This window comes from Lycium barbarum, chromosome 3 (genome assembly GCF_019175385.1).
Source record: "Lycium barbarum isolate Lr01 chromosome 3, ASM1917538v2, whole genome shotgun sequence".
Lineage (NCBI taxonomy): Eukaryota > Viridiplantae > Streptophyta > Magnoliopsida > Solanales > Solanaceae > Lycium > Lycium barbarum.
The window spans coordinates 130,067,631-130,139,719 of NC_083339.1; the positions used below are offsets into that span (position 1 = coordinate 130,067,631).

Sequence of the window (72,089 nt, forward strand, 5' to 3'; positions counted from 1 at the left end):
GGTATGAATGAACTATTTCCCAAAGTTGAGGGGTAATTTTGGCCCTTTTCCGTTAACCAAATGATTCAATAACCTGCCATTAACCTGAGAAGTTCATGATCCACTCGACTTGCAATTTTGTCCTCCTTATATTGCACAGTATCTGCATATTTATCATTATCATCATTCATTATATAAACATAGTGTCGTAATATAGCCCTGAAATGAGGCCTTGAGACCTTTATGGAAGAACCAGTAGAAAAAAAAAAGCTTAAAAATAAATAAATACATGAATAATAAATTACAAGTTTATATATACTTGTGTATAAAAGTTGAATAGGTTTAGTTAGGTCGAGTCTAAAAAAAATATGGACAAAAGGAATATGAATAATTCCATACCAACCGGTTAATTGGCTACAATTAAAGAGATCATTTATTTCATTAATTGTGTGAACCTAAAATTTCAGGAGATTATTTGCGAAATTGTAATTGCACTATTATTATTGCTGAAGGTGTTATATTCTTCATTTTAAGAAAGAAGAAATAATTAAACATATATTTAGAAAAAAAAATGCAAAAAAAGGAGAAAAGAGGTAAATTAGTTTCTTGACCTAATAGAGGTGTCACATCACGTTTCTAATGTCTGGCTTATATATATGTGTGTGTAGATTATATGGTTGAAATTTACGTAGTATATATACCCCGTGTATTACCAAAGAAATACATTCAAATTTTAGGTAGTTAACGACGATTGAATTAGTACTCCACTAAAGAATAAAAAGTAAAACTAAAATCAAATTTGAAATTGTATAAAACTTCATCCTGGAACTCTTATTAATTGCCATATAAATAATTATTGTTTTTTAACTTGTACACTGAGAAGATAAAAGTTTTTATAAAAGAATTTGGTTAACAAACCGGGTCAATATTTCAATTGAAACTCTTAATTTCCATATAAATAATAAGAAATATTATTAGTTCTACATTGAGGAGATAAAATTTAATATAAAAGAATTTGATTAACAATAAAAAGTCTTCTTAAGCAATGAAACTGGATCAATATTTGAAAAACAATATACCGTTGGACCAAAAAAAAAAAGGAAGGGAAAGAAAAAACACCGCATATGTAGAGATCACTATAGCAAGGAGCTTTCTCAATTCCCTAACATTAACCACCGAGAGTAGATGCATTGGAATAGTACATTCTTCTTGTTATGATTTTTCAGCCATTTTCAGTACAATCTGTAATAATTTATTACAAATTAAATTCAGTAAACATATTACAAAAATTATATCTAGATAAGAATTTTGCAAATATGAACATTACCTTAAATTAATGCATCAACAAATATTTACATGATGATAGAATTTTCATTATAACATTTATATCTGGGGACAATTTATCGTCCTCACGATCATGCACGAAATAACAAAAAAGCAATCTCATACATTAATAGGAGTAATAAAGAAATAAGAAATAAAAAGCAAAAACTCAAAAGGAGCACATATATGATGTATATGTATATGAAGAGAAATCAAGCCGTATAAATATCTACATTATAAGAAAAAGAAGATACCTTAGCATGTTGTATATTTTGGTAAACCAAAATGTTCAAGTCGTCACATTACAACAACAGCAATTGCGGAACTTCTGAAACAAAGAATTCTCTATACAAGCAAAAAGTTCGTAAGACGAAGAAAGGAATTGGCATAACATTATCACATATCAATGCTCTCAATTCTGAGTTATTTAGATCTATAAGGATTTCTTCTTGAACAGTTATGGAAGAAGAGGAAAAGATATAATTAAGAGTATTGATTAAGAGGTGCAATTAAGAGAATTAATAGAGTAACTTTTATTGATTTTTTAATAGTATAAAATGAGGAAAAAAATTCAAAAAAAGGAGAAAAAAAATAAATGGTATTCTAGGCCATAGAGAGGTGCCACATGGGATTGTCTATGCCTAGCTTTATATTATATATAGATTAAATAATCTTAAACCATAGGTATTGGGAAAACTCACTAATCTATATATGGAGCTGTTTAATTTCCATAGATTCTAGTATCATAGGTATATTGGGAAAATATAATCTATAATAGTTTGATAGGAAGTTCAGGGCAGAATTTATTCCATCTACTAAACACAACAACTCGGACTTAGAGGTGGGGATTCAATTTTCTCCTCCTAGTGGTCCTTACACTCTTAACATTTTGGAAATAATTTCAACATAAAATTTATATAAATAATACAATGTTAATTAGTTCTTCGCATAACAACATCAGAAAAATAAGCTTCGCATACTTATATAGCGTTAAAATTCCATATTTTGTTGAGCTATATGTGAATCTATTTATTCATAGAGAATAGATTGTGAAATAACCATAACAAATAACAACGCATAGATATATATGAGTAACTAAAGACAAAAATACCCAGAAAGTAGGCAATCTATGCGTGTCAATTCTTATTAATTACATAAATTATTCACTGCATAATAATCCTCATATTATCATTATTCATTAAATAAACCATCCTTATATTACATAATTCCTTTATAATTAGTTCGTGAACCAATAATCTTTCACCGAAATTTTAGTTTGGTTTTAGGATCTGGATGGGATGAGGAGAGAAAAGCAACCCATGTCAGGAGTATTTTTTTTTTTTTTTGAAATTATATAGGAGTAATAAACTATTTCGTACAAAATATGGCTTTGTGTTTACTTTCTATAACGGTCCTGCTTAATTATTCTATATATATACACAAGAAGAAATAGAACATTTAGGTAATATCACAATTATGAAAAGTTCTAAAGGAAATTTGTGAGATGTATAACTGGTTTCCAAAAATGATTTTTACGATATATATTTGCAAGGCATATTAAAGAAATATGGAAAAAGAAATTAAAAAAGGCGTATACCATAGAGATAATTCACCTTATTTCAATTTCGACCTGGTCCTTCATCATTCAAGTTTAAAAGGTATATTTGTGGATGACTATAATACATTTCATCTCACAGGTCAAACATAAAGAAAGAAGCTTAACGAAATAAGAAACCCAAGGATGGGACCAAAAGTTTATCACAGGCCCAACATTATCAATTTATAACTGGGCTTTCCTAATATGTATTCCAAATTGGGCCAATTTAAGGGATCTATGTAGATGAAATTGCACGACTTATCTTTAGATGGCATGGTCTTTAATTTTTGTCCTTTAACAATCGAAAGGGTCATTTGCACTTTTGTCCGTGTTTTGTGCTGGTCTTTAATTTTTGGCCCCAAAATGGAACTTATGTATGGCCGGGCATAAGTTCTTTAAGGGATCCGGCACAAGTTGAGTCGGATTCTTTAAACTTATGCCCCGCTAGGCAAAAGTTCCATTTGAAGGACCAAAATTAAAGACCAACCATTTGAAGGACAAACCATGCAATTTCTTGCAATCAAACTTATGACTAGTGGCATAAGTTCTTTAAGGACACATGGTATAATATGTAACATATTATGATACAAAAATATAAACTTATGCCCCGCAAAAAAATTGTTTGTCATGAGGGTCAAAAATTAAAGATAACACAAAATAAGTACATAAGTGCCAAAGACCCATCTATGTATACCAAATTGATCCATATAAAAATTCAATATTTTTCATTTAGTTGGTACATATACTCGTGAAAATATAGAAAAGAAGTTTTTATTAGTCTGAATTTGTAAATAGACAAATTATAAAAGACAAATAAGCAAATGAAAAATGATATTTGATCATATGGATTGGATTATGATCTATTGTTTAGTTCAATTTGATCCACTCATGTTGACCCATTTAAATTTTGAGCCACATATACACTACAAAGGTAGCAGCCAAATGGTTTCTCTCCATTGATTTCTTCAATACACAGTCCAATTCCATCACTTTTCCATTAACCATTGTTTCAAAGAACTCGAGATAATCTATCAAGAATGGTTCAATTTCGCTGATTAGATCTGGACATCCGGTAATATGTTCTCTCATTTTTATATGTCATTCAAATAAGATCACAAAGGAATTTGAAATATGGGTTTATTGGGTACAGATATGTAGATGAACGTCATATTGGAGGAGATGCCAACTAGTTCTTTGACTTGTCCAATTTGCCTCGTCAAGTCCTCAAGTAGGTCCTTTTCTTTTGTACTTTCTTTATTTCTTTAATGTTTGTATAGGACACCGGCTGGGAAAACAAAACAAAAAACATTATAGTTTGTGAATAGTTCGTCAGTTGCTCAAATGCAGTCTGTGTTTCGTCTCAAGTTTGTAGCACTGACAACCAATTAGATAACTTTAAGAAACTGACTATAACTTAAATAACATGGTGAAACTGGTTACCGGGTGATATTAAGACCTTTATTTGTACATAACTTTGTGTTGCCGGAATTGTACAATGAATTCACAGATATACTGATTTGGATGCTTACATAACTGAACAGGTTTTTAAGTTTTCAATCTCGTGTAACACGTAATCAGGTTGCGAACTAAAAATCCTCTAGACTTCGCATGGAACTCTATAAATTTGTGTTCGAACAAATCTAAGCCTGTCGACGGTAGTATATTTTCTGAATTCAGCCAATGTTAGCACAAGTTATGTGCATGTTCTTAGCTGACAAAACACTTTAAAGATGTTCGTACGTACTAGGAAATTTACCAGGACAACAAAATGAACATTATTTTATATATTACAGGGGAAAGATACGGATAGCAGATTAACAGAAAGCAAAGTTGGAAAAGACAGCATTTTGAAAATTAGCCATCTTCAAAGGCACATTCCATTTTCTTTCATCATTACAGGGGAAGATGGCATGTAGTACTAACAATACAGAGGCAACGTATTGATTATAAAGCAAAATAAGCTGCGAAATTTAGAGCCGAGAAGATCCAATAGGATGATGCATGACGATATAATCATAGGCATCAAGTGTGAGAAAGTCATCCAACACAGAGGCAGCGCATTGCCTTGTGAATATCCTGCATGCCTCCTTGTACATTCCCTTGTTGAATTTCTCCCTTCCAACTTCTCTCTCGATCCTAGCCATTTCTTCTTCAACCACTTTTCCAAACAGCTCCAAGTTTACCTTCACCCCAAGTCCATCTCCATCCAATTCGGCACCATATTTCAGCCACTGCCAGATTTGAACTCTGCTAATCTCAGCTGTGGCAGTATCCTCCAGGAAGTTGTAAATCGGGACAGCGCCATCCCCTTTCAGCCAGGCTGCCATGTACTGAATTCCCACTCGGGTGTTCAGCCGGAGGCCCTGCATGGTTCGGACCCCTCTCGGACTCTGCAACAGGTCTTCTTCATCTAGGACCGACGCATCTTGGCGCTTCATGGAATGTATTTGGTTAGGAGCATTGGACATGTTGTTGTTAAACACTTCCATGCAGGCTGGTATTAGGGAAGTGTGAGCTACCCATGTTCCATCATGCCCTGCCTTCACTTCTCTCAGCTTGTCCTTCCTTACAAGTTCTAATGCTGCCTCAGTAGCTGCTGGATCATCTCTGTTTGGAATCAGAGCTGCCTGTTTCAAGTATACAAAAAAGCCTTTACACATCAAATTAATCTTGTACCAATAATATTCAAAATTAGCCTAATATGGTTGGCATTATATCACTTGATTTGAGTTCACAGTCATACTAATAAAAATATGACTCTGTAAAATAAAGAGCTGATCCAGAGAGATTGCCTTAGTTCAAATTGTTCTCTGCAACTTGGAAACATGATAGTTGGAATCACTAGTAATCATGGATAAGCATGCCATGGTGAACTAAAAGAACATAAGATGATAAAAGGAGTTGAACATTGGCACATACCATGCCTCCCATAGCATGGACGCCGCGCTTATGACAGGTGTAGATGAGCAAGTCAGAGTAACTTCTCATAAAGTGTTGAGCCATGCCAACTTGAACCCTATCAGGGAGTAGGCGATCGGGGTGAGCCTGGAAAGTCTTGATGTAGCTGAAAATGTAATCCCATCTACCACAGTTGAGGCCAAGTGAATGGTCCCTTAGTTCATACAGGATTTCATTCATCTGAAACGCTGCTGGAAGTGTTTCAATCATGCCAGTGGCCCTGATGCTTCCATTCTCAATTCCAGCCCATCTTTCTGCCTTCTCAAACACATTGTTCCATATTCTAGCTTCCCTGTCCAAACAAAACAAGAACTACTAAATTTTCTTGGAATATATTTCTCAAAACTATTAAATTTAACTAACAAGCAAACAACTAACCTAGAATTTTCCATTTTGGGAAGGTAGAAAAAGGGTCCAAAGCCTTGTCCTTGGGTCTTGCGGAAGTTGGCGTAGTTGTGGAAAAAATAGAGGCCGAAGTCGATAAGGCAACCAGTGGCAGGCTCACCATCAATGAAGATGTGAGCTTCAGGCAAATGCCACCCTCTTGGGCGCACAAATAGTTTAGTTGTGTGATCATGCTTTATTGTTCCATTTACTGCATCCCTCAAATTTATATGGCCTCTCATTAGATTTTCCCAGTTTGGTGACAGTGCATCTTCAAAGTCCGCCTGTTGAATATTATATCAGTGAAGTTTATGAACAGTATTACTCTGATGTGTAGGAAGAAAAACAAAAGCACATATTCTGGATCTGCTTCCAGTCCTAATTGACGTTAATTACTAAAATAAAGTTCCAGTGCTACCACAATTTTTGCTTAAATTATTTCCTCCTCAACGTAGTTCACACTGGCTATTTCAGCAATTGTTTGTACGTCTGAAGTATATCTATAGTTCAGCTATCATTGCAGTCACTCTTCTAAGTAACCCTAACATCTATCTACTAAATTTTACCATTACTAATGAAAATAACTACGCTAAACACTCATGTACTATGACTCAGTTACGGATAGACCCTATATTTTATGATCAAATACTTACACTCGATGTACTATGAAATCCTACACTTACATCCCTAATGATATATATATCTGTAACTTAAACTAAATTTCTTAAAATATAATTATTAAAAGAACAACTAAAACTATAAACACGACATTTTTTTAGAATACTTTTATGAAATTTTAAAATGAAGATAAATTTTTTTATGGAGTAATAAACTTTTTTATTCATGCCTTTGATTAAAAAATAATACATATTTTTTGAAGCATTTGTCATTCAAAACACATAAATAGGTAAATGAATACAAATTATTTAATAAGATATACCAACTAGTAGTGATGATTTTCAAGTACTTTGAATATGTAAGTTATTTGTAATTCAATTTAATTATAATATTTATTATATAGACTTTTTTTATTTTTTATTCCTTCGCTTTAAAATTATCTTAAATATACTTAGTTAAAAAGAAGTTTATTTATGCAAAATTTCCATTATATAAAAGGATTAAGTTTTTCTTAGAAAATGGATAACATCATAGGGGGTGGAAGTGCAGGACTGTCATAATATGGAGGGTGTAAGTGTTTGAATTTAAAATACACTGAATATATGTCCGTAGCTCAGTTATAATACGGGCGTGTTTAGCATAGTTAATTTTTTTTTTTAAATATATGCTATAAAAATGAGAGTTCTTCTATTCAATTATTATCTGATAAACCGTTATTCATATATGATTACATGAAAAAATGGCGCACGTATAGTCTTGTGTTATACCCAACCTTAAATCACTTCAGAAAGGTGACTATTGTATAAAAACACTTTCTTATTTGGTTACAACGGGCTATGCCTACCTGAAATACCCAAGTCTTCTTTTTCTTTTCTTTACCCTTTTTTAAAGCTTTGATGCTAAAATTTTCTAGTCGATACTTGTCGTATTTTCTGCAGAGAGAGACATTAATTCAGGGGTCATTTGGTAGTATATAGTAGATAAAATAAAATAGGCATTAGATTTAGTATTATTAATTTCTTGTTTGGTAGTATTTTACAAATTATGTATAACTAATATTCTCTTCATCCCAATTTATATGAGGGTGGACCTATTTGGGAGTTGTTTGACTCGCCAAATAGGTCAATCCTCATATAAATTGGGAGGGAGAGAGTACATGTATTTGTTATACATCCTATTCAGTACTCTATTCTTATACATAGCAAATCATGGTATTAGCAATATAAGGATTATACATGGATAAGCATAATAAAAAACAGAATTTCTCTTACTGCAAAAAAGGGATAATTTGCAAAAGTTGAAAGTTGCAATTTGGCCTCCACTAGTTGGTAGAAGAGGCTAAAACACCCGCGAATTATAACTTTCAACCTTCGCAAATTACCCATTTTTTTTTTTGTAGTGCAATACACCAAATCAAACAATGGATAAGAAATAATCCAAGCATAATTAATCCAACATTACTACTACAGCATATTATGTACTTATTCTTATGCATTCTACCAAACGACCCCTAAATTAATTAGCATGGTATCGTGAAAGAACAAATTTAACTTATATACACATTAAATAATAGTCTTATTAATTATCAGAATTTTAACTCATCGTAGCAGATAGCTTAACTTGCTTTTGAGGTTGCCAATCCCTTTGTGGATTAGTTAATACTTTTAGTTACTCGTAAGTGACTTGATATTTTTTTTTTAACCCGTCAGTATATATATATAAACTAAATTGGTGAGAGGGGATTGGCATACCATGAAAACTTTGGCTCCAGAATTAAGGGCATCGATGACCATCTTCCTCTCAACTGATCCAGTTATCTCCACCCTCCGATCAGCCACCGCTGGCGGCACAGGAGCACACAGCCACTCTCCTTCCCTAATATATTTGGTTGTCGGATCAAAACCTGGCAAACCTCCATTATTATACCTCATTTTAGCCTCCTTCCTGCACTCCATAGCATACTTAATATGGTTCCTAAATTCCCTCTGCAAATCAGCTACAAATTGCAAAGCATCCCTAGTGAGAATCTTGGAAAATTCAGGATCATATCTTCCCCTAATGTCCACCCCTTCAGGCACATTATAACCTATAATGCCACTACTCTTTCTTTGAACAGATTTTTTAGGTTGAAGGAATGTGTCAAAGGTAGCCATTTTCTCTCTTTTTTTTTTTTTTTTTCTTGGTGATTTCAATAAACAGTTAGCAGCTGGTTGCTATATATATATAACGGGGGAAACTGGAGGCTTAGATTGGTGAAACTTATAATATGTGGATATCACTGATTACATGATTTTCTTTATCGATATGTGTTTGGCAGTACTGGTTCAAACACCCTTATCTTCTTTCTTCTGTCCTCTTTACCACTTATCGATACGTGCTTGATATAACTTGGTTATCGGCATGTGCTTGATACTAGTACTTATCGATATGTGCTTGATATGTGCTTGATATGTGCTATCTTGTTCAATCGCTTTAATTGAGGTTTTGTCGTTTTGTATTCATGCATTTATCATCACATGCACCATATGACGTACTATCGTACTCCTTGTTAGGTTTTAACTTTTAAAGACTGGAAGAGTCAATGTGTAGTAACATTGATTAGTGTCCCTGTAATCTTTCCATTAATTTAAATAAGGGATCAGGAAAACCGATCTAGAAAAGTACGTACAGTTCTGTTTTATGTTGCGTTTTTTAAAATGCAATTTTTCCTCCTTGGCGTGGTTGATAACAATCTGGCATACTACTGGATTTACATAATAGGAAACCAACTGAAATTACATTAGATTATATTAAAAGTAGATAGATATTACTACTATATAGGAACGTCAGTTTCTATACATGATCGTCGTCCATTTTAAAAAAAAGAAAGGGTGGCCCCATACTAAACACCAAGCAATTAAAAAAAAAAAACCCATCATCTCCACCCATATTAACAAACTAAAGCAATATAAAAAAAAAAGTGGATCCCATATTAAAAAAAATAAATAATGTAAAAAAAAAAGTGCATCCCATATTAAAAAATCAAACAATATTCGTGTAATTTTTAAAGTATCTCATTAAGTCAATAATGATAAATTCATTGCCACATGCGCATCAACCCATTAGTGGGAGCAAATGAAATTATTGTACAACAAAAATATGAACCCCATATTATTGCTTTTCTTCAAAACGTTAAGTAGCCAAACCATACAATTTTTTTCTTTTTTTATATTAGCCTGAGATCTAATCTAGATATTGAACTGTTGTATTTGCTATTCAGCCATGTCATTTATTTGTTACGTTTACTAAAATAAATATACTTAAAATACTTATATTTTAAAATAAGATAGAATTTAATTACTTTTTCATTTTTATTCTTACTCTAATAAATGTGAAAAGAGATTAATGTCGTAAAAGAAAAAATAATATCAAATGAATTAATTGACGTTTCCTTAAAAAACCATGCAAAAGACAACATGACAAGTAAAATGAGCTAAATCGAGAATATTTACCAGAACCAAAAAATAGTATTTCTTCGGTTAAATTGAAAATCAAATTTCTACTTTATTTCGTTTTAAACATGTAAAATTAATTTAATAATTTGAATTAGAATTATCCAAATCAAAATTTGATAAAAAATAATCAGTATTTTACACCTTTAAATTAACCGAATTAAAATTTAAAGTATCAACTAATTCTTAAATATTGTTATTATTTTATTTCAAAAAGAGGAAAATAGTTATTTTTTAAACAAGTCTTCTCTTTTAAAAAGTATTAATAAATTTTTGCTGACTTTGTATTCATAGCAAACACTAATATAATAAAGTTTTAGATACGGAGCACAAACTAAAATATTATATTAATCGTGTTTTGAGCATAGTATATATATATAAACAGTATAAATTTATGTATGTTTATTAGCAATGTAAAATATATATATTATCACTATCCAAATATAATTACATATACATAGATATACTATAATTTAAAGTGTTGGGCGCATGTGCATACACCGTTTAGTATATATAGAAGAGTGAAGAGGGGGACGAGGTAAAGTGTCATTTAAACCTGTCATCTAGGGCAAAAAGTTAATTTTCCTATCGGGTAACATAAAACTGCTGATTCACGTGTAAATCGTATGATTAACTATGAACGTTACGTTTTCCTCTACGGGACAAAAAGTCAGATGTCAATTACCTCTGTGTGGGACCAAAACTAGTCGCCGCTCGCATCCTTTCCAATTTTTTTTCTTTTTGGGCTGCCCTTTCCAACTTTCTAATAGCTACGTGGTTATTTTAGTTACAGCTCATTTTGTTTTTCCTTAGATATTGGAACAACAAAACAAATACTATGTAATTAAAATTCGAATATACCTGTTCTTAATTCTCTACTTTTTTTCCCTCCTACGCCTTTATTTTCCTAATTCTATAAGGGTAGACTTAAGTAACACGGAGAAAGATTATAAGTAACTCATTTAAAAGAATGACACATGACAAGGAAACGATGAATCACATGGATAAATTTGAATTATTATTTCGAAAGACTCAATATCCAACAAATCAACTATGTTAATCCTATTGTAAATTCTTTGCTAGATAAACTTAACTTTGATGTTGGATATCATAAAAGTGTTGCTTCACGTAATTGTATGATAATTGCTAACTATGCGCGTACATTTTCCTATATTGGACAAAAAGCCAGATGTATACTTTCTGTGTGTGGAACCATTTTTTTTCCACACCTTACATTCTTGGATTTGTCTTATTTTGGTTGGGCTTTTCAATTTTCTAATAGGCACATGGTTATTTTACTGACAGTGTCCATTTTGTTTTTCTTAGATATTGTAGCAGCAAAACAAATGGGTAGTTAAATTCGAATTTACTTGTTCCTAATACTCTACTTTTATTTACTCCTACCGTCCTACGCCTCTAAGTTCGAGGATAGAGTTATTCTGAAATTATTATTCTAATATTAATAATACTAAATTTTTTAATATTATTGCTTTGTTTGGTTCATTTGATTAAAAATGGAAGCTATACTATGTATAATTCAAAACATGTGTTTGGTTTAAAGTTGAATAGAACTGGATAATTTTGTTGTTTCCAATTTTAACTTTGATATTTCAAGGCTTATATGTAAGTGAATCATTTATTGAACTGATGTTTTATCTATACTCAAGCATAGGAATTGAACTACCATTTAAGTCACTAAAACAAATTTAAAATTACAATTCTTAATCATGTTTGTTGTTGGGTAGGGATCTAGTAGCTCAGTTGGTTGACTACCTGAATTTTCACCTTGTTGGTGAAGGTTCGAATCCCCACATTGTAATCCCCTTCCCATTTCCCCTTCCCCTACCCCTATGTAATAAAAACAATTTTTTAAAAAAAAAATCACGTTTGTTGGCCAAAATGGAAAACATTTTCTGTAGGGAAATATAAATTCCTTAAAAATGTAAAAGATGACTTCCCTAATAGAAGTAGGGAAAGCAAGTGTTGAAAAAATAGTTACTATCACAAAAAGATGGTATCTTAATTATGTAAAACAAAAGATTTGAGCCTTAACGGTAAAAACATGACTATTGCAAAACAGTTTTCTGGCAATTAACTTGGTCATTGACTAGCCTTCATTGAGCATTATTTCTAATTAAACTACTAACGTTATTTTCAAACAAATTGAATAAGTCTTAAAAGTCTTGTTAATGAGAATTATTGTCTGCTCCTAGCAGATCCTTATACTCTTTATGGCTTATATTCCTTACCTATATATTGTATATGGGTAAAACTGAGGATATGGATGTAACGTTCGTCATGCTCGGCCAGGATAAGACCGGTTTATCGGAGATCGGGCACCAAGCTTGATCTGGAACGAGACATTAAGGCAGGATGAAGAGGCGGTTAACCACCATGGGGAGAAGACCGGAATATCCGCCCTCAGCCGGATATTTCGGCATCAATCCCGGCAACAGCTGTCAACAGATTCCTTTCCTTACTTAGAATTGTACTAGGGTTAGGACTCTTCTACTATATAAAGAGAAGGCCCCCATTCATTTGAGGGGCTCTTTTTTCTGGGCACATAAAAGGGAGATCATGTACTAAGCAAGAAGATACAATCATCTGAGTTCATTCATCTTTTCTAAAGTTCTCTTTGGTATTCACTGTTCAAACATCCGATCATAAGGATTCGACCTCGGTTCTCAGTACCCGAGGCCAGTCATTATTCATTTTGGTCAGATCTATATATTTCATTTTACTTATTCGTTTATCGTGTAATCTAATTTCGTGTTGAATTAAACCACATATCCTTAGCACCACATACAAATTCAATTGTTTTCCATTTTAAGGTTAAACAGTTTGGCACCCACCGTGGGGCCAAGGATAATAGTGGTGGTTTAATACAAGTTCTGATTACACTCGATATTTTACACTTGTTCTTTGAGGTTTGATTTCAGGTCTACCAGACATGTCGGACTCCCATTCTGTCAATTTTCAAGTTGAGTCAAGCCATCACGAGCACAACGATGAGGGTGTACCTAACAACAATGTACCCCCAGTTAATCCTGACCAGGTCAGGTCATCGGTGGGCAACGTGCCGGCCTGTGGGGATAATGGAGCCATGCTGCAATAGCTCCAAACCCAGTTGGACATGGCTATGGCCCAACTACATGTCCAGCAAGAGATTATAGCACAATTGCAAAATCGAAATCAAGCACCCGATGTTGCTCCATCAGAACAGACCGAGGAAATAGAAGAAAGGCACGCTGCTCGAAATAACGAGAACTATCTCGGGAAGAGTGTCGAGCTGGTAAGGATGCTCGAAGAATTGACGAAACGAGTCAAATCCGGCGAAAAAAAGATAGAGGCGAATGATAAGAAGGTGGAGAACTACAACTCGAGGGTCGACCAGATTACTGGGGCACCTCTAGTGTTGAAGTGACCGGATTCAAAAAAATTCGTCCAAATGCCTTTTTCGCCAAGTGTTGTGCCGATGAAAATCCCGAAGAGATTTCGCATGCCCGATATCCCGAAGTATAACGGGACAACGAACCTAAACGAACATGTGACTGCATATACATGTGCTATTAAAGGCAACGATCTCGCCGACGATGAAAGAGAGTCGGTGCTGCTTAAGAAATTCGAGGAAACCCTGTCCAAGAGAGCAATGATATGGTATCACAACTTGCCCGAGAATTCGATTGATTCATTTTCCATGCTCGCGGATGCTTTTGTCAAAGCTCACGCCGGAGCCATCAAGGTCGAAACCAGGAAATTAGACTAGTTCAACGTTCAGTGAGATAACGAAACCCTCCGCGATTTTGTAGCCCGGTTTCAAATAAAATGCATAGACTTACCTCTGGTCACTGATGATTGGGCCGTTTAGGCTTTCACTCAAGGGCTCAACTCAAGAAGCTCGATCACATCTATGGAGCTAAAGCAAAATCTGATAGAGTACCCGGAAATTGCTTGGGCTGATGTACACAATAGGTATCAATCGAAGATCAGGGTCGAAGATGATAAGATTCTGAGAGCCACCTCAGTATCATGGAATTCCGGTAAAGGGAATGATCGATCGAGGAGAACGACAGATCGAGATTCAAGACCATCATATGACAGGTATCAACCTTACCCACCTGATCGAATGGGAAATGGGCGCAACAGCGAATTGCGCAAGAACGATAGGAGGAAAGATCAAAGGAACGATCGAGGCCCAAGTAATCGTGGATTGATGAACAAAAATGTTATCGATAGAACCTCGGGAAATAGAGAAATCCCAAGGTTGTCCGAGTATAATTTCTGCGTCGATGTAGCGACCATAGCAGCGACCGTTATTCGTAATAGGGAAACGAGGCACCCAAGACCAATCTAATCTGATCTAGAGAAGCGGGATGAAAGCCTTATTTGCAAATACCATCACACTCACGGCCATCAAACACAAGATTGTCGACAGTTGAGAGAGGAGATTGCCCGTCTGTTTAATTTGGTACACCTTCGAGAATTTCCAAGTGAACTAGCAAAAACTCACTTCAAGAACGTGGACGCCAACAAGCAAGATAGACCGGAAGTGTTACATTTCGAGAAAAAAAATCGCGTCATGTGCGTTGTGAGTAAACTAACATAAGCTCGAAGAGGTCATGGAACCCTTATAAGGTTAATGAATACTCTTACCAAGTGTTAAGCAAGCGTCTAAAGGTTTCGGGATCAAGCAAATCGAAGAAAATAAGTTTGTCAAAAATTTGGAAAAAGTTGACAGAATTTTAGGTCAACTTTGGAGGGGTATATCTCCTACTATGTTGGGAGTTTTAAGGTGTTTCAAAAGCCTAAAATGAATTTCGTCGAGTCTAGTTGCCAGCGCAACAAAACGCTCGTCGATACAACCTCAGAGTAGAGAATTATGGACGTTACAAGTTAGGCTGACAGAGCAGAAACGGACTGCTACAGTACTCTGGTTGCTACAGTACCCGGGTTGCTACAGTACCTGACCCAACACACCTATAAATATCCCTCTAACCCATCATTTTTCATAATCTTTTCATTCACCACACTTCTAAAGAGTTCTAAAGAGCTCTTGAGGGTTCCATAACTCTCCATAAATTTCCATAACTCTCCATATATTTCCATAATCTTCTATAATATTCCATAATCCTCCATAACCTTCCATAATCTTACATAACCTTTCCATATTATTAAGAGAGAATACCAACATCAAAACCCCAAGGATAATCCATAGAAGGTAATTGTTCTGGTTTCTCTTCAAGGTGGTGATGAATTTGGTCTTGGAAAGGGGTGAATAAAGTGAAGTTCTTCTACTATAAGGTATGTTCTTCCTATTATTTACATGATTGAGATGATGTAAAGGTTTAGCAATTCTTAGAGAGGAAAGAATCATTGGAGAAAAATCATTAAGTGTTGAATTGAAGTTAATGGCCATGAGGTGAATTTGAAAGGAGATTTTGGACTAATTTGAGATTAAATTAAATATAATTCCTTGATTATGCTATTGTGGATATGGTTATGGTTAGTTGAGAAATTCGGAAAACATCGTGTGGGATGTTTTATGGAACCTATTGGTGTTGGTAATATTGTGGTTGATATTGGTATTGTTATTATTTTTGTTGGTTGCTGGATTATAATTTTGGGCTAGGCATATAAACCGGGGAGATACTGCCCGAATTTCGGCAGATTCTAAAAGGATTTCATTTGGATGCTTGAGACTAGTGTATGATATTGAGCCTAATGATAATATGGATGGTTTACGTGTAGATTTACGAGCTTGGAAGGATAAACGTTAAGTGGCTAAGGCTATCGAAAGGAATGTTCAGGCTTTTCCTTTCTTTCATTTTGGCATGATCCTATGACATGAGCGAACAACGAGTAATCGAGTCTCCATATTACTCTACTCTTAGAAGTACTAGGAGTATCTCAGTTCTTGATGATCCTATACCCCTTGTTATGATTGTTCCTTCTGTTCATGGGTCCTGATTTTTATATCATGATTATGTTAGTTCACATTCATGCATTACATTCATTTACATATATGCATATTGACCTGTGACCAGAAGGCGTTATATATAATGTATATATATATATATGGGGTATGGGGAAATGGGCGAGGCGTTATATACGCGTTACCACCTAATCAGCTGGTGCATAGTGATGATGATTATGATGCCCGAAGGGGCCATTATGCTATTATGCCCGAAGGGGCCTATATGGGATATGGATCGGGCCGTACGTTCCTCGGCACTATGACCTATGCATATCATACACCAGTAGAGGCAATTTCAGTAAGCAGACATATAGATGCATTCATACAGATATGTTCAGATAGTCAGACATACATATGCATTCATACAAATATATTCACTCATTTAGTTTAGTTTATGATTTTCAGATTTTCTTCATGACTTCTGTGTATGTTACTCTTCTACCTTACATACTCAGTACATTATCCGTACTGACTCCCCTATTGTACGGGGCGGGGGGGGGGGGGGGGGGGCTGCGTTCATGCCTGCAAGTTCAGATAGCCAGGAAGACAAATCGCATGCTTAGGCTGCTTCTTCAGCTTGATAGTAGAGCACTCCTCTCTTGTCGGAGTTGCCGTCTAGACCGGGTATGTGTCCTGATGTTATGGGTAGGGCGGAGGCCTTGTCCCATCCACAGCATGTCCAGTATGTCAGTAGAGGCTCATAGACGCATGTACTCAGTCATACAGGATGGCCCGCTCAGCATATGTTTGGTTATCTAGTTTTATCGGGTAGCCTTGTCGGTTTGTACCCCGGTTCAGTTTAGTGGTGCATGTATATATATTTTGAGGGCTGTGACCCTCCAATTTATGACATCTATCAGTCAACAGATCATGTTGTGAGTGCCCTCAGGTGGCCCAGAATGAGCATGAGTAAATATGTCATATACGTTTAGTGGCATTTAGGAGGTCAGCCTCTGGTTGGGCTGTGACACGAAGAGCCTCAGCAAGTGATCCACGTGATCATGGAAGGAACAGACGTACCCCTGGGGCCGGTAGTGAAACGCACCAAATTTTCCATAATAAGAGAAAATTTATTCGGAATTATGACCCCGATAGTCCCATCTCGTTTAGTGACGAGGACATGGAAGGTATCGTTCAGCCTCATAACGACGCGCTGGTAATATTTGTCCTTGTCAATAAATTTAAAATTAAACGTGTGCTGATTGATACAGGTAGCTCGGCTAATATCATACGATGGAGAGTCATCGAGCAGCTGGGACTACTAGATCAGATCGTATCAGCAATACGAGTCCTCAACGGATTCAACATGGCCTGCGAAACGACGAAGGGTGAGATCACCTTACTGATCAACACGGGCGGAAGTACGCAGCAGACCAAATTTTATGTGATAGAGGGAGGCATGGGATACAACGCATTATTGGGAAGACCGTGGATTCACCTCATGAAAGTGGTCCCCTCAACTATGCATCAGGCGTTGAAATTCCTGACCTCAGAAGGGATCAAAACCGTTCATGGTGAGTAATAGGCCGCAAAGGAAGTGTTCGCGATCGAAGAATCTGTTACGACGACAATGATACCGGAATGGAATGAAGGGGAAAGTGCCAAATAGCAATCACAGATTTCGACCCCGGAGTCATCGGAGGATTGGAATAGGAACACACCAGATGAAGAGTTAGAGTTCGGAGTTCCGAGGACCTTTGTAGTACTCGATGATTTAGATGCCACTAAATTCGCGATCGAAGAGCTCGAGTAAGTCATACTGTTCGTTCATCTACCTGACAGGAAGGTATACCTAGGCACGGAGTTAACCCCCGAGCTCAGGAATTTTTTTATTGAATTTCTTAAAAATAACTCAGATTGTTTTGCCTGGTCCCATTTAGACATGACAGGTATCCCACCGGAGGTGACAACGTACAAGTTGAGTTTGGATTCGATTTTTTCTCCCGTCAAACAAAAGCGGAGGCCGCAGCCCGAGTTAAAGCATGCGTTTGTCAAAGATGAGGTAACTAAGCTCCTTGACATAGGATCTATTCAAGAGGTTAAATACCCGGACTGGTTAGCTAATGTTGTGGTAGTACCTAAAAAGGGAAATAAATTTAGAATGTGTGTAAACTATAAAGATTTAAATAAGGCTGGCCCGAAAGTGTTACACCCCGGAAAAATTTTGCGTTAGCAAAAACTGTAGACGGCTTAGAATGGGCCAAAGGGCCAATACAGCGCGAACGCGCCCCAACGTGGCGCGAACGCGCTGAACAAAAATCTGAAAATCAATTTCAGAATGAAGGTTGTGTTATAAGAAGGTAATAATAGCATATATATGACATTTGGAGACCATATGGTGTAAATTAGTTCATATGTTAATTGACGAAAAGCCCTTGTTGCTGCAAGCTAAGTGGGGCCCACTTGTCAAAGTTTTATAAAGGACATATGAATATACATACGAGTAGTATATGGAAAGTTGAGCAAGTCCTAAGAAGGACCCATAAGCCAAAAATGGGCATAAGCCCTCCAAAAGGACGATTTAAGGAAACGTTTTCGGATGATGTGACTTGAAAGGGAAAAAACGGCATTATAAGTTTGGAATTTGGGAAAACCACCAGAAATAAAAGTTGTAGATAATTGAAAGAGCTTTCTAACCATAGGTCGTGGGCCCTCATACGATATCGGGATCAAGCGTTATGACCGTTTTACTGAACGAACATCCAGTTAGAAAATTTAACCCTACGCGATCGCGCCAGAAGGCAGCGCAAACGCGCTGAGCATTTTTCCAGTAGTTTCTGGCAGCTTCTAAACATCATAAAAAGGGGGAAACCCCCCCTCATTTTCAGTTGAACCCACGAAAAACACACCCCAAAACTCTCCAAAAATCTGGAGAGTTCTCCCCAACTCCCCAAGCCAAATTTTTGCCCAAACCAGGTATAATTTCCCAATTCCAGTCCGGATAGCGTATAGTTTTCGCTGCAGAATCATATGGTAGGCATGTGGTGGCCTAAATTTAGCATGGAAAAGTGGATATTAAGAAATATTAAAGGGAGAAAGGTATGAATCTCTTTCTATTTGTGCTAATACTAGTTTATTTACGAAGAATACGCGATTAAATAATTGTATACTGAGTTAATTAGTTATGAAAGTTGGAAAACAGCGTGTGGCTGTTTTATGAGATATTTTGGAGTTGAAAACATTATAATTGATGTTGGTATTGTTGTTGTTGTTGTTGACTGCTGAATTAAAAATTTGGGCTAGGCATATAAACAGGGGAGATGCTGCCCGATTTTCGGCAGAATATAAAATAGTATAATTTGAATTATGGTACAAGTGTACGATGAAAAGGCTAACATTAGTGTGAATTATCTTAAATGTAGACTTACAAGCTCGGACACATAAGCGTAGCTAATAGTACGTGGAACAGGTATGTTAAGGCTCGTCCCTTTTCTTTCATAGGCATGATCCCCAAGTCGTAATGTCTCAAATGTCTTTTTTTATATATCTTCTTTACTTGCAAAAGCTATAAGTCTATGACTCCAAGGTATAAGTCTTTTCCTAAAAGTTCATAATTGTTTTTCTTCAAAATGCCCATATTTTTTCGAAAACCAAGTTTTAAGAGATAGGAAGCTCTTATGACTAAGATGATGAATATGATCTTATAATGACAACGATGAAGTCAAATATGAGAAAATGTCTATGATAGATATGTTGACGATATGTTCCTACCATGAATATGACAATATGAAAATGTTAAGTTATTTCTTGATTTCTCAATTCTATTATGGATAAGGACTATTTTAAAGGTTCCAAGTATGTGAAACGATGCCTTATGACCCGGTTCTATGTTTTCTCATGATGACACTCTCCATTGATAGTCTCGCCTTATATTAATTGTCCCTTCAAGGTGAGACACGACGTCCATGGCTATTCCATAATATAATCGGAGGTTACCGACCTTACGTCACTCCGATGGACACATGATTTTCTTTGGGCTCTCCTGCATGCTTATATGACATATGTATATGAGATATGTATATGTACATGGGATGGGGGAAGGGATATATGGGGAAGGGGAAGGGACATATGTTGCATTGCCACCTGGTCAGCTGGCGTTATCATCCCGGACGCGGGATGCCCGGACGCGGGATATATGGGCGAGCCGACGTATTTCGGCGCTATGTGGGCGAGCCGACGTTGTTCGGCGCTATGATATGACATGACATGATATGATATGACATGATATGATACGACATGACATGATATGATACGAGCAGACAAGCATGCATGGCATTCGCCCCCAGGGGCACTCATATGTACAGGTTACTCTTTTATCTTATGACATGTTCTATGTTCCATACAGTTATTATCCCTGCTTACATCTTTTACTATGTTACTATTCATGCCTTACATACTCAGTACATTACTCGTACTGACCCCCTCTTTCCTCGGGGGCTGCGTTTCATGCCGTGCAGGTACACCCAGATGAGTTGAAGCTAATATAGAATATATTCCAGCAGAGTTGGCAAGCTCCACCTGTTCCTGGAGTGCTACCGAGTCAGAGTACATGTGCTACGATGTCTAATAAATGTTAGAGACTTTGCAGACAGAGTCGTGGGTATAGGATGTCGGTATTGTGAACGGCTCCACTAGCCTATGTGTCATTTTATGTTATGTTATAAAGTCCATATGATCACAGATTATATTGATTTGAGTACGATGAAAAAAGAAAATTGAAAGCTTTACTATGTTTTCCACTCCTTATTAATGCAAGAGTCTAAGGAAATTAAGTACGTAATAAGAGTCAGCGGGTTCGCTCGGCTCCGAGTATGGGGTCGGGTGCCCATCACACTCTAGTAAAGTCGGGGTGTGACAGAAAGATTCATTTCCTTTGCCCAGCATCAATCGCATGATCGACGCTACTGCGGGTCACAATACATTGAGTTTCCTCGATGCCTACTCCGGGTACAATCAAATACAGATGGACCCCGAGGATCTAGAAAAAACCTCTTTCATAACTAGGTCTGGCACGTATTGTAAAAATGTAATGCTCTTCGGCCTAAAAAATGCCGGTGCCACCTATCAGCGGCTGGTCAACCGTATGTTTGAGCATCAAATAGGGAAATCAATGGAAGTTTATATATGGTTGTTAAGTCCCTGTGAGTAGAGGACCATTTAAAGTATTTGCAGGAAACTTTCAGTACATGAAGGAAGTACAACATGAAGCTGAACCCGGAAAGTGTGCCTTCGGTGTTGGTTCGGGTAAGTTTCTTGGATTCATGGTATCGAATCAAGGAATCGAAATCAACCCAGATAAGATAAAGGCAATTGAAGACATCACTGTGATAAACGACATCAAAGAAGTACAAAGGTTGACCGGGCGGATAGCTGTCCTAAGTCGATTCATCTCCAGATTCTCGGACAAAAGTCATCGATTTTTCTCATTGCTAAAGAAAAAGACAGACTTTGCTTGGACCCCCGAATGTCAGATGGCCTTAGCAGAGCTCAAGAAGTACTTATCAAGCCCGCCTTTGCTCCACACGCCAAAAGCGAACGAGTAGTTGTATCTGTACTTGGCGGTGTTTAAGATAACGGTAAGTGGTGTCCTTGTTCGAGAGGAAGAAGGTACAGAATACCGAATTTATTATATAAGCAGAACCCTAGGTGACGCTGAAACCCTGTACTCGCATTTAGAAAAACTTGCTTTGGCTTTATTGAGCGCATCTAGAAAATTAAAACCTTACTTTCAATGTCATCCCATATGCGTCGTAATATCATACCCCTTAAGGAATGTCATGCATAAACCCGAACTCTCAGGCCGATTAGCAAAATGGGCTATAGAGATTAGCTGATATGATATTGAATATAGACCACGAACTGCTATCAAATTCCAAATACTGGCGAACTTCGTGCCTACTTTGCGCCGACCATGATCCCCGAGGTTGATAAAGAGACGCTTCTTACCTCGGGGATTAGTTCGAGAATCTGGACCCTTTACACAGACGGTGCTTCTAATATAAAAAGGTCCGGGTTAGGGATCGTTCTCAAACCTCCCTCAAGTGACATAATAAGACAATCTATTAGATTTATTGATTTGACTAACAAAGAAGCCGAGTATGAGGCTATGATTGCAGGTTTAGAACTGGCTAAGGGCTTGAGAGCCGAAATCATAAAGGCCAAGTGCAATTATCTCCTGGTGGTCAACTAAGTGAATGGAACATTCGAAGTCAAGGACGACCGAATGCGGAGATACCTAGAAAAACTGCAAGTTGTCCTTCGCCGATTTAAGGAATGGACATTGGAACACGTGCCTCGAGATCAAAATAATGAGGCAGATACCCTTGCAAATGTGGGATCATAGGTAAAATCGGATGGGTTCAATTCTGGAGCTGTGGTACAGTTGATGAGATCGGTCATCGAGACCGGCCACGCCGAGATAAACTCGACCAGCTCACTTAGGATTGGAGGAACAAATACATAGACTATCTTCAAACAGGAAAGCTATCTGATGCCAAGGAATCGAGGGCCCTCCGAACCAAAGCAGCTAGATTTTGTTTGGTCGATGGCCAGTTATACCGAAGGTCGTTCCACGGCCTCTTGGCGAGATGTCATGGACCGGGAGAAACCGACTACGTTATGAGGGAAATTCACGAGGAGACTTGCGAAAACCATTCAGGAGCCGACTCACTGGTCACAAGCTGATCAGAGCTGGTTACTATTGGAACGAGATGGAGGAGGACGCCAAAGCCTTCGCTCGAAAATGCAACGAATGCCAAAGGCATGCTCCGTCAATACACCAACTCGGGGAAGAGCTTCATCCGGTCCTTTCTCCATGGCCATTCATGAAATGAGGTATGGACATAGTGGGGCCTTTGCCATCGGCCCCAGGTAAGACACAATTTATTTTACTTATGACTGATTATATCTCTAAATGGGTTAAAGCACAGACACTCGAGAAGGTCAGGGAGAAAGAAGGTATTGATTTCATTTATGACCATTTAATCTGTTGATTCGGGGTACCCGCAGAAATCGCATGTGATAACGGGAAGCAGTTCATAGGCAGCAAGGTCAGCAAGTTTTCCGATGAATAAAAGATCAAAAAGATCTTGTCCACCCCATATCACCCAAGTACGAACGGCCAGGCTGAATCTATCAATAAGATTATACTTCAGAATCTAAAGAAAAGACTAACCGGCTCTAAGCACTGCTGGAAAGAGGTTCTGCCCGAGGTCTTATGGGCCTACCGTACGACGGTAAGATCAAGCACCGGGGAAACTCCGTTCTCCCTGGTATACGGAGTCGAGGCTATAATACCCGTCGAAGTTGGTGAACCAAGCTTAAGATTCCAATATGCCACTGAAGACTCGAATCATGAAGCAATGTCTGCTAGTCTGAATCTCGTGGACGAAAAGAGAGAAGCTGCTTATATCCGAATAGCCACACAAAAACAAAAGATGCAAAGATATTATAGCCGAAGGGCTAACTTTAGGCATTTTCAGATTGGGGACTTGGTGCTAGGAAAGTCACACTCTACACCAAGAACCCCCACGAAGGAAAATAGCCCCGAATTGTGAAGGGCCATATCGAGTCACTGGAATAACCGGGAAAGGTTCCTATCAGCATGAGAACGAAGACGGAAAACTGTTGAAAAATAACTGGAACATGGCACACCTAAAGAGGTATTATTATTAAAGGTACGAATAACCTTTTTTTTTCTTTCTCTCAATCTAATCATGTAGGCATACAACCTAATGGACATCGGGAGCAGCACAATGAAAATCGGAGAGTCATAGACTTAGGACTGAAAGCACGTGCTGCACTCTTTTTCCCTTCGACCGTTTTTGTCCCGAAGTGGGTTTTCCGGTAAGGTTTTTAATGAGGCAGTGCCGAATAGCGTGCTACACAAATAGAGCAGACCGATCAAAGACCGGGGACTGTAGATTGCACATATCAGACCAATAGTACACGAGCCCTCACATTTTGGACTCGAATACTAGGAGACTATTATACCCTGGGTTAAGTGATAACTATGTAAAGTCAAGGCTTGAAAGATAGGACTATTTGTAAGGACCAAACGATCGATTGAATCGTGTCCAATTAGTTTGTTCTTGCCACGACAATGATTGTAGTTTCATCTCCGGTCCATCAATAAAAATCTTTTCTGGATCAAAATAGTCTAGTATTGCCAATATTGCATTTCGCTGGACCAGACTCCTAAATATGCGAACTACGTAAACATTAAAGACTACGGTCTAAAAAATCTTACGCAAACTTAAAAGACTACGATCTAGACGGTTAAAGACTACTGTCTACAGTTAAAGACTACGGTCTAAAAACACAAAAAATATTGTGATTTGGTCTATCTTGCCATTTATAAATAAAACAATGATCAAAGTCAACAGGGACTAAAAACCCGATCATGTCACGCGACTTGGAGACGTCTAAGTTCGCAAATAAGGTCGTTTGCATGCCGCATACACTCGATCACGAATCATTACCACTTAAAATTTTATTCTTGCTGAAGCAATAATGCCCAAGGCAATGGCATGAATCGAACAAACATCACACTGAGGAACATTTTATAAAAGGCAACGAAAAGTGATGAATAGGCCGAATGAAAATCTTTTATACACACACACACACACACACACACACACATATATATATATATAGAGAGAGAGAGAGTATTTACAAAGGCTTAAACAAACAGCCTTAAAACAAAAAGAAACATAAGGCTCCTAAGCCTAAGCTTCACCCGAACCTTCGGTCTCTCCCTCGGCTGACTCGAGGTCGCTATCCAAATCCTCAGGATTGAACACAGCCTTCGCCTCTGCCTCGAGCCTCCTGTCCTCCTCGATTAGATCTAATAAATCCACTCTGGTAGCCTGAATTTCTTCGAGAGCCTCTCTTCGAGATAAACACCACACGTACTCGGCCCGAAGAACACTAGCCGTCTCGGCAGCGGTCACGTCGGCTTTATACTGGTCCAGCATACCGTCATAACTCAAGATTTGGCCAAGGGCTCTGTTATATCCCGTATTTTTGAACGTCGGATTATTTGTAAGCTGAGGTAGGGCCCACACGTCAAGATTTTTTTGGAACATGTGACAAGTTATATGAATCACATATGTAAAGTTAAACACAACTCATGAAGGACCTTTGGGCCAAATCAAAGTAGAAGCCCTCCAAACGAATATTTTTAAGAAAACGTTTTCGGGTGACCTGACTTTGAGGGGCAAAAACGGTATTATAGGTTTGGAATTTGAAAAAATACCAAGAAATAGAAGTTGTAGATAATTGAATTAGCTTTCCAACCATAGGTCGTGGGTTCCCAGGTGACGTCGGTACAAGGAGATATGGACGTTTTAAGGTCGAAAGGTCAGTGGCTAGGCCCAACTCGGGGCCAACCGGGTTAGGCCCATGACAAAAAAAAAGTAATGAGGCCCAAAGATTAGAGGGGTGGCCGGCCATACATGGCCCAAGGCCATGGATTTATTTAATTTCCATGTGCTAAATTAAATATAAGGGGTCTTATCCTTAGAAGTTTCAAGAGAAAACAAGAGAAGGAGACAAACAAAGAAAGAAGAGCAAAAAATTAAAGGCCATTCGGCCATGGCATAGAAAAATTTGCCCTTTGAAATCTTGCTCCTAAAATTATTTTCTTGTGGTATTCCTACTAATTCAAGGGTCCTCTACAACGTGGTGTAGTTATTTCGGAAGATAGGACGCTTGTTTCATCGATATAGCAACTTGGTCAAGTGAAGAAGATAGGAGGAAAATGTAAGAATTAATTCCTTTTTATTTTATTATGAAGGTTTGTTTATGTTGTAGTATGTAGAAATTGATAGAAATTAAGAAAATATGGAAGTTTGTATGGTGGTGTGTATATGCATATGGGCCGCGTGTATATGTTGTGTGTAGGAAGGATGGGACAATTTCTATGTAGTAATTTGATTGTTGTAGATATGTATTTTGTAATGGAAATGGAAGGAAATGGTTCAAGTTGGTATGGAAAATTGTTGAAAATGATTATAGGAAATTATGTGATTTTAATGTAGTTTTTATGTAATAAGTGAAGTTTAAATGTGAATTATTATGTTAGTTGGTGGATTTGGAGGGATGTAAGTCCATATTAGCATGAAAGGTTGGTTGTTAAGTTGTTATGGGAAATTTTGTGATTTTATGGTAGATTTATGTAATTATGAAAATGAAATTGTTAAGGGGCAAATTATGATTATTGTTAATGAAATTGGAAGATGAAGATGTGTTATGAATATTTATGTCGAAAATTAGAAGTTTCGGATGAATTATGATTTTGGTGGAATTTTTGTATATTTTGTAAATATTTTGTAGAATGATATGAAATGTTTCCGAATTGTATTGGAATGATCTTGATTAATAAATGGATATGAAAACATTGATATTGGTTTGGAAGTGCGAAGTTAAATTGGAAGTTGTCGCACTATGTAGAAAAGAATACTATTCATGCTAGAAGGCGTTTTAATTCGATTGTTGATGTTGTTGGTATTGTTGTTGGTATGGTTGTTGACATTTGGAGCCGAGTTAAATCTCGGGGATGCTGTATGTATAGGGGAGATGCTGCCCAAATTTCTGTAGACAAGTATGAATTAAGATTGAATTCCTAAAGGCTTGTAATTGATATTTGGTAATTGTGACCAATTGTAGATTTTGGAGGAAACGGGAATTGAGTTTGCAGAGGCGTAAGGAGCGAATAAGGTATGTAAAACTTTACCTTTCCTTCTCTTGGCATGTCTTAGATGTGATAGGCTTGGATACGAGCTTTGGGGACGACCCTACTCTTAGGAATCCGCGCCTAAATTTGCCCCTTTTTCATTCAGTAGAATTGAATTGAATATGTCATGAATAGTTGGAAAATTGCCTAAACATCTAGAACTTGCACAAACAGGACCCGACTACCTTAAAACTCCCACAAGTGACGTCAAAATTTGTAACGTACGTAAATTGTGTGCGCCACCTCATTTGACCCGAGACGGGCCCACTTTCCCCGATTCCTCCCCTATTGTGTATTGACTTATTTTCGAACGATTTTAAAGGAAACGTTTTAACTACTCTTCTAACTACTAAATAAAAATTGTTGTAAATATTCTGTTGAGTCTTATGAACTGTTTTGGAACATGGAAACAATCCCAGAAGAATTATTTTTACGTAACCTATTGTGACATTCGAAATACACACTAGAATTATCGTCCGATTTCATTGTTATGATTTGTCATTCAAGATATCCCATCGAGTCTTTGTAAATGTATTATGTTTTATATTGCATTTAGTTTCTCACTACTCCACTCGTGGATGCCTCAATGCTTCTTTCACTGAGCCCGGGCCAGGATATGTTATCACGCGTATTCCTCTGCATTGTTCGCCGTGCCCCGATGTGAGGGGGCAGGTATGACATGTACATGGGTTTTGGAGTTATGCTGTTCCATGTACCTACATTCTGATATTTGATGATATGATAGAATATGGTCATCTGATATGTTATGATATGCTATGATATGTTACGGAGCTATTCTCTACTCTGGAGTTATGCTGTGTTGTGGCGCCAGTGACGGGGTGGCGACCACGTTCTGTTCACCGAGTCCCATAATGGGGCTGGATATGGCATATGTTTTTGCACACATTAGTTATGTCTCGTAAATATGCATTTTGATATTCTGGACATTACACTCCTTTTCTGCACTTTTTGTTTCGGTTATGATTCTGTTTACCGTATTCCATGCTTTACATATTCAGTACATATTCCGTACTGACCCCCTTTCTTCGGGGGCTGCGTTTCATGTCACGCAGGTACAGACGCCCGATTTGCTGACCCGTCCGCTTAGGATTTTACTCTGCTATTCGGGAGTGCTCTCTTATCCGGAGCCTATCTTTTGGTATAGACCTTTTTCTATTGTACATATATATGTTATTTTAGGGGTATGACGGGGCCCTGTCCCGTCCTATGTTTCTGCTACTACTCGTAGAGGTCTGTAGACATACATGTGGGTTGTGTATATGTTTTGGGTTGATATGTTTTGCGATAGCCTTATCGGCTTCCCCGCGTTGTATTTGTTTATCCGCGGTAATTAGTAACGTTATTCGCCTTATATATTTGTTTATCCTGTTTATATGTTGGTTTGGGTTACTGGGTAGGTACGGGTGTCCAGTACGGACGCTAGTCGCGGCCTACGGGGCTGGGTCGTGACAGGCTCTTTTATGTTCAGCCCGCAGATCGTTAATGTCCCGGCCCAGTCTATCCCGCTCTGCCTCGGCCGCAGAAAGTGTTGACCTGAGTTTGTTAACTTGCTCCACCGCCACCAGAAGCTGCTCTTTAAGAGCATCCCACTCAGCAACAACACCAATTTTCGTTTCGTGGAGGGTTTTGAGCTCGGGTTTAATCCCATCAAGCTCCGCCCGAAATTGATCAATCTGGCTAACATAAGCTCGGGCTTGAGAGGGAGTGGCATTAGCATCGGATATTAAAGGCTTATTATAAACTTCGAAAGCCCTTACCTTCTCTGCCAGCTGGGCATGTTCCCGCTTGGCCTCGGTAGCCTCGTTTCGAGTTGTTGCCGAATCTGATTTAAGGGTAGAGAGATCAGGGAGAGTCGAGACATATTCCAATTTCTGCCCATAAAGATCCCTGAGCTCGTCCGCCTCCTGAGTTTTCCTTTTAAGCTCCTCCTTGAGACGATCCACTTCTGACCTAAATCGGTGGAAACTTGCATGATGAAGCACGGAAGGCTATAATAAAAATAGGAGCAGTAATTAAGATGTGGCAAGAAAATAAAGCTAAGTGTAAAAATGAAGGAACATGACATACTCGGTTCAAAGCCTGCTGAGCCTCGTTGAAAAGGCAGGATTCGCTGACTTCAACCATCTTCTTCCGATCCTCTTGGGACACCGGAAGGTACAGATAGCTGGCCACCCCGACCGGCCCCGACAACATGTTCATATCGGCCTGCACTTTAAAAGAGATCAACCTCTTTCGATTCGGGTCGTCACTGGGGGCGAGAAATGTTTTCTCCAATCTGGGACCAAAGTTAACCCCGAAACGGTTGGCCATGGGGACGAATAAGTGTTCGAAGCCTGATATGCCAGATGCAGGTATCTCATAATTCTCAAAACCGGATGTCTCTTCTGGCCCTGTTGACCCCTCGATCATTTTGCCTTTGGCAGCATCATCGGTGGGAGTACCCACTAATCGAGAGGGCGAGTCCTGTATGCAAATAATGGGCTCAGCCGAAGCCACAACTTTGTATCGAGAGGATAGAACTAATACCATATAAAGGCGGAATGTAAAGTACCTTTGAACCTGGTACGGAGGGAGCTGCCTTCGATCCAGCGGCTGCAGCCGGGAGTCGCCCCGAGCCTCGAGTGGGTGGGGGCTCGATAGTAGCATCTTTGGACATCCCGATTTTCAACCTGACGCTTCCCACATCCGTCGGTGCCGAGATATCCCTTCAGCCCACCGGCATCGGACTTGAGTTTTCCACTAAGGGTGGAGTAATCTCTATAGAGCCGGTCAGCTCTTGATTGAGGCCCTTGTCGGTAAGCTGGCGCTTATCCAACACTTGGTCTTCATCATCGGAATGATCTGTTAGTTGACCAACAACATCGGCATCCAGGACCTGGGCCGGGACATCTTCAGGAGAAGGCTCGCTGGTTGTGAGCCTCGATCTTTTCCTAGCCCCGAAAGGAGCTCGAGAAGATTCGGAGGATCGTTTTTTCCTCCTCTCGGTCTTATCTCCTTGGTCAGGAGCTTAGATGTTTTGTTCATCGGTTGAGGCATCTATAATCTCTTGCCCCCGAATTTTGGTGACCTTTGAAAGACCTGTAAAGGAAGAAGAACAGGTTAAACTTATCAAGCGCAGTATAGCACGTAAAGAGGACGGAGCAGTGCTGATGGAAGGACTTACCGTAATTCTCGGCCTCCCATCGGGACCGAGACAAATGCCGCCAGTTGCGGTCGACGTAGGTAAGTTGGGAACAGATCTTCCCTATCCATTCATCAATGTTTGGAACCGCGCTGAGGGTCGAACAGGTGTTATGAACATACGAGTAAAATCAAAGAGTCAGTGTAGGTTCAGAAATATGACCATACCGTACCAAAGTAAAGCTACTTACGGTTGGGTTCCAATTTCTTGGGGAATGGAAACTTTTATGCAGGAATTAGATCTTTCGTTCTGACTCGGAGAAATCTACCCTGCCAGCCTCGGTCTCTATCTTCATCAAGACTGGAGAAGGGAGCTTTTTTGGCTCGTTTGGTGAGTTTAATCATACCCCCTTGAATAACTCAGGGACTGTACAGTCGGAGGAGATGGTTAATTGTGAAGGGAATATTCACGTTCGTAATAAAGTAACGGAGGAGTACAACGATTCTTCAAAATGATGGATGGATCTAACCGAGGCAAATATCATACCGTTTGCAAAAATTCATTATCACGGGATCAAGCGTACTAAACATAAAAAGGTAGGTATAAACGCTTAAATACCCTTCTACATGGGTCGTTACAGCTTTAGTCTGGTCGGGAATAACGACCTCCATACCTTTCCATCCACAGTATTCCTTGACCTGTTCAAGTTTACTCGACGGTATCGTGCACAAATAATCCGATATATCGGCACCTCGATCCCCTTGTTGAGAAGGCTTCTCAACCTTGAAATCCCTGATGGTCGCGTAATCTTGTGGGATAAAATCTGTCAATACCAACTCTGGTTTTGGGGCCGAGGAGGTTTCGCCAGTCTTCGTTTTTGAAGATTTTCTCATTGTTACGGAAATAGCAAGGTATGAAGACTTGTATAAAGGTTTGAAGATGAGATAAAGAACAGATAAGGTATGAAGATATGAAGGTTTGCATATTCAAGTACACGAAGGTAAAAAATTTCATAGTAAAAATCAGAAAAGTAAAAAAGTGAAAGGTGAAGGCTTGCTTTTATAGAGTGGAGCCGAGACGGTTCGCATTCTGCAACCGTTTTCGCGCCCAACCGAGTCTTGACACGTGTCGATGTCAGAACGATACGATGGATTTGACCTTGATCTTATCCATCCAGGGGAAGCGTACAAGAGAAGGAACCGAACTACCCCTTTTGATCGTCAAGGCATACGTAAACGAACTCGGTCATTTTCGACCCCGTTTCCCGAATAAATTCCTGAAGCCCCCTTTTTTCTCTATCAAAAACCCCCGTAGCGGAGGCCCTGATGAGGCCCAGGTCGCCCTTGGCACCAATAGTATGATCGGGTAAGGTTGTCGTTCGACCACAAAGGATACGGTTCCGAACCGATTACGGTCGAATACAAGGAGTAAAGTATGCAAACGCAACGGTCGATAACAAGGCGTTTCAATTTTGGGTATACGGCAGATCGAAATAGCAATTGATCAAATATTGCAAAGGCATATAAAAAAAGAGCAAGTTCAAACAATGCAAATAGAGTACTCAGTGAAGTCCGATAAAAAATTGATCCGCAAAATTCTATTAAAATTGTTCCAATTCGCAAAACCCCGACTTTCTCGGATACATTGGTCCATCGGAAAAGCTAAAAAGGCCCTACTCTACGGTCATAAACTTAAAAAAAAAAAAAAAAAAACACCCCTAACCGGCATAGTAAGCCGAAGGTTGAGAACTCCGACTGCTGTGACGGTATATGACACCATCTAGATATCCCCAGAACCTTCATCGGAAGCAGATGAACCGGGGATACTCGGTTCCGGTAAATCCTCTTCATCAAGTACTATTATCAGCACGAGTTCGCTAAGAGGCATCTCCAAGACGGTTCTCCATGATATGACGAGTTCGGACCCAAGAGCCAACCCCCGAATGTCACACCGGGATGCTTCCAGTCTTTTGGTGCCTAGGTATCCTCGACGGCGCTGATGTTTTCCTTCCCCGAGCGACATCCTCAGCTACGGCTTTTCCCTTCGAAGATTTTATCATCGGAAGTCTTGAAAAACAAATAATCTGGGTTGAAATACGATGCAGAGAAATGAAATTCGAGCGATCGGATTAATAAGTTACTATGGTTTTTGCCTTTCCACCCTTCAGGTGCCATTCTCCTCCAGGAACGACCTGAGTTACGGGAAGCTCCTAGAAGGGCAACCACCCATTCAAAGATAGTTATAACGAGCTCAGGTTCAATCAGACTTGGTGATGGGTTCCACATCTCCGGAAAATCGGTCCACGATGGACAATGAAGTTAAGTTGTACGTATCATCACAACCCGATGAAGCCACCCCCGGTCATAATCATCTTCGGGGTCAATCAGGCTTCGGTTTCCCCGAGAAAGTAGATGAATAATTCCCCCTCGGATCACCCGAGGTATGTATATGTGAAGTAAATGATCAAGGGTGAAGGGAATCCCGACTATGTTAGCTAACATCTCGATGCAGCACACAAGTCTCCAAATCTGTGGAGCGATCTGGCCGATACACACTCGATACTAGTAACAAAAGTCTTCGATCACTCAAGGAACAGGGAGAGTAAACCCGATGGCGAAAGGATAGATGTATGACAACGAGCAACCAACAACATGGAGATTTATTTTCACCCCATTCCCAACAGGTCGAACGTCGACATTTGCGCCTAAATTGCAGTCTTCCCTCACTACGGTAATGGTGGCATCATCGATACAGGATTCGAAATTCTCCATCAAATCAAGATGGTAAGAGATTTTGCAATCATTTGCGTATTTAAATCCCGATGGAAGGATATCAGCAGCAAGAAACTCTAATTCCTCGTCAAGACCAATGGCCCTTGTTGGCAGCAGAGGCGGAGAATGAGAAGGAGACGAAGACTGATCTTCAGCCTAGGTTAGTAATGAAAGAGAACCCATGACCGTGATAAGGATTTAGAGGCAAACAATGAAGAATCACGGCCAAAGGGCGAGTAAGGATGTGAGTTTGGTATGCAACCACAACAAGATTTGGAGAAACAAGGTTTAGGGTTGGAGAGTAAAAATGCATGGCAAACGAAAAGAACGTGGGCTTTATATAGAGGATAGTCCAATGGGTTCAATGGGTTTTGTAGTATATCGAGGATTCTGACAAAGGGCGGCTTTCCAAGAAAGATTTGGCGGCTAAATAATAATGACCTAGCATCGGGCAGAGTGAAGTGTTGACTAAAAGGTTTTGTCCTAGGTAGATAGGTGCAGCTGCTCAGCTTTATTTGGGTCCATTTCTCGCAATCAAAATTTCACCTCAGGAAATGGAGGGACTATCTGTATATGGGTAATACCGAGGATATGAATGTACTCGGTTTCCCGATGTGAACGTTATGTACGTCATGTTCGGCCAGGATAAAACCGGTTTATTGGAGATCGGGCACCAAGCTCGATCTGGAACGAGACATTAAGGCAGGATGAAGAGGCGATTAACCACCATCGGGAGAAGACCTGAATATCTGGCCTCTACCGGATATTTCGGCACCAATCCCGGCAACAACTGTCAACAGATTCCTTTCCTTACTTAGAATTGTACTAGGGTTAGGACTCCTCTAATATATAAAGAGGAGGCCCCCATTCATTTGAGGGGCTCTTTTTCCTGGGCACATAAAAGGGAGATCATGTACTAAGCAAGGAATTACAATCATCTGAGTTCATCCATCTTTTCTAAAGTTCTCTTTGTTATTCACTGTTCAAACATCCGATCATAAGGATTCGACCTCGGTTTTCAGTACCCGAGGCCAGTCATTATTCATTTTGGTCAGATCTATATATTTCATTTTACTTATTTGTTTATCGTGTAATCTAATCTCGTGCTGAATTAAACCACATATCCTTAGCACCGCATACAAATTCAATTGTTTTCTATTTTAAGGTTAAACATATATAAACGCAAGTTCTCTTGTTTTGGTAGAGATCTTAAGACAAAAAGAGAAATTCTTTTCCTATATTCTTTTCCCATACTTTGTGAAATCTTTGTTAGATTCTGACTCCTAGTTTTGTACTAAGAGGGCTTGTTGAATCCTAGAGGATACACCCACACCCGGTGAAATATCCTTAAGGATAGTGTCTTAATTGACATGTCTCAAGTTATGGAGAATTCACTACAACGTTCGTGATCAAGTATTTTCCGATAAGGTTCGTGATCAAGTATTTTCCGTAAGTTTTCCAATAATCTTAAGGATATTTCTTGCTATACTTTTGGAAAATTGATAGAGAATAACTTAGTACAATCTGTCTAAGTTTCAGGTATGCTTCTGCTAATATATGAACGTTAAACGTACTTATAAGTGGTAGATTTGGCCTCAAGATGTACATATAATCTCCTTTTTATTTTAAAAGTATTTATGGCCATAAATTATTTGCTGGTGCGGATTTCTAGATTGTTAATTTGAATTTAGTGTACATCATGCCATACAAAAGGTAGATATTTCATATTTTGTCTACTTTTAAAAGGATGATAATAGCCGTTGATAAATCTGTTGTTCTATAATTGGTGTAAGTGATCTAACCACCTAGGTTTATATATGACATTTTTTTTTTGTTGGTATTACTAACGGCAAATGGAAGGAAGAGACTAGAAGTTTTTCATAAGGAAGATCTGAAAGTCTTACTGTTTGGTAATTTAAAAGTTTGAAATTGTGATATAATTAGTTGTAATATGAGGGGCATATGCATCTTTTCGTAAATTACGGTGATGTGCAAGATAGTACCATTAGTATTTAGTTTTTTTTTTTTTTTTCATTCATCTTGAGAAACGCTTACTCAAACCTTCAATGAGAATAATTATTGTTTTTTGTGTGGCTAACTAAGTTCCAGAAGAAAATTCGGAGAATGATAATCCCGCTAAATAAAATTATATTTAACGAAGCGGATGATGTGAATGTTGTGGTCATTTTTCAAGTGAATCTTGTGACTAATGTGAGATATTGGGTGTTAAACAATTTTGGTGCTACTAAGCATAGTTGTGCTAACAATTTTAATTTTGTGGCCTACACCTAAATTGAAGAAGAAGACGAATAATTTATTTATCTTGGTGATTCAAGAACTTGAGTATTCTTGAAAATGAAAGGTTTTTTAAACTCGCATTTGAAAAATATATATATGGAGTGAAGGTTATTGATAAGGTTGTGTCAACCAACATAATATTTCTATGAGCAATGAATATTGTAATCATAGTTTATTTGTGCTTGCTATGTTTAAATAAATGACAACTTTTTTAGTTTGAATGCTTACTTTTCTCGTATTTGCTTTTTAGAAATATTTTGTTGATGATGACATAGTGCGAGTAAATTTTACATATTATTTGGGTGAATATTATTAGATTGTTATTTATAAGATGAAATATTTTATGAGGAACTAGTTTGTATGAGTCATGAAAATGTTATCCCCTTACCTTAAAATTTTGGAAATTGTGGGGGTCTTGTATCTTACTAGAGTTATGTTGAGATAATTGTTTTAAAAAGTGATTTTTTTTTAATGTGTGATCTTACTGTTCAAAATGTTTTGAAAATAAGGCTTTGGAAAGAAGCCATCAATGTTGAGATCAACTCTAAATTTTGAAAATAAAATAAAATTGAGAAGTACCATGAATTATGATATCTGTATTAGAGAGATACAATGATGATAACTGGATTTTTGAGTCAGAAGAGACAAAATTCATTAGAAACTATGTGTTCACCTTTAGTGGGGGTTGAAACAACATATAAATCAGTCAAGCAAAGCATAGTTACTATATAGATTATGATATCTGAATTGAGGCTTTGAAGTTGGTTGGTTATAAGGCTGAGTGGTTTAGAAACTACTTAACGAGTATTCAAGTTGAAACAAAATCAACTTTGTTTGAGACATATTCTGATAAGAGCAGCTGCTGTGAAATGTGATAATTTTTATATATAATTGTGTGATGTCTGAGGTGAATTTGGCCGATTCACAGACTATAAGAGACATCGAGGGGAATGAGACTTTTTTTGTCAATTAAGAAGATCAACAATGATGGTAACCCAAACTATGTGATTAGAGATCCCATGATTTAAGTTCCTATGAGTAATAACAAGTCATTAGTTGATCAAGTATGCACTATTAAATTATTTCCTTTCCTATGGTGTGTGAATATAGTGCAATACTGCAAGGCAAAGTGAGGTTGAGTTAAACTCTTAATCCAATTCATATACTTTATAGGTGGTGTATTGCTCTGCAGAATACACTTGATGATTGAAACTATATGAGTGTAGAGTGGTGCCGCTTCTACGAAATTGTGAAGGATTTCTAAAGCACTCATAAATACCAGGACACACGCATGGCCTCTTAGCGCAAAACCACGATAACGACAAAATTGTGCAAGTACAATGTGATAGAATAAGACCCTAGGCTTACAAAAGAATTCGTGGTTCATAGAAGTTTTAAACTTCACTAATTGTTCTGTAAGTTTAATCTTGTTTTATCTAGGTCCGGTTCATAGTGTACGAGACACCAGATTCGACTCATTGTACTCATATATGTAAACCCAACAAAATTTCTTATTTTATTTATTTTTTAATATTTTTTTTGAGATAAGCGGGGGATTGTTGAAAAAATAGTTATATCTCACAAAGATGGTATCTTAATTATGTAAAACAAAAGATTTGAGCGTTAATGGTAAAAACATGACTATTGCAAAACCGTTTTCTGGCAATTAACTTGGTCATTGACTAGCCTTTATTGAGCATTATTTCTAATTAAACTGCTAACGTTATTTTGAAACAAATTGAATAATTCTTAAAAGTTTTGTTAATGAGAATTATTGTCTGCTTCTAACAGATCCTTATACTCTTTATGGCTTATATTTCTTACCTATATATAAACGCAAGTTCTCTTGTTTTGGTAGAGATCTTGAGACAAAAAGAGAAATTATTTTCCCATATTTTAGTGTGCTGGGTTTTATGTGAAATCTTTGTTAGATTTTGACTTCTAATTTTGTACTAGAAGAGCTTGTTGAATTCTGGGAGATACATCTTTAAGGACAGTGTCTTAATTGACATGCCTCAAGCTATGGAGAATTCTCTACAACGTTTGTGATCAAGTATTTTTCCGATAAAGTTCGTGATCAAGTATTTTCCGTAAGTTTTCCAACAGCAAATTCCATAAGTAACATCCTAAGTTCATTGTATCCTCCTTACTCACCCAACACACCCAACCCCTACCTCTCACCCCCGCCACCCACCCACCCCGAACTCCCACTTCCCACCCCATCCCACCCCTATAGTATTTTGCTAGATTACATGTAAAAGCTTTTGGAATAATATTTTTTGCTTACTTACAAAACACTAAAAAATAAATAAGAAAATGTTTTCTACCAATTTCCTTCGAACCAAACACGCCCCTGGTCTGGTACAAAATGGCATGGGGCCAAGCAGAAGGAAGGGAAACCATGGAACACGAGGTAGCAGAAATTAGAGACGAAGAACTCTCTACTTAAGATTATCAAATTTATGTCAAGCAGCACAAATGGCTGAACTGTACTTAGTTGTTTGGTTGGCCGATCCATATTTTGTTGAAAATAACTTCCTATAAATAATAGGCTTAATGCATATGCGCCCCCCTAAACCTGTTTTTTTTTTTTTTTTTGGCACCTGAACTAAGTGTTGTTCCTATTGAACTCTGAACTTGGATCAAGTGTGCCTATCAAACACAATCCGACTCGCATAGCATATATGAACTAAGTGTTGTTCCTATTGAACTCTGAACTTGGATCAAGTGTGTCTATCAAACACAATCCGACTCGCATAGCATATATGGTGAGGTTTTTTTTTTTTTTTAACTCAAGTATGATTGGCACAAGACCCTACAAATCAAATAATTGAAATTAAGACTAAAAAGAACTAAAAATCAAAACATAATTTACAAAGTGAATCAAGAATTCACATATGAATACATCATCAGCATAGCATTATCTTTATCAACATAATCAAATCTCATTCATATATTAGCTCAACATTCAAAGATACATCATGTGAGATGCTATGTGAGTCGGATTGTGTTTGATAGGCATACTTGAGCCAAGTTCAGGAGTACAATAGGATCAACACTTAGTTAAGATACCAAAATAGAAAAAAAGGGACAAGTTTAGGGGGCCACATATGCATTAAGCCTAAATAATAACAATGTTAACTTCTCTTCATAACAATAGAAAAATAATGATCTTTACATATGCAAAATTTGCTTTGCAGTATTAAATTTCATATGTTGTTAATACCGGCTTAAGTTATTCATGAATCTATATATAATTTATTTAATCTTTTTATACGAGATAGAATGCGAAATAGCAATATGTATACACGGATAAGGGTAACTAAAGATAACCCCAGAATGTAGGCAATCTATGCTTATCAATCTATACTGCTTTATTATTGATTCAACAATTCTCACATTATTATTCATCATATAAATAATTCCTACATTATATATAAGTAATTCATGACACAAACATCCTCTCAATATTTTTGTTTGGTTTAAGGATCTGAGTAGCACGAGGAGATAAAAAGGAAAATATGTGAGGAGTAGATTTCATGAGATGGTCCTAATGTTATTCACGTTTAAAAAGGTATGTAGCTAATGGCTACAAGTACAATGCAGTTTTTCTCATTGGTCAAAGCTAAAGAAAGAAGGCCTAAAGAAATAAACACCTAAACTTTGGGGCTTAACAAAAGTTTATATAAGGTACAGAACTATCACTTTCTAGATGGGCTTTGCTCTAACAAGAATAGATGAATCAATTTTAGGCACCCTTCTTTTGTACATACCTTTGTGTTGCCAGGATTATGCAATGCATTCACAGATACTGATTTTGATGCGTAGATAATTGAACAATTAAAGTTCTTAATCTCACATAACACGTAATGATCAGTTTATCATTTATGAACTGAAAAATTAACCCTGTTATAGTTACTTTTTCCTTTAGACTTTGTGTGGGTTCAAACTAATCCATAGCCTGTAGTGTTCTGAATTCAGCGAAAATTTAACAAGTACAAGAAGATATATGCACGTTGAAATGAGAGGTTCGTATGTACTAGAAAAGTAGGACAATAAAATGAACAATTGCCTTTATTATTACAGGGAAAGATAGCAGTACTCACAAATACAAATAACAGATTGATTGAAAAGCACAGCTGAAAAAACAGAGCCTTTGGATAATCAACTATCTCCTCAAAGGCGAACTTCCATTTCCTATCATTATTGCAGGGAAGATAGCACTAGTCACAATATAGAGACACCCGATTTATCTTACAGCAAAAGCTGCGAAATTTAGAGCCGGGACAATCCAATAGGATGATGCATGACAATGTTATTGTAGGCATCAAGAGTCAGAAAGTCATCCAAGACTGGTGCAGTGCATTGCCTTGTGAATAACTTGCATGCCTCCTTGTACATTCCTTTCTTGAATTTCTCCTTTCCCACTTCTCTCTCAATCCTAGCCATTTCTTCTTCAACCACTCTTCCAAACAGGTCCAAGTTCACCTTCACCCCAAGTCCATCTCCATCCAATTCCACTCCATATTTCAGCCACTGCCAGTTCTGGACTCTACTAATCTCAGCTGTTGCGGCATCTTCCATGAGGTTGTAAAGTGGGACAGAACCAGCCCCAGTCAGCCAGGCTGCTAAGTACTGGATTCCCACTCGGGTGTTCAGCCGGAGACCCTCCATGGTTCGGACCCCTCTCGGCCTCTGCAGCAGGTCTTCTTCAACTAGGACCGATGCATCTTGGCGCTTCATGGAATGGATTTGGTTAGGTGCATTGGTCATGTTACTGGTGAAGACTTCCATGCAGGCTGGGATTAGGCCAGGGTGAGCTGCCCATGTTCCATCATGCCCTGCCTTCACTTCTCTCAGCTTATCCTTCCTTACAAGTTCCAATGCTGCCTCATTAGCTGCTGCATCATCTCTGATAGGAATCTGAGCTGCCTGTTTCAAGTATTCAAGAAAACCGTAAATTAACCTAAGCATACTAATGCTTCCTTGTCCACATGGTTGGCATTTACATCATTTCGAATCAGTTGATAGTCTTTATGATAATACAAATATGCTTGTGTAAGTTAAGAGATAATCCGGAAAGATTGCCTCAGTTCGGATTGTTAGCTGCATCTCGGAAACATCACTAGTGATCACGGTGAACTAAAAGAACATAAATGACAAAAGGTTGAATTAATATTCATATACCATGCCTCCCATAGCGTGGACACCGCGCTTATGACAAGTGTGGATGAGCAAGTCAGAGTAACTCCTCATAAAGTGCTGACCCATGCCAACTAGAACCCTATCGGGTAGCAGGCGATCAGGGTGAGCTTGGAAAGTCTTGACATAGCTGAAGATGTAATCCCATCTACCACAGTTGAGGCCAACAGAATGGTCCCTCAGTTCATACAAAATTTCATTCATTTGAAACACTGCTGGAAGTGTTTCAATTAGGACAGTGGCCCTAATGCTTCCTTTCTCAATTCCAGCCCATTTCTCCGCCCTGTCAAACACATTGTTCCATATTCTAGCTTCCCTGCCAAACAAAAGAAGAACTGCTAAATTTTCTTGGAGCTTAACTTTCGAAACTATTTAAATTTAACTAACAAGAAGATCTCTCACCTAGAGTGTTCCATTTTGGGAAGATAGAAAAAGGGTCCAAAGCCCTGTCCTTGGGTCTTGCGGAAGTTGGCATAGTTGTGGAAAAAGTAGAGACCGAAGTCAACAAGGCAACCAGTGGCAGGCTCACCATCAATGAAGACGTGAGCTTCTGGCAAATGCCACCCTCTTGGACGCACAAATAGCTTAGCTATCTGATTATTCAGTTTATACAGTTTGTTTCTGGCTTGATCATGGAATGTTATTGTTCCATTCACTGCATCCCTCAAATTTACATGGCCTCTCATTAGATTCTCCCAGTTTGGTGACAGTGCATCTTCAAAGTCTGCCTGTGGATTACAGGAGATAAAATCCAGGAATTAACTAATAGAGCTTGACTATCTCATATAGAAATCCATGGTTTAGCAAGCTTCCATTTATTCAGCAAGAGTCTCAGTAGGGTTTTCAATTTAAATTGCATTACTCTGATCTGATGGAAGAAACTAGATATACTTCCACACAAAATTGAGGTTGACTTATCCAAAGGTCCAGTAACACCTCTTGTTATGCTTAAATTATTTTTTTCAACGTGATTTACACTATAAATTTCTCCTATTAGTTACATCTTTCTGAAGGAAATTTTAATCTATCAACCCATTCAGTCTTCTTAACACTAATATTCATCTGGTTGCCTACTTATAGTTGAGTTCTAAAGAAGATTCTATTTTAGATACCAGCTGTTAGGCGTTATTGACATGTTTCCTACATGGCAAAATCAAGCTCATGTGGACGTGTACAGATTTTTACACCATCTGGTTTAAGATGCGCCACCACAACAGGTAACTGTCGACGGTAGTCCTAACTTCATAACATAAATTGCAGTAAACGACATGTTATATCATCGATGTATATAAGTTAAATCCTTCTTAAATTAGGCGCCAAGCTATTTCACAAAACTCGCCTTCTCTTTACTTTTCTATTTAGAAGTATCAAGTTTGACATTCAAAATCTTTTTTTTACCGCCAGTAAAAATTGTACTTTGACTAGAGTCAACAAATAGATATTCTATAAACAAAAAAAATTGTATCTTGAAAGGACATAAGCATATTAAGAGGATTAATGTAGTACCATGAAAACCTTGGCTCCAGAATTAAGGGCATTGATGACCATCTTCCTCTCAACTGGACCAGTAATCTCCACCCTCCGATCAGCCACCGCCTGCGGAACAGGAGCACACACCCACTCACCATCCCTAATATATTTGGTTGCCGGATCAAAACCTGGCAAACCTCCATTATTATACCTCTTCTTAGCCTCTTTCCTACACTCCATAGCATACTTAATGTGGTTCCTGAATTCCCTCTGCAAATCAGCTACAAATTGCAAAGCATCCCTTGCCAAAATCTTGGAAAATTCAGGATCATATCTTCCCCTAATGTCCACTCCTTCAGGCACATCATAACCCATCTTTACACTACTCTTTCTTTGAACAGGGTTATTGGGTTGAAGGAATGTCTCAAAGCTAACCATTTTTCCTTCTTTTGGTAATTACTACTTATTATTTCTCAACAATCTAGCTAGCAGATGGCTGCAATATAAAGAGGGGAAACAGGAAGTTTGGATTGGTGAAATTTATAATATGTGGATAGCTACTGATTTTATGATATTCTTTTTTTAAAATTTAATGGAGGTAAGGCTTATCGTTATGGGTCTATAATTAGAAAAACCATGGCGTTATGTGCGTCAGATGATAAAAGGATCATGCAAGGTGATCTTTCTTCCATCTTGATATGTTCAAACATTGATAATAGAGAGGTGGTTTTTCGATAATTGTGCCAACCTCGGGAGTTGCAATTTGTTAGGATATATTGAAGTTATTAAACTTTCTTCTTTGACAAGTGGCATGCTTTGGAGTTTTCTGCAATGTGTGTTTTATATGGAAATGAGAGAAAAAGAGAGAAGGTAAAGAGTTCTGAAAGTTGAAACAAACGGAGCTACATAATCAATTAATAGTCAAACGAATGATAATTTAATCTCATATGTGATGGAATACAATTAATCTTATCTGCAATTTGTTTTAAGTATTCCATACTCCTTATAAAAATCAACTTCATTTTTCATAACCCCACGGCCTCATCATAACTCCACATAAGCACATAGTAGTACTGTGTGGGTCTGGAACATAACAAACCACCATCTGTCGAGGACGATACCAAACCGCCATCCGTCGAGGACGATACCATTTGTGACGATCCAAGACCCACACCTCAAAAGTTAACTATTGAGGTGGGAGGGTGGGAGAGCCGAAGGTTATATAAACCCCACATCAGCATATTGTAGTACCGATGTGGGACTAGAACATAACACTCTTGAAGTTTGAAATAATGTCCACTTGCAGCATAACAATTAGGAGTACAATTTTAAATAGTGAACTCAAAAAACAACAGGTGTGACAAAGATTTCAAAGGAGCTAGTATGCACTTTAATGCTAATGCATATGAATGGCATCGATCAGAACACGGTTGGCGTTGCGGTAAATCATGTTGATCCGTGAATTTCCTCTTCCAACATATAAAGAATTTATACCTAGAGATTCCAGCTCAAGACGCAAAGACGGGAACTGCTGGTTTGTAACAGTAGATACCTCAAGCCCATACCTAATTTAGGCGAAGCCAGCAATTCATATAAGAAAAATCATAAAGAAACAAATAAGACTAACCATGTTAATCCTGATTTACTAAAACACCTTGCTTTACTGGAAATATTAGAGCTTTTCGTTTTTGAGGTAAGGTTCTTATTCCGAATGCCAATTGCCAATTAGGCCACCAGTGAACAGTATATAGCAGTAGGAGCAGAGGTTCTTGATACAAGACTCATTAAGACACCAAATTGGATCATAACCTAAGTAATATATGGATCACATAAACAAACCCCACCCCCTTCAAAAAAAGGGGGAAAAAGAAGGCAAAAAGGAAACCAGTGACATGAAAAAAATAAGATAGATATGCATAGTGATGTCTATGTACTTTATTAGTAACACTTGAACAAAAAAAGCAAAGCCGGAGCGTTTCACACAAGGCAATTTCTATAAGCTGGTATTTGTATTACAGAGGTTATACAAACATTGCTCTTGTCAAGAATACAGATGATGTTTGATGAGGAAAAAAAAATTGAAAAAGAAAGAATAACTCAGCTGTAGTGTTCTTACAGAGATCTCCTTGTTATGGACCTTGATTGAAAGTGATATCCAAAATATATGGGAATCTGGTAATAAAATTTTCCCCTGATGACAAACTCAAGGAGAGCTGCAATGCACTTGAAGAACTAATTGGAGTTAATTGTATGTGCCATTTAGCTGTTGTTATTACAGTCTGGTATATGTCACCTATTTTTTTATAGTTAGCGTCATCCCGAGTATAAAAGTAACCAATGTCATCTCAACGAAGAAAAGTGTGGTAATGAGCAATCGATCAACCATCATTCCAAAAATGCTAAAACCACCAGGGTTAGACTGCACATAAGACACTGCAAAGATAAATCAAACTAGACATTATTTGCTGTCTGTGTGAAAAAGAATGTTAAGAGACTGTACTGCAGCAGTTCGTGTACATATGATGGAAACATAACGATAATGATATACATATGAAGCAGAAAAATGAGAATGTAATGGAAGTTTGGGTGACCTAAGCAGATGATCAAAATTTTCACTCGTTACAAGACACATGAAATACAATCGCAGGTATTGTACATAGCATATCGCCATGCTTCCAAATTTAATTCTCCAGATATCTCAAAATACAGATCTACTTATCTAGAGGTCCTAAAACCATAAACCAAGTCACGCATCACAGTCCCATAACATCTATACAATCGTAACTCTTAGAAACTTGGAAGTACTGATAACTAAGTAATCTGTATTGGAGTAAAAACGATTGAGATTTTTACTGAATGCAGTTTGTCCTGAAGAATCAAGTATTTCTGGCAGTATAAATCCTCAATTCACCTGACTTGGCAAAGGTCAGCAGGATCTAAACTCCAAAGCAATAGAAGATACTTGACCAAGATTATCAAAATGAGGAGGCAAGTTCTAGCCGAATAGTGTCCTGGGTTTCTACATGGATGGAAGAAGATATATGACCTTGTGATTTTTTTCAGTGAAAATGCATTTGCAGTAAGAAGCAATCAAACTGCGAAAATATAACATCCCAAAATATGAAGAATTAGATGCAAAGCATCAGAGTAACAGGTTGAGGCTCTACTCAAGGGACTCAAACAGTTATGTTGAAGTTTCTTGAGAAGGTATTGATGATCAGAAAACCACATTATATATTTTTAAGTCCAGTATAGGCATTTCAAGACACTTCAGAGGACAGGTTAGTATCCTAAAAGATACAAAAATTTCAAGGCAGGAAACATGTGAAATAAATAAAAACACCAGGCACAATAACACTGTTTCCTTGTATAGTCATCTGCAGATAATTCCAGCACGAGAACTCACACAGCCAATCAAATGCAGGAAGGTAACAAAGGAGAGGATCTCAAAAAAAACTATGGCATATGCATTATGCAGGTACATGTTTTGCATACCAAATGATTGTCTCTTGTGATATGACGACATACTAGAAGTGTGTTGTATATTTGTAGGTGGAGGCGTACAATCAGCGCACTCCAAATGACCTTCTGAATAATTTACAGATAACTGGCCCATTATTTTTGGCGTTTCAACATTTCTACCATCAGATGAAAATCCGGAGACAGAAGTATCGTTGCTATTACACGTAACTAATGCATGCCATCTACTGGCTACTGATCCCAGGCCTTGTGCTCTGTGTGATATCTTTGAAGCTGCATTCAGACATATAAGTAGTCCCACCAGTTGAACAATTGATATTACCTGAATATGAAGTTCAATGAAAATAATACGATCAGCCGAGTAACAGTTTTAATATACTCTGTTTTAGAATAACCACAAACATGACCACTTTGTTTCTTAAGTTCACAAAGAAAAGACATGGGCACAAGATCCAATGGTCTAGATACACAAGTTTCAAAGATAATGAATGCACTTTTCAGCCCTATGTATAAACTAAATTGGCGACAAACTAAAAAGTAGAATTGCCATGGTACCCTTCACCTGGGAATAGAAGACTAAATGCCAGAACAATCAAGTTCCTGTAAGCCAATCAAATGCATTAAGATCTATTAATTTGAGGCCTAAAATTCTAGAGTATCTGTTGATGCATAAAGAAACAATTAAAGAACTTGACAATGAAACCAAGTGACTATGATATTGGGTACTTAATGTCACGATGCTTACAGCAAAATCACCAGCATTAACAAAGTTAATGACTCCTTGATTTGTCGTTGTCTGTAATAGAACTATACATTGACTGGCTGTGACTATCAAGTACTCCAGGAGGAGGAACATTCTAAACCTGTGGCTAATTTTACACAAATAATAGGTCAGACGCATATGTTCATTGATGTAAACTGAGCCATCCATATCCATTTCCAAAAGCTCGCCAAAATGTTCAAAGTGTATAACTTGCAAATTCCCGACCAGATGAAACAGAGCAGTTCCCACTAAAAAGATAATGGTAGAATATGACCATGATACAAGTGAAGCAACTACAACTCCAATTGACCACCATATAGAACGATCATAAAGATACACAGCTCTAGTGACTTCACGAGTTATCTTCATCAAAAAGAACATTGTCATCCACGAAACCACCAAACGATAAAAGACCTGAAACCAACAAGTTCCCCAAAATCAGAGATTCCAAGAATAAGAAAAAGGAAATAACTACGTTTGGAAATATCCTCAATTAGTCAATTGACTTCAATACCATAATGGTTTTTTATTTTACAAAACGAGCTAAGCAACTACATCCAGTCAAACCTCTCTATAACAACGTCATTTTCCTGATACATTTTGGCTGTTATAACAATACTGTTAGTATAAAGAACATATAATATAACATAACATAGAATTCGGTTCCCAAAGAACGGGCTGTTATAGTGAAATGGTTGGTATAGGGAGGTCCGACTCTAGCTCTTGAACATGGACCTCAAATAAAGAATTCAATGCTGCGCGAAAATATTGATGTGAGATTGTGTTAGAAAATTTGAAAAATATAATAAGAAAAGATAATAGGTTTGAGGCGTGAAAAATCAACTTTCCTTAAAGAGATATTGCTCGTATGGGAAAATACAAGCAACCCTTGATTACCTGCATATTTTTTTACCCACTTTCCTTAAGGAAGGATAGTATCTTATTTCATGAACACAAATATCCATTAAGTTGAAACTTCAAATAAAATCTGAAAAATACAAAGGCCTTTAATAGTTAAAGCCTTCAAAACTCATTTTTGTCTTGGGTCGTGGGTCAATCCTACTTCATACATATTACACAAACTATCTTACAGATTGACAATAATCTAAACTTGAATTGAAACACCTACCTGTATCTTCTTGAGGTACAGCTCTCTAAACTGGGTCAATTGACCATGATATTGATCAACAAAAAGCAATTTCCTGATACGATATTTACGAAGATTATGCGAAACGCACAACAGCGATATAGCAGCGGCAACAGATTGGCATACAAGAACCTCGAACTCAAAGTCATTAATCTGATACAGCTCACAGTTATTACAGTAACCAAAGTAAATTACCACTAGAGGCAACAAAATGGATATAACAACAAAAGCTATCCAGGAAAGAGCAGTGCTTAAGATAGAGTACTGACAGAAACCTAAAACTCGGAGAAAGGTTTCGAGTTTATTTAAGGAAATGTCGAGATCAGTAAAGTTTTGAATAGCATCTATAAGAGATACGTGAACCTCGTTGTCGTTGTCGTTGTCGGGTTCAGGTGGTCGGGATTCGACGGCGGCCATGACCGGTAATGAAGAGTGCAGACAAGACAAGGAATATTTTAGTACACACCGAAGAGATAGTGGACAAAGTTGTGGATTCGGTGGTCTTTTTCGGTTACATTGAGATTTTTAGGCTTTTATATATCACTTAAACTAAGCTTATAACTAAAAGATCATGTATTTTAGATCTTACCTTATGTAGCTTATTTTGTATATAATTTAAAATATTTTAGAAAAAAAATAGATATTCTCTTGTTCAATTTATGTGATATTTTTCATTTTTTGAGATTTAAATTGCATGAACTTTGATTAATATTTTATTATATTTTTTTAACCAAATTAATACAAGAAAAGTTGCAACTTAAAGTACTTTTTATGTTGTTTTCAAATATATAAATTTTAATCTTAAAGTATTGAGTTAATCTAATCTAATTTAGCTTCAAAGTTTAGTTAAATTCATTGTCGAAAAAGCAAAAAATATTACATAAATTAGGATGGAGGAGTAATATTTTTTAAATTTCTAATTCTATTTTCATTTTTTAATATTTAAAATCAATTGAGAGTAATATTTATATTTGTCATCACAGATATAACATTTCAGATGGAGTTCGTGTTGAAGACGAAACTCAATTTTGTAATAAATTTAGTACTATCATATTATATAACTTTATATAACAGTGTAAATATATATAAATACCTCTTATACACTATTATGTATTTTTATAAAAGATTAATACATTATTTACACTAGATGTATGATATTAAATAACGTTATATATAGAGTGTATAAACACTAATAAACAAAATTAACTATGCGAGTCAAACAGGAAATACGACTACGTGTGAGTGCAGTATGTTGTGTGTGGCCGTACATTTTCTAAAGAATTTCCCTTTTTATTTGTGAGTTTCCTATATATCTATTCCTTCTTTCTTTTTTCTTTTATGTTGACTAAGAGAAGTAACTTGCACGTGGGTTGGTTGATCTGATTTAAGTGAAAAATTACTCCTTTGCTTCGACTATTCACATCAATTAATAGACGTTTTGAAGCTTTCAAGAAGTTGAGTGAGTGAGAGAGTGGAAAAAAACAAAATAAAAAAAGCTATTGCATCTACTATACATAGTTGAAATATTCCAAACGTATGGAATTGTTTTTTGTACGAGATAATGGTAAAAAGAAAAAGATCACTAAATTCCTTAGAGCATTACTTAAACCTTGTCCGATAGAAATACTTTATAACTCTTCCAGAGTAGGTAGCAGTTAACAGATAAGGAAAGGTACAGACGAATAATTATCGTTATAAAAAATATTTAGAACGTAATATTTGATTACTTAGCAGTAATAGTGTGAGGGGTAGAGCCAGTAAGGGCCAAGGGGTTCATTCGAATCTCCTTTGTAAAAAATTATACTTTACATAAAAGGTGAAAATTATTTTTTATGTATACATAGTAAATTTTGAATCCCTTAGCTTCTTTGTTTGTCTACTTCTTTATATTTTTTAATCCCTTAATTAAAATCCTGACTCGCCAAGCAAAACACAAAAGCCAACTCGTATTCTGTTTTAACCAACTTTTTTCGTGTAATTTGACAAAAGAGACGTTAGCACATAGTACTAGTTTATTAGTAAGTTTTAGAAAGCAACGTTTCGTATGACTGAATCACAATTCTTTGTTCTTTCTTTATTTTTCCTTTTCTAAAATTTTGGATATCTTCTTTACGGAGAGAAGGTACAATATAAATGAATATTTGATGGTATGCACGCGTCATATAACCATGATTTAAAATTTGGAAAAACAATTACTACTACTTATTTTTTTGTGAAAATTAGAACAAAAAAAGGTACTTGGGCAGGAACAAGAAGACTTAAGATATATCATAAGATAATTCCTCAATGTTTTCAGAATCTGTCACTTACAGAAAGAAAAAGAAAAAAAAAAAGATTACTTAGCCACTACATGTCAGGCATACGTGCCTAGCAAACACAAAGAAAGCTTTCATGTTTGATTTTACGTACTTGATAATTTAGGGTGTGTAGACTCTTTGTAATCCAAAAAGAAAAACTTGTGGATTACAAATTTTGGGTCCTTTTCTTTTTCTTGTTTTTGTGCTTCGAGGCCAAGTTTGCTCTCCTATAAATGAAGAAATACTCTCCATTTATAGGAGACCAAACTTGGCCTCCAAGCACAAAAACAAGAAAAAGAAAAGGACCCAAAATTTGTAATTCACAAATTTTCCTTTGGCTCCAAGAATTTTTCTTTGGCTCCAAGTATTTTCCTTTGGCTCCAAGTTCAATTTGTAGCCAACTAAATTGGCACATGCCAATTACCACCAAATGGGATGGACTTCATCAATCCCCCCTCTAGTCCCATTCACCTGAAGGAGGCAACGCCTGGCTTCTAGTTTGAGTGCATGTCGACAAGTTCCTTGCATAGCTCGAACTTGTCTTTTGGTACCACCTTGGTCAGCATATCTGAAGGATTCTCACCTATAGGGATCTTCTTGACCTGCATAGATCCATCCTCTATCTTTTCTCAAATCCAGTGATATCTCACGTCGATGTGCTTCGTCCTTGCATGGTACATGGAGTTCTTGCTCAAGTCTATTGCACTTTGACTGTCACAATAGATGACATACTCCTCCTGATGCAATCTAAGCTCTTGAAGGAACCGTTTCAGCCATATCATCTCCTTGCCAGCTTCGGTAGCGGCAATGTACTCTGCTTCAGTTGTAGAGAGTGCGACACACTTCTGCAACTTCGACTGCCATGATATAGCTCCCCCTGAAAATGTGAACAGGTATCCAGTAGTAGATTTACGATTGTCAAGATCACCTGCCATATCAGCATCTGTGTAACCCTTCAAGACTGGATCAGATCCTCCGAAACACAAACAGTCTCCAGTAGTGCCTCTCAGGTACCTGAGTATCCACTTGACTACTTCCCAGTGTTCTTTTCAAGGATTTTCAAGAAATGTGCTAACAACACCAACTGCATGACCAATATCAGGTCTAGTGCATACCATTGCATACATCAAGCTTCCGACTGCTGACGAATAAGGAACTTTGACCATGCCCTCTTTCTCCTCCTTTGTTGTAGGACACATCTGCTTGCTCAACTTCAGATGACTAGGAAGAGGCGTGCTAACGGGTTTAGCACTCTTCATGTTGAAGCGTTCTAGTACACGTTCAATGTACTTCTGCTGAGATAGCCACAACTTTCTGCTTGTTCATTCTCGAACAATCTTCATCCCCAGAATTTGTTGTGTTGGGCCCAAGTTCTTCATGTCAAATGACTTGGACAGATCTCCCTTCAACTTGGCAATCAACTCTTTGTCTTGTCCTACAATTAACATGTCATCCACATACAACAACAAAATAATAAAGTTGTTGTCAGAAAATCTTTTGAAGTATACACATGGATCGGAATAGGTCTTTGTGTAAGTTTGACTTTTCATGAATGAGTCAAACTTCTTATACCACTGCCTTGGTGCCTGCTTCAACCCATAAAGACTCTTATTCAATTTGCACACCATTTGTTTCTTTCCTGTTACTTCAAATCCTTCTGGCTGCTCCATATAAATCTCCTCTTCCAAATCTCCGTGAAGAAATGCAGTTTTCACGTCCAACTGGTCCACTTCAATATCTAGGCTAGTTGTTAAGCTCAAAATGGTTCGAATAGAAGTCATTTTGACAACAGGTGAGAAAATTTCGTCAAAATCAATACCTTTCTTCTATTCGAAGCCTTTTACCACCAATCGAGCTTTGTATCTGACCAGCTTGCCATTTTCATCTTTCTTGAGTTTAAAGATCCACTTGCATTTGAGTGATCTTTTACCCTTTGGAAGTTCAACCATCTTGTACGTGTTATTTTTCTGTAGAGAATCCATCTCTTCTTGCATGGCTTTCATCCACTGGCTCTTTTCTGGATGGGACAACACCTCCTTCAGACTTTCTGGCTCCCCCTTATCACTGATGAGGACATACTCTGAGGACGGGTACTTGGATGACTCTACCCTTTGCCTTTCTGATCTCCTTAAAGGTTGAGATTGTTCTTCTTCTTCCTGAGTAGGGTACTCCACTTGCTCGGCATATTCACCAAGTTGCTCCCCATGCTCAGCAATCTCATCAGGTTGTTCCCCCTGCTCGACAACCTCATCGGTCGTACTTTCTGCACTTCTGGGAAGGTTAGAAGGAATGGTAGCAAGGTTAGGGACTATACCATTCTTAGCCTTCTTTGACAGATCATCAACAGTTCCAACTTCACTTTCTCGGAAGACTACGTCTCTGCTTCGATGACCTTCTTCTTTACAAGATCCCACAGTCTCTACTCGAACTCTTCATCTCCATATTCGATGAATATGCAGGGAACAAATTTGTCATCCAGCTTTGTTCTCTGCTCCTTCGGTACATGTGCAAAAGCTCTGCAACCGAACACCTTCAGATGCGAGTAGGACACCTCTTTATTGGTCCAAACTCTTTCTGGTATGTCAAACTCCAATGGAACTGATGGACTCCTATTGATCAGGTAACAGGCTATTTGAACTGCTTCACCCCAAAATGACTTAGGCAGTTTAGCCATTCTGAGCATGCTTCTCACCTTCTCAACAATGGTGCGATTCATCCTCTCAACTACACCATTGTGTTGTGAGGTTCCAGGAACTGTCTTTTCATGTCTGATCCCATGGCTTGAACAGTACCCTTCAAATTCCCTTGAAGTGTACTCACCGCCATTGTCACTACGGAGAAGATTTAGCTTTCGACCCGTCTGCCTCTCCACCATAGCATGAAGCTTCTGGAAAACTTGAAACACCTTATCTTTAGTTTTCAAGATATAAACCCACAATTTTCGTGAAGCATCATCAATAAAAGTAACAAAGTATTTGTTATCGCCTATCGATTCTATCTCCATTGGACCACAAACATCAGAATATACCAAATCAAGTATATTTAATGTTCTTTCAGACAATGTCTGAAATAAGACTCTATGTTGCTTACCCACTAAACAGTAGTCACATGGTTTTATCATTGTACCTTTGGCAAAATAAATGAGTGATTTCTTGGCAAGATTTTGCAATCCTTTCTCGCTCATATGACCCATTCTTCTATGCCACAAATCCGCAGAAATCTCATCTTGAGCCACGTTTAATTCACCTCGGCATATTTCTGCATTTGTCCTGTACAACGTGCCACGAGAAAATCCTTTTGCAATCACCAATGATCCGTTAGTGAGTCTCCATTTTTGATTTGCAAAATAGTTCTCGTATCCATCTCGGTCCAAAGCAATTCTCGAGATCAAGTTCAACCGCAAATCAGGTACATGGCGCACGTCCTTCAGAACTAATGTGCATCCAACATTTGTCCTAATACAAATGTCTCCGATCCCTGCAATCTTTGAGTAACTGGTGTTACCCATTTTCACAGTGCCGAAATCACCTACTATATATTTGCGGAAAAGGTCTCTTACCGGTGTGGCATGGTAAGATGTTGTTGTGTCAACCACCCATTCCGAATCTGTACCTGCCAAGTGCATGCATTCCTCTTCCTCGTTTATGAAGAGAACAATATTATCATTGTTTTGCACCGTGGCAGTTGTGTTGTCGTCATTCTTCTAGCCACTTCTTTCACCTTTGTCCCTTTTTAGATTTGGACAATCTCTTTTGTAGTGACATGGTTGATTGCAATTGTAGCAATTTCTGGCTTTTGACTTGGATCGAATCTTAGATTTCCCACGAGCTCCAGATCTACCATAGTTGCTCGAACCCATTTGGTAACTCCTGCCTCTACTTTCTGTGATGGGAACCTGTCAGTGATTTTCAGGCTTCTTTCTCATCTTCTCATTGAGTAGAAGAGCTAATGTGACATCCTTCAGCTCAATTGAGTCCTTACCATACAAGATTATTGTTGCCAAATTGTCATAAGATGATGGCAACGAGTTCAGGAGCACGATGGCTTTATCTTTCTCCTCGATCTTTACACCGAGGTTGGCCAGCTGCGTGATTAATCCATTAAGCACATTTAGATGTGACAAAAAATTCGTAATTTCACCCACGTGTAGGACGTACAACTGTTTCTTTAGGTACAACTTATTTGTCAGCGTCTTGGATATGTATAGGCTTTCCAACCTTGTCCAAATACCACATGCGCTCTCTTCATCGATGATGTTATTGACCGCATCATCTGTTAAGTACAACCTGATTCCACTAGCTGCCTTTTCATCCATTTCTTCCCAATCCTCAACTTTCATGGATTCGGGCTTTTTGGATTTTTCTACTAGTGCCTTGTGCAATCCTTATTGGATGAGAAGATCCCTCATCTTTCTCTGCCATGTTGAGAAACCGCTATCACCGTTGAATTTTGCTACCTCATACTTTACTCCAGACATTTTTTTTCACCGAGTATAGTACGGCCCACCGCAAAAAATATTTCTGTGAATGAGCAGAACCTGTGCTCTAATACCAGTTGTTGGGAATAAATCCACCACAGAAATAATATTCACTGTATTTACAACGGAATAATAATGTAGCACCGTGATATGATTAATCAACAAGAATTAAAAAAAGAGCGATAATGACACCAAGATTTTTACGTGAAAACCTAAAAGGAAAAAACCACAAGCCGAGAGGAGTAACTGATATCACTATAGCAAGGATTTTACACTTTGTAGGTCTGAGTAAAATACTCCAAAGACCACTACACACTCAAAAGAAATTACCCTCTTTTAAAATTTACCACCTCACTACAATATTGCTCACACTCTCTATTTTTCCTCACAGACTATTTTCTTATCTGTGAATGCCTCACTTTTCTTTCTCTCTTTGTTGGTGTGTCTTACAAATGGAAGAAATGCTCTCCATTTATAGGAGACCAAACTTGGCCTCCAAGCACAAAAACAAGAAAAAAAAAAAGGATCAAAATTTGTAATCCACAAATTTTCCTTTGGCTCCAAGAATCTTTCTTTGGCTCCAAGTTCAATTTGTAGCCAACTAAATTGGCACATGCCAATTACCACCAAATGGGATGTACTTAATCATGTTTGGTACGAAAGAAAATGTTTTTCATCAAAATTATTTCTCGGAAAATAAGTTAAATTCTTACTTATTTTTTAGTGTTTGGTAAGTAAGCAAAAATGTATTATTCCTAAAAGCATTTACATGTAATCTAGCAAAACACTAAGAGGGTTGATGGGGTGGGGAGTGGGGGTTGGGCGGTGGCAGAGGTGTGGTGGTCTAAGGGTGGGGGTTGAAGGTGTTTGGTAGGTGGGGAGAAGACAATCAATTTGAAAGTTACAAAACCTGTTTCCCCTAATTGAAGCCATTTTTCCTCATTTTTGTGGAATTTATTTTCCTAAAAAAAATATTTTTCAAAACATTTTAAATAACCAAACCTGAGAAAATTAGAAAACATTCCACACCAAACACACCCTTAATCACTCTAATAGAGTAGTTATTTTATTTGGGATCAAGCCTCCCTAATTAATTAACTGAAAATGCGATCATTTGAGCTTAAAGTTTGGAGAATACTTTAATTTGCCTTTGTTTTCTCTGTTTGAAAGAGTAGATTGCTTAGGATCATGTTCTTTGTATTTGATTCTTTTCTTGTTTTTCTAGGCTTGTAAGGTGGCTTCTTTGATTAGCAAGACACTTGTCTTAAGAATTGAATTTGATAATCCCTGCAGGGCAATATCTATACATTTTCATCCCATCTTTGCCAGTTTTAAAAATGTGCTTTAACGGATAACTATAATTTGGAACTTTTAATGGGCTTATGTCTCGTTTATGGTGATTATTTAGATTTTAGAGCCTTGATTTCGCTGCCTGTTGAAATGAATAATTCATGAGATCTTGATTTATTGGGATTCTCACTTAGCTTGTTTGAAGTAGTTCCAAAAATAAACGCATTGATTCGTGTGGGAAATTGGAATGGAGAAGTTACATAATTGGCCCTTCGGCCAAAAATAATAATTGTCCCTAACAGATAATGTATATATATATATACTTTCTTCATCTCATTGTAACTCAAAAAATTGTCCAAAATAATTATCATCTAAACTTTAATAAATGAGGGTAACTTTGTAGACTACACTTTGTATATGACAATTAAAATGGAGGGAGAAAGTTTTATACACTAGTTATATAAGGCTGCACACATATATACATACTATTATACAGTTGCTAGCTAGTATTCTCTTTTTTGGATAGACAGCTATATTGTGTTAAAAATCCAATTTTAGGTGGATAATGCTTAGATCTGGGTAGCTGAGATAATAAATGGATCATGGGTTATGAGCTTTGAATTAAATGACAAATGGGCTAGAATAGATGAGAGCAAAGCAAGCTGTTATATGTTTGGTTAGGTTCATTTGCACAAATGTCTCTATTTTGGGCCGGCCTTTAATTTTTGTTCCTTAAATCTGCGGCATTTAATTTTTATTCTTAAGTACTTTTTGCACGACATAAGTTTATATTTCGCGTGATTAAGTCTAAGTTTTCATATCATAATGCCCTTTAATTTTCTTTTGAATTTTAAAGCACCATTTTGCTTTATGAGTTTTTTGTTTCCTCGGAGCTTCAAGATTTGAATATACTGTATCTTTATTCGTCTTTTTGTAACTTGTACAACTGTTATTATGAAAATTATACTTCCTTTAGTTAAGTTTGTGTTAGCCTGATCATGTCATTCTTAGAAAAGCGCGCGCACATATGTTTCATGGTCTACATTGTACAAAGTCTTAACATTTAAGTAAAAGCCGTGTACCAAATGGGTTAATCAGTATTTAGGGGTGTTCAAGAAAAATAAAAAATGGAACCAAGCAAAAGATCAAACCAAATCGACATATCAATTGACTTGATTTTGTTGGATTTTCAAATTTAAACGACCAACGACATCTGATTTAATTCGGCATTTCAAGGAAGAGGAGGAGGGAGGAAATAACATCTTTTGCACTCCCACAATTTGAATAGCCTCTTCAGATATTTTATGTGTAAAAAATAAAAATCTCTCATAAAAAAGTCATAAAATTAATTATTATTTTCTGTAATGGGCTAAGTAACCATTTCTCCTAAGGGAAGAAATAAAAATTTGAAATATTTAAAGTGGGAGTTAGTCTTTTAAAACTTGAGGAATTTTAATATATACCCACAAATTCTTAGTAGTTATAATCTACGGAAAAGGCTCAACTATGCCATCGAACTATCGCAAATGACTCATTTATACCACTCGTCAATAGTTTGACTCATTTATGTCATCGAACTATAGGAAATAGCTCATTTATGCCACTCATCAATAGTTTGACTCATTTATGCCATTACTCGTTACCAAAATGACTCATCCATGCCATTTTTCATTAACGCCGGTTTTATAATACAAGATATGACACATGGCCTCCAATTAGAGGTCTACGTCGTTTAATTAAACCAGCCCAATTTTAAATATCAAATTAAGAAAAAATCTGACCCATACACCCTGCCTACCCACAACCATAATCTAGTCGGAGGTCACGTGTCATATATGGTATTGTAAAACCATCCTTAATGAAATATGGCATGGATGAGTCATTTTGATAACAAACGATGACATAAACGAATCAAACTATTGATGAATGGCATAAATGAGCCATTTCTTATAGTTAGATGGCATAAATGAGCCATTTCTTATAGTTCGATGGCATAAATAAGCCAAACTATTGACGAGTGGCATAAATGAGCCATTTCCGATAATTCGATGGCATATTTGAGCCTTTTCCCTATAATCTAACCCCAAGTCGTCTTCATCCAAGACTCGAGAGGTCTTTTTGTCCAATAGGTTCAACCGTTCAAGTAAGAAATTGTTAGCAGGACCATCAAAAGAAGGCACTTTTCCTCGTGTGAATTTTGTTGCAAAAGAACCAGGAATGAAGAATAATAATAATAATTACTACCGACGAGGCTTGTGGTGGAGAGATAAGCACTCCTCCATCTCTAACAAGAGGGATCGGTCTTGGAACCGGAGTATGAAATCACCTTTTGTAGAGATCGTTTTACCCTTCAATGTGGGATTTTCAGACGTAAATCTGGATTTAGTCGGGCCCCAATGTGGGTATCGGACACCGAGTAGGTACCAAAAAAAAAGTTTTAGAATAATCATCAGAGCAGAAACTCACCAAAGATAGAAGGCCTATTAATCATAAGAGATGGATGCCATGAGCTAAAATATATTGAAGCAATAAGGTGATGTGGAAGACTCAAATCAACATACACTGTACTTCCATATTCAACTGGTAGTTTAAATTATGTAGATATCTCTAATTGTTCGGTCATAATCTTGCAGAAGCACCACTAGTCGCATGATTAACGAGTTCTCTTCTCAAGATCTTTCCAGCTGGAGATTTTGGTATCGCGTTGATGAATGTAACACGCCGTATCTTTTTGTATGGTGCGACCTGCAAGGTATTTCTTGTTACAATATGCATCTGTCGTTTTACTTGAATGTGCAAGTTCAGAAACAGTCATATCCAGAACACATCAAAGCAAGATGATATACAGATTTTGATAGTTCATTTTGCTTTCTTTGCGCCATAAACAATCAGAGAATTCACCCATTTCCTCTACATACACTAATGCAATGATCAAGCAAAAAAATTTCGGTCTTATTCATTTGGAGGCATACCTGTTTTGCAATGATGTCCATAATTTGCGACTCACTTATAGTGCTCCCAGGTCTTCTGACTACATAAGCCATAGGAATCTGCCCTGCTTCTTCATCAGGATATCTAGATTCATGTGAGAAAAGAGCGTATTAACGAGTTGGAATGTCAAAAATTCATCTCATTTATATTTCACTGCCACCTTCAGTGCTAGTAAAAGATCATTTAAAAGGCAGAAAACTTCGTTGATATTGCTTATGCCAGGCAACAAATATACATATTGAAATACTGGGGTTGAAAAAGAATTTAAGATGTTAGTCTTACGCTTCTATTTTATCATTTCTTTGTATGAAAATAAGAAATAAAAGGTGAGATAGTCATAACAACACAAGCTTCTAAAAGAACAGATGGTGTCACTCTGCAACTACACAGTACCACTAGCACAGTGGACAGAAGATTCACCTGATGTTCTAAAAGCCTCTATAAGTATCAGGGTCACCAAGTTGAAAGCATGCATGTGACAAATAGAAGTTTAAAGCATGTGTATACCCATAAGGAGCTGTCAAAGAGAAAGTAGAATTTTCCAGACCATAATTCTGTGAAAGACATCGCAAACATAAAGAAAAATTTATTACAAATGAGATACTAATTAAATATTAGTGAGAGAACATGACAACTAAGCAGCCTCTTTTTAGAGGAAACTGGCTTGCAAGTTTTTGCGCAATAATGCCCATTGGTTAAGTTGGTATGCAGTTTTTATGAAATCTATTGTACAAAAAAAATACTATGATTTTCCCATCATACTGATACATGAGTCGAAACGTGATAAGAATAGGGAGACGATAGAGGAAGCCAGAGGGGATCACATACGGAATAACTGCTGCATCGGCAACATCAGGAATTGACTGAAGTAAATGTTCAAGTTCAGCAGGGGGGACCTGAAAGTTCATCAATTCATAGGATAATGATGCAGCAACATAGTAAGAGAGGTGAGATAACAAGTTTGCATACAAGTGGTACAAACTTAATCAGGGTCAGCTATAGTTTACCTGATATGCCTTGTACTTTATCAGTTCTTTTAACCTATCGACAACGTATAGAAACCCATCCGCGTCAAAATAGCAGAGATCTCCAGTTTTCAGCCAACCTTCTGGGTCGAGTGTTGCTGAGGTTGCTTGTTTATCTCCAACATAGCCTGGCATTCACCAATATTCTCTTTCAGAATTCAAGTGTGACTGGGGTATTCCGAAAGCCAAGTTGGAAACAAATTTAACAGCAACCATATATCAGTATCTTTCAGATTAAGTTTGCAGCTCTTACATTATTTTGCATATTTGGCTCCTTGAATGAAATCAATAAGACTACTCACATGAATATTAATCAGAAGAATCAGAAGGAAAATCCTTGCCTGTGGTATAGTAGTAAAGTATGCTAATTAAACTTTTACAAGAATTATTACCTTTCATTTTAATTATATTAACTCGATGCTGCAAGTTATTGCTGAAATCCCTGTTCAAAACTACTATCATTAAACTTCCTAGTTCCTGAAGCAACATTTTTCAGTATACTGATATAAAACAAGCAAAGGGTGTGAATATAAATAATGTCAATTCATTCAAGTTTTCATCTATTTCAACTTGCACCAATATAGTTGAACTATTCTTTTAAAAATATATGCTTTTACTAAATTCATGGCACAAAGTAGCAGTAGGTGGAGTAAGACTACACTCACTCACTTAAATTTTACATCCATCTCTAATGTATATGTAAGAATCACCTTTCATGATTGTTGGCCCACGTATCCAAAGCTCTCCACGCTGTCCAGGAGGCAAGGTCTCTCCACTATCAGGATCAACAATCTTAGCTTCAGTATTCACAGCAAGGCGACCAGCAGATCCATAGTGGTCTGATTCCTCAGCGCCATTCATCCCTGTTGCTCCTCCAGTAGTCTCAGTCAGACCATATCCCTATGATGCATCACAATTCAACACATTAAACAAAAAATAGTGAAATCATTACACGCAAGCACGATATGTATGCATCGTGGAATCTAACATAAGTACAAAACAAATGAGTAGTCGTACAGTATTTTCTACCCCTTCTTTTTAGGGGTAGTTAAGTAGAGCATATATCACTTTGTAGAGTTTGTAACTAGCACATAGACCATTTCTCGCTGTAGTTTTGTAGTAGCTGATTTTTGTATCTCTCAGCTAAATCTGTTTGTACTAAGCCAATAATATACACGTGTAGTAAAAGATATATTTTGTGAATGCATGTACGGAAATTCTACTACTCCTTTCTTCTTCTCGTGCTCAACTAGCAACGCATGTATGAATATTCATCTCATCCTTGTGAATTTTATCATAGTATCAGAGCATGAGTTATCAAATTAAACCACCAATAAATATATACTCAACTTAACTTATCCAAATATATTCGACATCCAATTAAGCACATACTTGAAAATAGATATAATGGATAAAAAAACACACCTGAACTATCACTTTTTTGCGAATTTCACACCCAACTATTCGTTGTTCCCTTACCTATCTAAACTGTCACTATGTATTAAAACACACCTCGAAGCTAACTAGGCCAGATGTTTTGAAAACAATAGGCAAAAGGCATGTGGGAGCTTAATTTGTCCACAAAAATTTATCCAAATGGATAATTAATAAAGAAAACATTTCATTAAAATTTAAATTTCATAATATAGATCACTTCAAGTTGGAGAAATATTTATAGGCAAAAATATATCATATAATTGGAACAAGTAATCATTTCTTTCCCATAAGATAAATTCAAACACTAGAATTTGAGCTTTTCAAAAGTTTTCACGTTTTAATCAGTGCCTCAGTGGTAATACAGTACAGCTTTTTGCACGACTTGATTATCTTTTGTTTAAACAATTCATACAGCCAATAGATCATCATAATCCGCATTATTGTAGTAGTATATTATTATAACCTTAAAACCAATATCTTCGCGTTTGTTTAATTACTCCTATTTATGTATATTGTGTAGGGACAGTTATCAATTTACGACAAAAGTCTACGGTGGCAGATTCACAAATCACAAACACACTTGCAACTCTAGCGCGTGATAATCAAACCTAACACATACATACCTGTACAATCTCCACGTTAGGAAACCTGCTCTTGAACCTCTCAGCCACCTCCTTCCCTAGCGGCGCTCCACCGCACGCCAACAATTTCAGTGAACTAAGATCATACTTCAATGCCAAATCTGACTTCGCCATTGCCACCACTAACGGCGGCGACACCGGCATATACGTAACTCTATGCTTCTCAACCGCAGCTAACATTTTCCCGAAATCAAATCTCTCCATCATCACCACCGTCTCTCCCAACCCAACCACCCTAATTATCATAAAAAATCCGAACACGTGAAACAACGGCAACGTCATGAAGGATACCTGAAAGGAAAATTATTTTATTCATAAACTCATAAATCGCTCTCTACAATTGTTCATACTATCTATTCGTCTGGCCATGACAATTTCACTTTTTTTAAAAAAATAAAAAATTCCACTTTATTTGAAAATCTGCCTTTGGCCATGAAATTTACGTTGTTTTCATTTTTTTCATTTCCAGCGTATCCAAACAGCTAAATATCATTTGCAAAAACTATAACCAAAAGACAACTTCGTCTTCATCTTCAACTTCAACTTCAAAGTTTCAAATAAAGAGAAAAATATTTGATTTTCAGAGCCAAAAGTCTGATACTTTTAACTCAACATAGGAAAACATATTTCTACATGAATTCGACTATAAATCTAAATAAGATAGGGATTAAAATATCAAATTCTAACCAATTTTAATTTTCTATAACTTTAAATTATTTTTTTCCAACAATACCTCTTGCTCCGGCGTTTCACCTTCAGGGACATTATTGAATCTGTTATGATACAAACTGGCCATTAACGCGATTAAATTCCGGTGAGTTAACTCAACACCTTTTACTTTCCCAGTAGTTCCAGACGAGTAGAGAACAGCTGCCGAATCGGTTTGACGAATGATTGGATAAGAGACAGGCTTAGAAACAGGAGACTGAATCATAGACTTGAATTCAGGTGAATCGAGTAGAATAACGCCTAGAGGAAACGACGACGTTAGTTTACTAACAGTGGATGAAGTAGCGAAAGCAATGAGTGGTTTACATAGCTGAGTCATATGAGTTAACTCAGAAGTAGAAGAAAGTGGATTTGCAGGTGAAACAATTACGCCAAGGGAGAGTAATGCGAAGTATACAATGGGAACGTTGGCTGAAGTAGGGGAGAGAATAAAAGCGACGTCGTTTTTAGAAAGGGAAGGGTAACGGGATTGGAGGAAAGAAGCGAGATTTTGGGTTTGGTTAAGGAAGTCGGTGTAAGAGAGGCGGTGGTTGGTGGTGGCGTCGATAAGGAAAGTGGTGGTGCTGGCATTGATTCCGGTGGTGGGAGAGTTGAGGAGAGAAAGGGTGTATTGGATTATAGAAAGGGGCTCGTTTAATGGCGGCAATGGCACAGATGGTCTTAAGCTTTGGTAAGTTTTGGTTTGTGGGCAATAGCCATTTTTCGGATCCATTACAACTTTGTTCTTGAGTTATGCAATACGGGAGGAAGAGAGTGTGTTATACAAGAGATTTGCAGATCAAAATTTTGTCAACGGAAATAGTTTGATTAATACTCACTCTGTCTCATACTATTAGTTGTTCTATTCGCACGTTAAATTGAATTAGATTAATTTAATATTTTAAAATTACATAAAAAGTATTATAAATTATAATTCTTCTCATATACAAGTACATTTAAAAATATTGTTCAAAATTTTATATAATTTGACTTTTAAAATAGAAAAGTGAACAAGTGACTAGTGAGACCGAAGGATTATACTATAAAAAGGGAAAGAATTGAACCGATGAAGAATTAGCTATTTTCTGCAAGTTGAATGAGAAAAGAAACCAGAAGCCGACGTTATTGACAGAGTATGATGATGTTTACGTGTATTAAATTTCACAGTAAAAGTATGACTTGGCTTGGTTGGCGGTGGGCTATATTTTGAGACTAGTCTGATAAAATAGTGAACGTGTACAGAACACGTAAAACTCATGGTTTTTTCTTTATTTTATCTCTTTTTAATAATTAGATATAAATGGCTTCCTAAAAAACTCCTTTGTGAAAAAGTTTAAACCCCTTTTTCATTCGGTTGAGTTAGTAAGGAGCTGTTTGGACTTGCAGATTAATATTTAATACAAATGGTTAGTAAATATGATTGGTAAATATATTTATTAATTAATGGATTTTTTTTTACAAAATATAAACGTATGGATCAAAATTTATATTTATATTTTTTGAAATCATAATTTCAAATTTCAATTCATGCCTTTTTAGATGATTTGGGATTTCATCTCATGAGATGAAATCACATGTCCAAACGCTGATTTCATCTCATGAGATGAAATCGCGATGAAATCGCATGTCCAAACGCCTACTAATAATAGCTTCAAAAATTCCAAAAGCCAACCAACATAACAAATTAGTGAGGGAGTTTGAACCCTTCATCAGTGGCGGAGGTATAATTTTCACTAAGAGAGTTCAAAATATGAAGAGGGGGGGGGGGGGGGGGGGGGAGAGGGTGCACAAAGGGCAAAACTAACCTTAACCCGCTAACCATTTAACATTTTTTCATACTGTTGCCCTGCTACATCTAGCATTACTTAAAATTTCTTATGTTTTTCCCTGTCATATTGCGCATTTTTCTTTCTTTTAAACTCTTTGATTTGTTTTTCTTCGAATTCTTTCAATTATATATTACTTTGAAAATCGTCAAGGTTCTTGAAAGAAGTGTAACGACTAAATTACTAATATTATAATACATATTCAATACTCAACAAATAGAAATGATGATGTGATAATCGATAAGATTACTCAATATAATTCGAACAGAAATTTCATTTAGCAACAATTAATTTTCTAAGTTCGTTAGGACTAAATGTGCTCCATTTTTTTAAAGAAGGATTATTAGTGCTCCACCTCAAATAATAGAGACTATTTCAAGCGGAAGTCCAAATTTGAAGGACCAGTTTGGGTCTTTTCTCGATCAAAGTATAGCTAAAAGTATACAAAGCTAAAAAAAAATCAATAAAACACTACAGGCGAGGGTAGCTAGCAAGGTTTGAACCTTGTGACATTGTCAACATATTGAACCCCCTAACCGCTGAACCAGGCTTCTCAACTCTGTCAAGGGGGTTCATTATAATCTATATATTCGCAGAACCCAGAATTTTACCTTACATATACAGTGTAATTTTCCTGCGAAAGGGGTTCGGATGAACCCCCTTGGCTCCACCAAGCTCCGCCCCTGCTCAACATAATTCGAACAGAAGTTTCATTTAGCAACTATTAGTTTTCTAAGTTAGTTAGGACTGTGCTCCATTTTTTAAAGAAGGATGATTATTAGTGCTCCACCTCAAATAATAGGGAATATTTCAAGTGGAAGTCCAAATTTAAAGGACCAATTTGGGTCTTTTCTCGATCAAAGTATAGCTAAAAGTATACAAAGTTAAAAATCAATAAAAGCAGGTAGAGGCGGACCCAGGATATGAAGACTGCGGGGACACCATTATCTTAACATAGACGCTAGCTAAACTGTCAATGACGACTAAGGGATAATGGCCGTGTCGGATTGGTAACTGATGACGTGAGCAGTATAAGTCAAATATGGGTGTAGTCTAATACTTAGACGTTAGTATTAGTCTATCAACTTAGAGTGACAGCTCAGTGGTCAGTTTTATGCAAAATATATGAATGGCTGCAGGATCAATTCCGGGTTACATCATTTGTGCTTGCCATTTTTTTGGGAGTAAAAGCACAAAAAAGGATGATTAGCAAAATACCCTAATAAAAAGAAACTATTGGGATTCGATCTGCGGTATGTGCTGTGGGAGCTGCAGCTTCAGCCAGTGCACCATGTACACTTATGTATGTAAAAGTGCACAGCTAAATATAAAATATTGTTTATATATAATTCCAAAGTTAACGAGTGCACGTGCCCTCCCACCTCATCACGCGGGGCCGCCTCTGACTACAGGCGAGGGTAGCTAGCAAAGTTTGAACCTGCGACGTTGGCGACATATTTAGTGGCGGATCTAGAATTTTCATTGAGGGGGTTCGAAAAATAAAATGTAGTATTTTGGATTTGAACTTGTAATCTCAAGGTGAATTTTGAACCCCCTAAATCACTGAACCAACCTCCACTCTTGTGTTCAAGGTATTCGAAATATATATATATATATATATGTACCTAAAAAATATAAAAATACCTTATATATACAGTGTAATTTTTTGCCGAGCGAACACCCTCCCCGAGCCCTAGATCCACCCATGGACATATTGAACCCCCTCAATCACTGAACCAAGCTTCTCAACTGTGTCAAGGGGATTCATTATAAACTATATATTCGCAGAACCCAAAATTTTACCTTACATATACAGTACAATTTTCCGGCGAAGGGGGTTCATCTCGGAAGGTAGGAACTTGTACAAGTGAACCAACTTCAGTTCTTTATAAATTTATTTTTAATTTTATATATTTTCTTATTTTTATATATAAGAAATATGAAAATAAAAGATAGGAGATATTTAGGATCAGTTCTTTTATTTAAATTGAAAAGAGATACGATGCTTGTGATATTCATCATCATCAACAGCAAGAAATAATAGTACTAATTATATTGTTATAGTTTATAATATACTTTCTTCATCTCAAAATAAGTGTAGCTTTAACAAATTTCATATAAAAATGGTGATTTAAAATTAAAATATGAAATCAGGCTTTCAAATCCTATGGCCAAACGCTTACTAATTAAACTTGTGAACTCAGCTATGTGATTATTGTCTATTGACCAGAGGCTGGTTTGGAAATTTCGTCAATGCGCAGGAAAGTTTTATGACTTTATTGATTGACTAGAAGTTAGAAATTCTAGTTTATGACTTATTTTTATCATTTTAGCTTAAAAATAAGTGCTTAAAAATATTTTTTTATTTTATCCGAACACAATAAAAGTGCTTAAAAGTTATTTTAGCTTAAAAACACCTAAAATAAGTCAATCCAAACATACTCTTAGTTATCGTAACTTATTACTCCCCCCGATTCATAATAAGTGTTTCACTTAACTTTTTATTTTGTCCAAAATAAGTGTCCACTTACATAATTAAGAAAGAATTAATTATTTAGATATGAGAGTTTTTATGTAATCAAGAAAGTACATTAATTAGGTAATGTTTAATTAAGGAAAGTTTAATCAAAATACCTATTTTTTTTCTAGAAGTTGGTATTTTCTTAAGGGGTGTGTTAAAAGCTAAATGGATACTTATTGGTGCTGATTTTTTTTATTTTTATTTTTTTTGAAAAATTGAGAAAGAACTAATATTTTTTATCCATAACTTTATCCTTAACATTTGGTGTTTTAAAATTAAGAGGCACGTATTAGAGTTTTCTTTTATTAATACTTTTTCAAAGAACATGTAAAAGTTTATCCTGACAACTAAATGAGAATGATCACATCGGCATAAAATAATAATTGTGTTATCTCACTATTTTTTCCCCGAATTTGAAAACCTTACGACAAATAATTCCTAACTCAATCGTATACCTTATTAATTAGATATTATTTTCTATGAGCTATTGCAGACTCAAAATTGTCCTCTATATGAATAAAAATCACGAAAACGAGAAGGAATTTTACATGCTTGGGACATGATTATGTGATGTTACAGAATCTCATTTGTTTTTTCTTCCTGAATAAGAAATGAGGGTATGCGTGTCTGCGTATGAATAATCCCATATTACTCTCAATTATTAGATTAAGAAGAATTAAAAATCCCAAGTCTCTACAAGATTTACAATTTTACATGCACAGCCTTGATAAAACTCATGACATAAGGGTAAAGAGATGATTCAAAAGTGTTTCACTGTTCTGTCTCTGTAAAGAGATGATTCAAAAGTGTTTCACTGTTCTGTCTCTGGGTTCTTACCAATAGTTGAAGTCAACAAGGCAAGATTTGATTTAAGAAAAAAAAAAAAGGAAGAAAAAACCAGGGGTCAACTAATTTGTTACTTTCAAACAATTAGTAGTGCTTCTGTTGAAGGCAAATAGTAGAAGGTGGGTGAAAAATATCCGTCAGATGAACATTTCTTAATACTTCCATTTTCCTTTTTAACTTTGTGATCGGTTACCTCTAGTGAGGATATATCTATAGGAGGTGGGTGGGTAAATCATTTTAATAATTAAGACAGACAGGGACTGCATTTCTTAATACGTTCCCACATTGAATTGTTATCGATAATAGTACTGTATACTTTCTTTCAGTAGTACTCCTTGCTATTGTAATTTAATAGTGGACCATTTCCAGACCCACTCTCGTGTAGAGAGTGAGAGTCCCGCTACTCTCGAAAGAATTCAAAAGTTCACAGATTTTTAATTAACTTTTCAAGAAAAAGGGCAATAGAAAAGAGACGCTTTAATTTATAGTAACAGCATTTGCCGAAATTACCACTTATGATGTCACTCACTTAATACTCCACTAATTTGAGCAGTAAGGATAGAATTGGAAAGAAAAGTAATGAACCTCTTAAAAAATAAAATATTTTGAAACAAATACAGCTCGTCACAAAAAACACTAATTTCAGAAACAGGACGGACTAGATCCTGAAGTTAGACAATAGTCAATGTACCAAACAGAACTCTGCTTGCCCGTTCCAAAAAAAAAAAAAAAAAAAAAAAAAAAAACCAAGAAACACACATGACACAACTAGTTGTTTTTTTTCAAATCAAATGAATTAGCTCTCAGAAGGTGAATAACATTCCTTGAAAACAAGCACCAGTTCCATAATTTCATGGACCATTGTCCATTGTCAAACTAGAAATAACTTCAGTTGAGCTACCAGAATGAAATGAAGGTATAAATACCGATAACTGATAAGCCTACGTCAATTAACCATGAAACACAACATTTACATGCACTCAATTATATAGCTCTGAAAAAAAAAATCACTTTTTTCACTTTTTTACAACTATATTTCACCAAAAACTACAATTTCAAAAACTATGGTCAAACACAACTCCAATTCTAAAATTTTATCTGTGGACAAACGGAGCAAATGTATTGAAAGTGAAAAAGGTGAAATAAGATTTTAGGTGTTTTTTAAATTCCAAAAGTTGTATTTGAAATTTCCATGCCCAAATGTTGATCGCCAAATAAAGTAAAATAATTTTTCAGGAAAAAATTGAAAATTCTCATGGCCAAACGGGTAATAGTATTATTGCAAAAAAGTCGTCAAACTAACTTTTCTAATCATAAAATCACTTAATTTTCATTAAAAAATTATTTTGGTCATTTTCCAATAAAAATTGATCGGTAAGTTCCTTATCTAATCAACAATTTATTTTTAAACTTAAAAAAAAAAATCACCAAGATAAAATACACACAATCCGACCTGATCAAACTTTTTTAACTTTTTATAAGCGGATAGTTAGAAGTCTCTCCTTCCACCAGAAAGAAGTTTATGGTGCTTAGTTCTAGTGAGGATATGGTAGTGGTAAGTCATTTTAATAATTAAACAACTATTACAGATAGGGACTGGCATTTTAATTACATTCACAGCTTGAATTGTCAATAATATATTGTACTTATCTCTTCTAATAGTATTCCTTGCTATATTAATTTAATTGTTGACCATTTCCACACCTCTCGTGTAGATAAAGTAGAGGAAATGAGATCTCTCGGCCTCTTACAATTTGAATAGAAAAAAATATTTTTTCTAGATCTCTTATGTCTTTTTTTCATATCTCTTATGTATAAAAAATGAAGATCTCTTTAAAAAAATCATAAAACTAAAAAAAGATTATAAAGGGCCAAAAATCCATTTCTCCCGGTGGAGAAAATTAACCGCCCTTTAATTTACTCAATCTTAGCAGTTCTTCTTCGTTTTGCCTTAGTACTACATCAGCTTGTCAACATCCAAAATGGAAATTAAGACAATCACTTAACGTGATTGCAATTTTCTGGAACTGACTGGCCTTCATCCCTAATCCTTAATAATGGCAAAGATGTGATCAACGTGAGATATATAAGAATATCTTGAGAAATCCACCCTTTATTCGTTTTTTCCTTCTTGGCAAAAAAAATTCTTTTTATTAATTTCAAGCAATTGTATAATTCATTATTATTTTTTCTACAATAAGTAAAAACGAGCCCACCATTAAAACTGATACCCCAAAGAAAGGACGAACAGGTACATAGTCCATAACCAAACCAAATCCGTAACTATTGCAGCGTCAATTTTTATTTTTTATTTTTTGTTAAAGAGAAATAACAACAAGAAAATAGCTCGAAACTAGGCGAGGGAATGAGACCCATCTACATCTCCTGCAGACACGAAGAAATGCTAGAAGGCACGTGTGAATACTAGTAAAAGCGAGATTTTTGACTAAAAGCCAAATTGACTCCCATCAACAACCGAATTAGCCTTCTTATAAATATGGGCAACAGAGAACACATAGTTCCTAGCCTAGAGGTGACGAATGCAGTTGAAAATATCACCATTCCGATGAGGCACAGTTCTTCTAGCCTGCAACACCTGAACTACATTAGCATTATCAATTTGCAAGGCAACTCGGCGCCAACCCCTATCCCAGGCTTCCTGAAGGCCAGTGAGAACTCCCTATAACTCCCCTCTAAATGATGTACAAACTCCAATTTTGACTGAAAATCCTCCAAGCCACCTGCTATCAAAATCACGAAATACACCGCCAACAGTTCCCATAAAAATACTCCTTCGAAGAGCCCCATCTGTGTTCAAAGCTACCCACCCAACGTTAGGAGGTGACCAGCCGAACGAAACTATGTGCTTGCTATTAGACACTTCCCCAATATTCTTCAACGAAAGCCTAGAAGTAGCACAAGCTCTAACCATGCTAACAAGGGCTATTATCTTTTTGTCGACTGAAAGATACTCATTTTGAAAAGAGCATTATTACGCCACATCCAAATTTTCCAGCAGGTGTATCCGAAGAAGATTCTCCAATTATCTTCTTTAACTCCCTTGAATTTAGACATTAATTTGTCAGTAAGCCAATCATGGATACCAAGAGTAAAGCACCGAGACATGTCATCTGGATCAAGAATACGAACCCAGATAGCCCGAGCATGAATGCAATCTCGCAAAACATGCAACACAGACTCCTCTTCTACTCCACAAGCCGTGCAAGTACCCTCTGGGGTAAGATGTCTGCGATATCTCTCCAAATTTGTAAGGATTCTACCTTTTCCACACAATCAAAGGAATACTCGAATTTTTTCAGGCCCGGACCAACCCCAGATTAATTTCCAGATTCTATCAGAAAGAAGATGCTCAGAATTGCTAAGAACCTCATACATCGAGGAAACTGTGAAGGCACCACTAGTAGTATTTCTCCAGAAAAATTCATAAATGACTTAAAATCCATAAACAAAATATAGAAAAGAAATGACTAGAACATATGTGCATCAACAGGTCATGTAGAGACTTTGCTTCCAGAGGATGAACCTCCAGGAGCAGAAATACCAACAATGACCATATCAATATGAGACTGCATAACATCTGTTATCTAGACATTCTCTACATCAGCAGAGTTAGGAGGCCGAATTTGGTGGGAGTGACCAACCTTTTTAGACCGCAGATCAGAAGGTTTGCTATCACTAAATTTAGAGATGGCCAATTTAGTGAATACATTAATACCTCTGTCACGAACAACAATGGAGTTATTCTTTGACTGAGGTAATAGCGGGCACATAGTTGTCACCGCTTTATGCACTGAAGAGTCTAGGACCGAAGAAATCAAATTTGGCACTGTGGAAGACCTGGGCAAAGCACTGGAGTTGTCATGAAAAGACTGATTATGGTCTACCATACTGTCCTTAGAAATCGAATCTGTGTCAACATTTGTCTCATTCACTTCAACTATTTTCATTTAGATGCTCAACCACCCTAGGAGAAGACTTGGAGGGACCTTTTTTGTTGCCTTTTGGTGACTTTTGCGCAAATCGAGATGATTGAGATTGCACATTAGAACTATTTGTATCACTGGAGAACGCTTCATTTTCAAACAACGGATTCTTAACAGTTTGATCTTCTACCTCCAAACCATCCAGGGCTGCAAATCGAGAGGTGTTAGAATCATATTTAGCTCCTTTGTTACTTGTTGCTTGCTTTTCACTATTTCTGCCATTAGATTTTCATGGACGACATTGCAGTATTATCCAGGGACCATAAATACTATCCTCTGTAAGGCCAATTTCTCCACCACCTCCACCAGAATTAGCGGCTTTATCTGATTCGTTTGGACATTTATTCACATTAGCAGGATTATCCCCACAAAGACTAATGGTATGCCCAAATTTACCACAATGAAAACAAATATCTGGTAGTCTCTCGTATGCAACTTTTTGAGTTTTTCCTGTAAACTCAAACTAAGAGATTAAGGGTTTAGTCAGATCCACCTCCACCGCAATCTTAGCAAAACGTGCCCTATCACATTGAGCAGTATTATAATCGATTTTAACAAGACGGCCAATTTTATTTCCAAGCGCTCTCAAAATCTTCTTGTGGTATAAGTGGATGGGAAGCCCTGGAAAGCGAACCCAAACTACATAGAATTAATTCAATAGTCTGTCACAGAAAAATCTTGTTTCCATGGTTGA

General features: G+C 37.0%; 4 protein-coding genes and 1 long non-coding RNA gene across 7 annotated transcripts; 1 reads left to right on the plus strand and 4 right to left on the minus strand.

Moving 5' to 3' along the window:
- Positions 1-3,700: 3,700 nt before the first annotated feature.
- On the plus strand, positions 3,701-28,367 carry LOC132632503 (uncharacterized). Of its 2 annotated transcripts, XR_009579429.1 has the most exons (5): positions 3,701-3,971; positions 4,050-4,127; positions 20,782-26,086; positions 26,993-27,043; positions 28,133-28,367. It is a non-coding gene; the product is annotated as an uncharacterized LOC132632503 (long non-coding RNA). The 2 variants fall into 2 exon arrangements; XR_009579428.1 differs by lacking the exons at positions 20,782-26,086; positions 26,993-27,043; positions 28,133-28,367 and adding an exon at positions 4,693-4,832 and having other exon boundaries at positions 3,719-3,971.
- On the minus strand, positions 4,651-9,168 carry LOC132632501 (malate synthase, glyoxysomal-like). Its single transcript, XM_060348463.1, has 4 exons — positions 8,611-9,168; positions 6,236-6,525; positions 5,819-6,149; positions 4,651-5,526 (listed from the first exon to the last, which is right to left on the minus strand). Exons 1-4 carry the CDS (start codon positions 9,010-9,012, stop codon positions 4,870-4,872), a joined length of 1,680 nt encoding a protein of 559 aa, XP_060204446.1. The 5' UTR covers positions 9,013-9,168; the 3' UTR covers positions 4,651-4,869.
- A 10,959-nt stretch (positions 28,368-39,326) lies between the features above and the next one.
- On the minus strand, positions 39,327-42,775 carry LOC132632504 (malate synthase, glyoxysomal). Its single transcript, XM_060348464.1, has 4 exons — positions 41,979-42,775; positions 40,875-41,200; positions 40,458-40,788; positions 39,327-40,202 (listed from the first exon to the last, which is right to left on the minus strand). The coding sequence occupies exons 1-4, from the start codon at positions 42,378-42,380 to the stop codon at positions 39,546-39,548; spliced, it is 1,716 nt and encodes a 571-aa protein (XP_060204447.1). The 5' UTR covers positions 42,381-42,775; the 3' UTR covers positions 39,327-39,545.
- Positions 42,776-43,896: 1,121 nt separating this feature from the next.
- On the minus strand, positions 43,897-47,859 carry LOC132632505 (uncharacterized). 2 transcript variants are annotated; one of them, XM_060348465.1, is made up of 4 exons: positions 47,315-47,858; positions 46,168-46,599; positions 45,438-45,744; positions 43,897-44,375 (listed from the first exon to the last, which is right to left on the minus strand). In XM_060348465.1, the coding sequence occupies exons 1-4, from the start codon at positions 47,747-47,749 to the stop codon at positions 44,236-44,238; spliced, it is 1,314 nt and encodes a 437-aa protein (XP_060204448.1). In that variant the 5' UTR covers positions 47,750-47,858; the 3' UTR covers positions 43,897-44,235. The 2 variants fall into 2 exon arrangements, with proteins under 2 accessions (XP_060204448.1, XP_060204449.1); XM_060348466.1 differs by having other exon boundaries at positions 44,225-44,361; positions 47,315-47,859.
- A 10,007-nt stretch (positions 47,860-57,866) lies between these two features.
- On the minus strand, positions 57,867-63,034 carry LOC132632506 (4-coumarate--CoA ligase-like 9). The gene is made up of 7 exons (XM_060348467.1): positions 62,224-63,034; positions 61,473-61,781; positions 60,123-60,312; positions 59,395-59,540; positions 59,216-59,283; positions 58,369-58,471; positions 57,867-58,141 (listed from the first exon to the last, which is right to left on the minus strand). The coding sequence occupies exons 1-7, from the start codon at positions 62,929-62,931 to the stop codon at positions 58,016-58,018; spliced, it is 1,650 nt and encodes a 549-aa protein (XP_060204450.1). The 5' UTR covers positions 62,932-63,034; the 3' UTR covers positions 57,867-58,015.
- Between the last annotated feature and the right edge of the window lie 9,055 nt (positions 63,035-72,089).

Coding starts and splice junctions, on each gene's coding strand:
- LOC132632501 (XM_060348463.1), bottom strand. CDS start 9,012: ATGGCTACCTTTGACACATTCCTTCAACCTAAAAAATCTGTTCAAAGA. Junction 6,526..8,610: donor CTGGAGCCAAAGTTTTCATG/GTATGCCAATCC, acceptor AATATTCAACAG/GCGGACTTTGAAGATGCACT. Junction 6,150..6,235: donor CCCAAAATGGAAAATTCTAG/GTTAGTTGTTTG, acceptor TTGTTTGGACAG/GGAAGCTAGAATATGGAACA.
- LOC132632505 (XM_060348465.1), bottom strand. CDS start 47,749: ATGGCCGCCGTCGAATCCCGACCACCTGAACCCGACAACGACAACGAC. Junction 46,600..47,314: donor TGTACCTCAAGAAGATACAG/GTAGGTGTTTCA, acceptor TGTTGGTTTCAG/GTCTTTTATCGTTTGGTGGT. Junction 45,745..46,167: donor TTAATGCTGGTGATTTTGCT/GTAAGCATCGTG, acceptor CTTCATATTCAG/GTAATATCAATTGTTCAACT.
- LOC132632506 (XM_060348467.1), bottom strand. CDS start 62,931: ATGGATCCGAAAAATGGCTATTGCCCACAAACCAAAACTTACCAAAGC. Junction 60,313..61,472: donor CTAACGTGGAGATTGTACAG/GTATGTATGTGT, acceptor GATGCATCATAG/GGATATGGTCTGACTGAGAC. Junction 59,284..59,394: donor TAAAGTACAAGGCATATCAG/GTAAACTATAGC, acceptor ATGAACTTTCAG/GTCCCCCCTGCTGAACTTGA.
- LOC132632504 (XM_060348464.1), bottom strand. CDS start 42,380: ATGGTTAGCTTTGAGACATTCCTTCAACCCAATAACCCTGTTCAAAGA. Junction 41,201..41,978: donor CTGGAGCCAAGGTTTTCATG/GTACTACATTAA, acceptor TGTAATCCACAG/GCAGACTTTGAAGATGCACT. Junction 40,203..40,457: donor TCCACGCTATGGGAGGCATG/GTATATGAATAT, acceptor TACTTGAAACAG/GCAGCTCAGATTCCTATCAG.